The sequence below is a fragment of the Arvicanthis niloticus genome, chromosome 9 (assembly GCF_011762505.2).
Source record: "Arvicanthis niloticus isolate mArvNil1 chromosome 9, mArvNil1.pat.X, whole genome shotgun sequence".
NCBI lineage: Eukaryota > Metazoa > Chordata > Mammalia > Rodentia > Muridae > Arvicanthis > Arvicanthis niloticus.
This window is the reverse complement of record NC_047666.1, coordinates 29,641,739-29,713,827: the sequence shown is the minus strand read 5'-3', so window position 1 is coordinate 29,713,827 and position 72,089 is coordinate 29,641,739. Positions and strand designations below refer to the sequence as shown.

At 40.2% G+C, this 72,089-nt stretch overlaps 1 protein-coding gene and 4 pseudogenes across 1 annotated transcript; 2 read left to right on the top strand and 3 right to left on the bottom strand.

The window, feature by feature from the left end:
- Positions 1-7,634: 7,634 nt before the first annotated feature.
- LOC117715348 (vomeronasal type-1 receptor 53-like) lies at positions 7,635-8,534 on the bottom strand. Its single transcript, XM_034512121.1, has one exon. The coding sequence runs from the start codon at positions 8,532-8,534 to the stop codon at positions 7,635-7,637; it is 900 nt and encodes a 299-aa protein (XP_034368012.1).
- Positions 8,535-27,749: 19,215 nt separating this feature from the next.
- On the top strand, positions 27,750-28,462 carry LOC117715697 (vomeronasal type-1 receptor A11-like; annotated as a pseudogene).
- A 14,453-nt stretch (positions 28,463-42,915) lies between these two features.
- LOC117715405 (vomeronasal type-1 receptor 45-like) lies at positions 42,916-43,933 on the top strand (annotated as a pseudogene).
- Positions 43,934-50,476: 6,543 nt separating this feature from the next.
- LOC117715696 (52 kDa repressor of the inhibitor of the protein kinase pseudogene) lies at positions 50,477-56,226 on the bottom strand (annotated as a pseudogene).
- Positions 56,227-58,384: 2,158 nt separating this feature from the next.
- LOC117715695 (vomeronasal type-1 receptor A8-like) lies at positions 58,385-60,424 on the bottom strand (annotated as a pseudogene).
- Positions 60,425-72,089: the final 11,665 nt, after the last annotated feature.

Here is a 72,089-nt window from a genome sequence, read left to right as displayed (position 1 = left end):
AAGACACAGTCAAATGGACAAATGAGCAGCCTACAGATTGGGAAAAGACCTTCACAACCCTACATCTGACAGAGATTTCTGTCAACAGAAGAACAGAAAAAGAAAACATAGATCATTTATACAATAAAATATACTCAACCATTAAAAACAGAACATCATGAATTTTGCACATAAATGGACAGAACTAGAAATCATCATAAATGAGATAACCCAGACATGGAAGTACAAGTATGATATGTACCTACTTGTAAGTAGATAGTACTCATAAAATACAAGACAACCACATAATAAACAACAGATCCAAAGAAGACAAATAATAAGGAAGGTCAAAGGGAGGATGATCTTTCTCAGAAGGGGAAATAAAATAGTTATTGAAGGCTATTGGTGGGAGGTAACTGGTTGGGAGAGAAGGGGAGGTAATCAGGTATGGAAAGAGCAGGCAAGAGAGACTGGAAATCAGCAGGGGGCATTTCTAGGACATGCCAGAGGCATGTGATAGGGGTGTCCCCACATGTCTCTGGGGGTAACTCTAGCTGAGATTTCTAGCAGTGGGTTATATGGATCTGAAAGTGGCTACTTCTTCTAGCCAGGAAGGACTCTCAGTGGAGATCTAAGGATACCAATCCAACCACAAAATCTTCTGTCCATCATGTGTTTTGCCTATAAGATGTACAGGGTCAAAAATAAATCAGAGAAGGATGGAGTGCCCTTCCAATGACTGGCCCAACCCACCCCATGGGCAAACAGCAATCTGACACAATTAATGATACTCTGTTATGCTTGTAGACAGAAGCTTAGCATAACTGTTTTCTGAGAGGCTAAAATGAGCCTGAAGACCAACAGAGTCAAGTAACCTGAATCCTTGGGGGCTCCCAGAGACTAAACCACCAGCCAAAGAGCAAGTATAGGCTGGACCTTCCAGCTGCCAATGGAAATACACAGTCCCACAGCCAGACATTGGATGGAGCTCTTGGAGTCTTATGGAAGAACTGACTAGAGAATTGATGGAATAAAAGAGGGCAGGGAATCCACAGAAAGACCAACAGAATCAACTAACCTAGACACTTCATTGCTCTCAGAGACTCAACCACAAACCAAAGAGCTAGCAAAGGCTAGAAGTAGACCCCTTGCAAATACATAACAGATGTGCAGCTTGGTCTTCATGTAGGCCCCCAAGAACTAGAGTGGGGTTGTCCCTAAATCTGTTGCCTGCCTATGGATTCTGTTCACCTAACTGTGTCTCCTTGAGTTCCTCAGTGGGAGAGGATAGCCTAGTCCTTCAGGTTGGAGAAAATGATATGCAAAATGAGCTCCCCTTCTCAGAAATGAAGAAGAAATGGGAATGGGGAGAGAATTGTGTGTCACTGAGACAAGATGAAAGCTGATATCAGGATGTAAAGTGAATAAATAAATAAATTTTGAAAATAAACTATTCATTTTAAATAATGGTCATTTTGAAAAATTATGAAAGCCAAATAGAGAAATAAGACAGCAAACAGGAATGAAACAGCATGCCCTAAGATCTCCTGCAAGGAAGGGAGGTCCTGCATTTCCACCAGCAGAGGAATTGGAAGGGAGTTATTTCATTAATATAACACAAAGACTGTTTCTCCCAAGCACTGGAACTTATCAATTTTTGCCTTAGAGTCCAGGGAGGACACCACATCCACTGTCTGTTCAATGGTTAGTTGCCTGCATCCTCATTCTCATGGTCCCTCTGCTGACATTTCTTAACTTACAAAGTATGGGGCAAGAACCAATAACACCAGTTTGTAACCTCTGAGGCTGAATTGGGAGATGAAGTAATGAGGTAGTATTGGTAGATACTTGGTAGCAATGAGAAGATACCCTCTAAACTATGAGTTTGGGAGTGGGACTCACATTTAAAGATTACAAAATTATTTTAGTTACTAAAAGTACAGAAGTCACTTATAATACTTGTATCTGTTATACTATATTAAGAGATGCAAACACAATTTGTAATTAAAATTTCTTTTTTTATTTTTATTGGATATTTTATTTACATTTCAGATGCCATCTCCTTTCCCCATTTCCCCTTCCTAGAAAACTCCTATCCCATACCCCCTTCTCCTTTTTGCTTTTATACAATTTTTTAAATGTCAACCAAAGGCTTTATAAGTTTGGTAATGCTCAATATCAATCATAAGTGTAACCTAGTATCCAAACTAGATATATCAACTATCTTTGACTAGCAGAGACATGTGGATATCTGCCTCCATATCTGGCCCCACCTCTCTCTCTCTCATTACCTAGCTCCTCCTCTCCTTACTCCTCCTCTCTGTACTCCTCCCCACTTAGCTCCTCCTACATATCACCCTTCCTGTTAAAATAAAACTTTCCTCTCAAAATACAGTTAGAGCATAAGTATACTAATTTATGTCAGTAAGGTGCAAGATAGACCTAATACCCAGTCTATGATTTTGTTGACTAAGCAGAACCTCTGTCATCTCTCCTAAATAAAAGACTTAGTTCTGAACCTGGCTTTTTTCTCTTGGCTTTAGAATGAATGTCAGCTGAAAACCATCCTCTTAAATGTTTTCTCTCAAAATAAATAGCAAGGTTTGGCTATGAGACTATAAGTTTTCAACCCCATCAGAAATCCAGAATGACTGAATTAACTGAGATTATGGGAAGCACAAAACATAGCTTCTAAAACATAGCCAATTTTTTGAGACTGCTGGACACCTGGACAGTCCCTATACTATAGAATGTTGGAGCATCTGATCTTCAGCCTTCTGGCCCAGGATCATCTGACAGACCTAGTGATGCAGAATTATTAAGGGCTGATTACTCTGACTTGGCAGATATAATCAGTTGACTATTCTGCAAGTGTGTTCTTTTCTGGACAGTATTATATCTGTAGATGGAAAGAGGCAATTCTTGCCTAGTGGCTGTCTCACCACAATTGGAATAACTCCAAAGATGCTCAATTTCTTCTTGGAATCCAAGACAGGGAGCTGTCAGGAGAAGACAGGTCTCTAATCAAAATGAACATTAATACAGAAATGTTTGTAACATCAATTCTGTGGATTTCTGATGTTTTGAAAACCACCTATCCATGTAAGGCTACCTGGGCTGTTGTCTGTTAACTCCTCTCAGCTATTTCTAAAGAAAATATAAAAAACTCCCTAACAATAAAGTCAAAGCCATGAATTTGCTATAAGCCCTTAACTCACAGTCTAACCATCTCAAATAAGTTAAAAATGTTAAAGAAGGACTGGGTCTAAGCCTTTTATTCCTAAATGTACTATATGGGTGCAATGCCTATGATAGTAACAATATTCATCTCACTTTTATATTTATAAGAAGCTCGTACCAATAAAAACCTTAAATTAGAAATCAAAGTAAATTTTGTACCATTTAAGAAATTATAATTTCATCTTAATAACAATTGTACATATTTCTACCAGTAAGTTATGGCTATGCAATAAATCCTAGCTAATCCTCCCTGTTCCACCAAAACCACTATTTTTTCTAGAAAGACGGCCCAATATTAACTACCTCAGTCCCCAAATCCAGGGAATAGGGGTGCCAACTCTTCATTAACTTCTTCAAGCTGATTATGGGTGTTGAGATAATAGAAGAGGGGTTGGGGAAGAATAAATTGATAAGCCTCTGACACTGTGTCTTCACTGCATCCAGCTGGAATTCCATGACATCAGAGTTTCCAGCAGGTGTGATGAGCTTGCCTGATGAGTAGCTACACCAAGGCTATGTACTCTGCAATATACAATTCTCAAAACAAATTTTAGTATCAAGATAATTGTTTGTTTGAATTCTGGAATCTAGTCTTCTGGCTGCCTGCCTCTATCATGTCTAATCCATATAATTCTGGGTGTTTCTATGAAGGTGTGCTCCCACCATCCTCTCATTCCCACCTCCCTGCTCTTGAAATTCCCCAACACTTGGGGATCCACACTTTCAGGCATCATGACCCTCTACTTCCACTGATACCTAACCCCTTACCCCATCTTTCCTCCTCCAATTACTATGAGGGTGTGCTCCCACTATCCTCTCATTCCCACCTCCCTGCTCTTGAAATTCCCCAACACTAAGGAATCCAAAATTTAAGGTACCAAGGCTGTCCACTTCCACTGATGCCTGTCAAGGCCACCCTCAACTACCTATACAGGTGGAGACATGTATCCCTCCTTTTGTGTTCTCTGGCTGGAGATTTTAGAATGGCTACTCCAGCTTGTTTCTTATGACGATTTGCTTGAAAAATGTTTTCTAGCCTTTTACTCTAAGGTAGAGTCTGTCTTTGTACTGAGGTGGGTTTCCTGTATGCAATAAAATGCTGGGTCCCATTTATGTATCCAGTTCATTAGCCTATGTCTTTTAATTTGGGAATTGAGTCCATTAATGTTAAGAGATATCAAGGAACAGTGATTGTTGTCTCCTGTTATTTTTGTTATTGGAGGTGAAGTTATCTTTGTGTGGCTATCTTCTTTTGGATTTGTTGGGAGAGGGTTACTTTCTTGCTCTTTCTAGGGTATAATTTCCCTCTTTGTATTGGAGCTTTCCTGCTATTATCCTTTGTAATGCTGGGTTTGTGGAAAGATATTGTGTAAATTTGGCTTTGTCTTGGAATATCTTGGTTACTCCATCTATGGTAATTGAGAGTTTTGCTGGGTATAGTAGCCTGGGCTGGCATTTGTGTTCTCTTAGGGTCTGTATGACATCTGTCCAGCATCTTCTAGCTTTTATAGTATCTGGTGAAAAGTCTGGTGTAATTCTGATAGGTCTGCCTTTATATGTTACTTGGCCTTTCTTCCTTACTGCATTTACTATTCTTTCTTTGTTTTGTGCACTTGGTGTTTTGATTATTATGTGACGAGAAGTATTTCTTTTCTGGTCTAGTCTATTTGGCGTTCTACAGGCTTTTTGTATGTTTATGGGCATCTCGTTTTTTAGATTAGGGAAGTTTTCCTCTATAATTTTGTTGAAGATATTTATTGGCCCTTTAAGTTGGGAATCTTCACTCTCATCTATACCTATTATCCTTAGGTTTGTTCTTCTCATTGTGTCCTGAATTTCCTGTATGTTTTGTGTTAAGAACTTTTTGCATTTTGTATTTTCTTTGACAGTTGTGTCAATATTTTCTATGATATCTTCTGCACCTGAGATTCTCTCTTCTATCTCTCGTATTCTGTTGGTGATGCTTGTGTCAATGACACCTGATTTCTTTCTCAGGTTTTCTATTTCCAGGGTAGTCTCCCTTTGTGATTTCTTGATTGTTTCTACTTCCATTTTTATGTCCTGAATGGTTTTGTTCAATTCCTTCACCTGTTTGGTTGTGTTCTCTTGTAGCTCTTTAAGGGATTTTTGTGTTTCCACTTTAAAGGTTTCTACCTGTTTACCTGTGTTCTCCTCAAATTCTTTAAAGAGTGTTATTTATGTCCTCCTTAAAGTACTCTATCATCATCATTAGAAGTGATTTTAAATCTGGAAATTGCTTTCCTAGTGATATGGGATATTCAGGACTTCCTTGTGTGGGAGAACTAGGTTCTAATGATGCCAAGTATCCTGGGTTACTGATGCTTATGTTCTTGTGCTTGCCTTTTGCCATCTGTATTTCCTTAGTGCTACATGCCCTGTCCCTGACTGGAGTCTGTCTTTCCTATTTTCTTGGTTGTATCAGAATTTGTGGGGTGGGTGTAACTATTGGGGTAAGTGCTGGGGCTCAATATCTGCTCAGTGCTCAAGCTCAGACAGGATACTGCCCGAGTTAGAGCACCTAGGATCCCTGCTTCCTCTGGGTTCTTGGAGATTGGGGGCAGAGCTGCCACCCACGATCTGTTCAGTGCTCTAGCCCAGACCAGAAGGAACCAGTGTTCCATGCCGGGAGTGACTTCCTGGGTCCTTGTGGGTCCCAGTTACTCCCTGTTTGGGGTGGGCCTTGCTGTCTGCTTACCTAAGATACTGCCCGAGTTAGAGCACCTGGGATCCCCACTTCCTCTGGGTTCTTGGAGATTGGGGGCAGAGCTGCCACCCAAGATCTGCTCAGTGCTCAGGCCCAGACCAGAAGGAGTAATTAGGATTTCAAATGGAAACATAAATTATCTGATGATATGTTTGTAACAGTATACATATGTACAACAACAGGGACACTACTAGTCAAAATGAGTCACTAAATTCAAATAGAAATACAGGCCTAAAGTTAATGCCTAAAATTTGTTGAAACTTAGTTTGTTTGAGGCTTCACTCAAAGTGAAGACAGAACAGATCTTATCCAATCTTCCTCTTTCTTCCAATCAGTTTCCACATATTTCTTTAGATTATATGTAAGTGTCAGTACTGAAATCACTGGATTGTAGGTGTCTTGAGGTACATGTAGTTGACATTTTCTCACATTAACATATAACATATTTAATGTGTGAAATGTGCTTCTGGGTATGTTCAGTGTTGTAAAGTGTGTTTCTCTCTGAGAGTGTTCAGCTGTGTGAAGTGTTTGACTAAGTTTTTGTTCCCCTGCAGAATGTGTGCTCTGGGGAGGTATTGGTTTAATATCAAGTAATCATACATGCTACAAGCCCAGATTTCTCATGATGTTTATTTATACTATGGCTAAGTAATGATTTATTACTAATTTGCTATTTAAATTTGGATGTTTTGATCCCATGTAAAGTACTTTGTTTATCACCTCTATCAATGCAACTCCTCTAAGTTCTGTCCTTCGTAGTTCACTGTGTTTGTGTCTCTCTGATATGGTACATGTTCAACATAATCCTGGTGGACTCACACTCCTCAGCATGGGGAGACTGTGATCTGATCCCATATCCTGACACCACCAGACAGTGGCTATTCCTACATTTAACTATGTTAAATCTCGCTATCTAAGCATCACTGTGCAAATGACACTATGGTTCTCTGCCTAGTTCTGGCTCCATGTGTGTGTTTTCTGGGTCATGTGATAATTGACTCTCAAAACAGTGACTTCTTATTTATTTTGCCAAATATAAACAACTGAGGCAACTGAATTATTGGAAATGTCATAACTATCATATAGTGAAAGTCATGGAATGCACCAGAGAGACAGGTCAGCAGATAAGTATCCTGTTCCCTAGAAGACTCAAGGTCAATTACCAACACTCACACTGGGTGGTCCACGAGTCCATATTGATGGAGCCCCAGAGTACCTGATGCCTCCTGCCTCCATGAGCACCTGCACTAAAGTACACACACACACACACACACACACACACACACACACACACACACACAGAGAGAGAGAGAGAGAGAGAGAGAGAGAGAGAGAGACAGAGAGACAGAGAGAGAGAGTTAAAACTTAAAAATAAATCCTTCTTAGAATCTTAAAGACAAAGTGAGAACCCAGATCAAATGAGAGCCATCTCACAGATCTCCTTTGAAATCAGTGAAAGTTAGAAACCTCATATGATACCTGAGAGAACATGCAGTTTAATTTTTAATATACTTGTCATCTACAGACAAAGTAAACAAATTTAACAGAAAGAAGATAATTTTACATGTCAATTTAAGCCACAGGATGTTCCCACTATGCCATGATTCATTTGACAATATATTGGATTATATTAAGGGACCATACTCACCACTGAACAATCAAATATTTACATTCTGCCACACATTGACCCTCAATAATTAATTGTACGCTTTTCAGTGCAAATAAACATGAAAGGGCTGACTGTGGCATAGCTATGGGACACAATAATTTGGACACAGTAGAATGTTGAGCCATACTTGAACTTCATTCTTGAGTGGAAGACAACATTTTCCAAAATGTACAGTACCACAAAGAGGCTCATGAGCAACAGAATGGTCCTGCTGGCCCTTTGCTCTGGGGATGCTTTTGAAGAAAAGCTGGTGCTGTGAAGATGCTGGGCTTGCTTCTTGTGCCTCCATAGGAGAACCACCATGTACCCGCTGGTCAGGGCTATGAGACTGATAAGAAAAGCTTCCCTGATAGCTATAGCTATGAAAAATATGCTTTTTCTGTAGTAACTCATAGGTAGATGTGAGCAGGACTGAGTAACATACATAAAATTATCTAAGGTCAAATTGGGGGTAGCAATAATCGATATGAAAGGGTGACTGCTAAAAGACATATAGAGGACACAGAGGAAAAGAAAGACACCTGAGATATGATGTGGAGATTTATGTTTAAACACTGTTAAACAGGAGCTTCTAGGACTAAGGGTGATTGTCCAAAGGACATTGAGCAGACAGGTAGCACAAGGGGAGAGTCCTCTCAGAAGCCTGTGCAAATAGATAAGGGATTGGCATATGGTTGAATCCCATCTGCCCCCAGACATAAACATGTCCACAGCTATGAGGCCCATAGTTATAAGCAGCATTAGTTGGGTTAGGGACAAGAAAGAAATATAGAGATCAATGGGCTTAGGCCTGTTCTCTCCAAGGAGCATACAGAGGTGAGCAAAAAAAAGGATACTGTTAGCTGAGATCCCAACACCCACTTCAAAGAACACAGTGATTTTCATGTGGGTATCAATGTGGAGTAAGTTGTCTTTATTCATTATATGTGGGTAGGAAGCAAATAGCAACAACCTGAGGAGAAAAGAGAAAACTTTTCCTTACAAAACACGGCCTTGTTTACAAATGCCAAACACCACCTAGCTGGGAACAAGATGTCACCTCATCCCAATTCTACATTATCTGAACTCAGCTCCAGCTCATACCACCTCAAAACCATCCCCCCCAAGTCCCCAGTGTACTAATGCTTTCCACCTAAGGCTGAATTTTGTGCACCATTGTGGGGTTACTTCTGAATATAAACTTTCTTGTACATTAAACATTTCCATGAGTTTTAAGGAGCAATTCCCCTGATGGTACCTGGGTTTGTTAGTTCTGGGGCAAGAGCTGCATCTCACTTGGTGGTTGAACGCATAACAGCTTTACCTATCTGGTGAATGGGAATGAAGAAGATTGCACAAAAGTAGAAATATGTTCTCCTGGGGGACTATGTGTTCATGTGGTCTAGTGCACAGGGTCATTTATATCAGTGACTGCTTTATTCTGCTCCTTATGTCCAGGCCAAATATTCTCTCTCTCTCTTTCTTTCTCCTCCCACCCCCTCTCTCTGTGGTGTGTGTGTGTGTGTGTGTGTGTGTGTGTGTGTGTGTATGTGTGTGTAGTGTGTTTCCCTTCCCTTCGTCCGTTTTCCTCTGCTTCTTTTTCTTCCCTCTCCCTGTCCTCTTTCTCAAACAGCATTTCTCTGTGTAGCCCTGGCTGTCATAGAACTCACTCTGTAGACCATGCTGGCCTCTAACTCAGAGATCTTTCAACTTCTACCTATAAAGTGTTTGGATTAAAAACATGTGCCAATGCTGCCTGACCAGGCCAAACATTCTCAGTAAATCTCTAGAACAAATGGTTTCCAATTTGGACTCTGAATCAATTTCTACCCACCACCATTTTCTCAGAGTGTGACCTTAAGCACTCAGAGCTCTAGTCACCTCCTTTAGAACATGTAGACTGTCAGTCCTGTACCTATATCAGAGGACCCAGGTTTGAAAAAACATTCTGTACACACACCAAACCTGAAACTGATTCAGGCACAGAAAAAAATCTCTATAGACATGTCAGCTGATGGTTTTCTCATGCAGTGCCTTGTCATGTGGACTGGAAGAGACAATTCAGCTCTGTTAATGACTGATCATCTCTTTCCCTGACTGAAACAGAAAAGACAAAAATGACTAAAACAGTAGAATAGTGGAGTAGAATAGTGGTTCCCTTTCCAAACAGTGTGAAATCCTGGTCTTTCTCTGAATCCTCAATGACTCTGCATCCAAACTATGACTATAATCTTCTGCCAATAATGCTTCTGAGCAAAGACCCTGAGAATGAAATATCAGAGTGAACATTCTCTTACTTTTCTCACTTTGGGCATGTAAAATCAAGTGGTAAATAAACTACAGTTATAATAGACTTAGGGCCATCCCATTCTAAGGTCATGATTAAATGAAAAGTATCACCCAGTGTTGAAGGATCGACTCCACAGGAGTATTCCATCTCCTTCTAGGTGTAGGAGACTTCTCCAGACTTCAGAGAAGCCAACACAAAGGACATGAGAAATGCAGTGGGTATTTTATGTAAAACTCATCATTTACTTTAATGAACATTTAATATGTATAAGGCCTATATTTATTGTAAAAAATTCACAGATATGAGTACAGAATTATAAACTAAAATCAAGGGTGTGAGATGAAATAATGTCATAGTTTTTTAAACCATAATATCAAGTAATGTATGCATTAACAAGAAACACAGTTGTTTAAAACATTCTAAATATTTACTCTTGTAGGAAGAATACTTCTCTTTGCAACAGAGTAAGACCATTACAGAAAACCACAATCAATCAATGTGTAAAGTTGTGGATCCAAGTCTCAATAGATCTGTCTACCAGGAACCCCTGCAACCAAAGTTCAGAGAACATTGTGGAAGATGGGTGGAAAGATGGAAGAGCTGGGCAGTTAGGGAGTTTGCTGTGAGCCAGTGTCTTCTGGTCATGTTAAGGAGATGTGGCTGGCTGAACATGAGGTGAACAAGGACAACAATTAGACATGCCAAGGTACAAGAGGGCCCACTACTCAGCCTACACAAAGAACTACAGGTAACTAAGAAAAGCTAATAACAGAAGGAGTTGTCTTCTCCAGGGGAGACCACACCAATTGTGTATCTAAAACCAAAATCAGCATGGAAAACACACATACAAGTAACACTATACAGACTCTCATGATGTAGGTATGCATTTAAGAACATGTATTATTTAATAAAAGGAGGCCATGAAAGCAAAGGGACAGCAGAGGAGGTTAGTTGCAGGGAGATACTGGAAAAAATAACTCATATAATTATACTATAATCTTTAAAAAATCAAAGAAATATTCAATGAAGCAATAGGGAAAATGTTAAAATTTATTAACAGAGTAAGAATTTATAATTCAGAGCTGTGGTGGAGAGTTGGTGAAAACATTTAATAATTTGTGAATTTAGGTTGGGGAAAATAAGGAAAGGATTAGATGTCAGAACAGGAAAACAAAATTGACCTGGAGCAGGAAATGTCCAGAAGAATCTTGAGCATTCCTTGATAGAATATCTGTAAGGCTTCTGCTGCTCAGGAGCACAGAGATGTCCTCCTGTTCTGCATGGAGCCAGAAACCTACTACTGTAGATACTGTGTCATCCTTCAGGTATAAAAATCATGGATAGCCTGAGATCCATGGCATCATCAATAGGCTTCAAAGGAATGACCAGTGTTCATCACAACAATTTCCTGAGCTTTTCATCTGAGAGGAAGTAGAGAGCAGAATGAAAGAGGAAAACCTCTCTGCAGAAGCCACTGCATGCTGAGTGTTTATGGCCCTTTGGGCACAATTCATCCAGGGAGGAGAAAAGCAGAGTGTATGTGGCCTCCTTTAGAAAGTGGATGCCACCTACCTACACTGTGCTCTGAGTGGCTATGTAAAGAGCAGGGTTGAAGTCAGGTCTGAGCAACACCTGTCTATCCTTATGTTTATAAAACTGTTGATTGTGTTTGTCATTGTCACACAGCTCACCTTACCATGATATTATTGCTCTCACCACTGTGTGCCTCCATTAACAGTGAACCAAGGGTTTGAAAGTTGGGACAGTCTCTGCTTCATGAAAGTAAGTCCTGTTTATAATGTAGTTACATCAGGCAGTATTCTTTATCTAACAATTCTACTTGGACAACTACTTGGAAGACAATGATGGAGAAGCCACCAATGCCTCAGACAAGGAAAACCATCACTAAGTTGATTACAATACTGTGTCCAGAGAGGGACATAAAAGGGACTGTATGGGTGTGATAGGGAAAACCATGAAGAATACTTGGGCTAAGAAGGGGCTGAAATGCTTTATTGTCCTCTGGGCTCACACTAGCAGTTAGACTGTTGCAGAAGCCATCTTCAGAAACTCCAGAGAAGACAGTGTGCTCTTATGGTGAAGGAACAGAAAATCCAGAGAAGCCTTGTCACAGACCTGACAGGAGTTTTATCACAGATGCCTGCTGTTATTACAGAGACCCAACCTGACTGCAGGAGAAAAATTTTCTGATACAACCCATGGTGTGATGGATCCCATGATGAAACAAAGAATTACAGGCCTCCTTCCCAGCAGCTTTAATAGACTCTTTGTAACAAACAAAGAGATAGATTTTGGTTTATACACTCTTAACACCATAAAAAAAAATACAGTTTGGGGAATTGTGGGAGCTAGTAAGAGAGACAAAACCTAGAGAATGCAACAAAGTACTGGTTTTCCCATTATGTGAGTGTTTTGCAAATGTTTCCCCCAAGAAACAAGAGTCATAAGTTTCTGTTCTTAGGACCTGGGGAAACCAACACCGAGTTTACCATAGAGTTGCTATTTTAGAACAGCTGAGACATCCCATGGGGTGGAGCTTAGCTTAAGGACAGCCTCTGAGTTCTAGGAGCTCTAGGTGATCTGGGAGTGAGACACAGCACACTGTGAGGCTGTCTAAAGTGCAGCTTTGAAACTTCAGCTTCATTTCCTTGTAAAGCTTCTGTCTTAGTTTAGATTTTATTGCTTTGAACAGACACTATGACCAAGACAACTCTTATAAAAACAACATTTAATTGCGGCTAGTTTTAGAAGTTCAGTCCAGTATCCTTAAGGTGGGAGCAGGACAGCATCCAGGCAGGTACAGTTTAGGAGGAGCTGAGAATTCTACATCTTGTTCCAAAGGTAAAGAGAAGACTATCTTCCAGGAACCTAGGAGTAGGGTCTGAAAGCCTAACACCACAGTGGACCACTTCCTCTTAAAAGGTCATAACTAATCCATTAAAGCCACACAACCTAATAGTAACACTCTCTGGACCAAGCATATTCAAACCACCACATTCCACTCCCTGGCTCTGATAGTCTTGTTCACAAACATAAGTTTATGGGAGCCATTCCTATCCATAGCACAATAAAAATTACATTCAGTCCAATTTCCAATGTCCCCATAGTCTATACCAGATTCAATAAATGCAAAATATCTCATTCAAAGTCTCTTCTGAGATTCCTTCAATCACTTAACTATAGTCTCTGAAGCAAAATAGGAAACCAGCTGGGCAAAATCTAAACTGCATCTCCATGTCTGATGTCAAAGTGTTTTTCAGTTCTCCAACTCCTTTTTCATCTTTTTTGGCTGTAATAAAAATCTTTTTCCTTGGCTAATTTCACTCCCTGTTATCAGCTTTCCTCAGCAGATGTCCCACAGCTCTGGCAGCTCCAACATCTTGGGGTCTCCAAGGCAACTTTCATGTTACAGCTTCTTGTTCCAGTGTCTGGGATCCACACCTGATCTTCTGGGTTTCTCCAAAGGGCTTGGGTCACAAATTAATATTTTTCTCCTCTTAAGCCTCTAAACCCAAGCTTCCATAGCTCAAATCACCCTCAGCAAGAAAAATCATCCATATTCCCATTAGGATGGCCCATAAGCCTCCCTTAAGGTATCCCACTACACTCGAAACCCAAAGTCCCAAAATTTACATTGTCATAAAATAAAAAGGATAGTTAGGCCTATCACAGCAATACCCCAGTCCCTGGTTCCAACATCAGTCTTATTTAGAGATTTACTGATGTTAACAGACACCATGACCAAGGCAACTCTTATAAGGACAATATTTAATTGGTGCTGGTTTACAGGTTCAGAATTTCAGTTAATTATCATCAAGTCAAAATCATGGCAGCATCCATGCAAGTATGGTATAGGAGGAGCTGAGAGATCTACATCTTGTTACAAAGGCAAGCAGGAAAAGTCTAGCTTCCACGAAGCTAGAACATGGGTCTTAAAGCCCATGCCCACAGTGACATACTTCCTCCAACAAGGCCACACTTATCACAACAAAGCCCCACCTCCTAATAGTGCTACTCCCTGGTCAAAGCATATTCAAACCACTACAGCTTCAAATCTCTGAATTATTCAAGCCAAAGAAATCAAGTCCAATAACAGTTCTAGACAGACAATGAGTTGAAGACATTACATTAAGATGTGGCTTTAATGTTTTGTTTTGGTTTTTTTTTTTTTTTTTTTTTTTTTTTTTGTAACATGAATTGATCTGTAGAAAAGAATAAGCCAGGAAATTCACTGTGTGACTTAAATGCTGACACAAAGAGTCATTAACTTTAGAAAGATGAATGGAAACCAAAAATTTATGGATATCCCAGAAGTGTAGAGAGCTGATGAATTTTAGGAGTTACAAAAAACTGAATATCCTAAGAAGAAAACAAGTTCATTACCCATGCAGAACAGAGTCCTATACCTACCTGATGAAGAACCTTCAGAGCTAAGTGTCTCTATTGCAGATGCCGAAAACCTCCCTGTAGCCTGTTAACTCCTCTCTCTCAGCCTGCGTGGGACCAGACCACCTTCTGATTCTGTACTTGGGTGGAGGGCACTTACCCAGATGGATGTGGCAGGCAAGGACTCTGAGCCTGAGGGGATCCTGTGCAGGATTAAGGGAGTCTTTAATGCATGTGAGCAATTTGTAAATTTAGTGTATGTAGAAAGTGACAATTTCTCACTGTGCAGCACAGAGACCTGGGATCCCTGTGGAGCATCTTCTCCGCCTTTGACCTTACTCCCTGTGATCTTAATAACAGATATCTGGGGAGGGCCCGGGACAAACTTTATCTGAGTTATCTTGCAATACCTGTGGGAGGGATCAGAAAGTTTTCACCAAGTTGACAACTTTAACTTTACTCATTTTGAACCTCAGGTGTAATCAATAACAAACCATTTCATACTTTGTGATATGTCTGCTCTGGGGTGAGAGACTCCTGAGCCTCCCATGACTTTCCACTGAGGCTCTCACTCTACAGTGTTAACAGGCAGCCTTTTCATGGGTCAGTCCTCTCCTGGAGTATCCTGATTCTGTATATTATTGGTTCTCTGAGCCTTAATTTCCATATGCTCAAGTTCAGAATTCAAGCTGTGTGTGGCATTTACAAGTAAATTTTAAAAGAAATGATAGTAAACTGTAGAGAAAGAGAGAGGCACAGCTGCAGTCTTTTGGTGAAGAAGTCATGGGCATCAGAAACCAGCTTATAGCAGGTTTAACCTAAAATCTTACTATCTCCTCCTGTTCACTCTCTGCTTTATATTTATGTCCAAGATGTGAGTTCTCAGTTTCTTATTCCAGCTGCCATGCCTGCTGCTTACTGGCATGTTTTCCCACCATGACAGTGCTGTTAGCCAAATGAATTGGAACATTTCTAAGTGGTTAAGAAAGATCTGACTCATGAATGGTTCTGTAGGAAACCAGACAAGTCCTGCATGAATGTATGTAATTTGACATTGGCACTGCTCTGTCAATGACCAGTGGCTCAGACCCATAGTAAGGGCAAATCTTCCCTGGGTAAACCTCAGTGGGAAGTCAAAACCTTCCTGTGGTCCAAGTAGAAATGGTCTCAGTGTAAACAGAATGTCCACCATAGCCTCCCCTACTCCAGGTATTTACAGCCTGAAGACTGCCCACTACAGAGATAGTTACTTCTGAGATCAGCTAAACCTGCCTCCCTGTCCTACTGTATGCAATACACTGCCTCCCTGCTCAACTGTATGCAACAACCTACTTCCTTGTTTATCTATATGTAAAAACACCATTTCCATTTTTAACTTAATATAATATACACATTGAGGGATGCTGTGGCTACTGCATCACAGATCCCAAGACAATCCCAGCTTTTCTGTATATGTTTGTGTGCCTGTCCTTTCTTTACTTGTTTACTACTCCTAGTTTGCTGGGGACCCAAGCTGTGGAAGTGGCTCAAGGTGAGTCTCAACATTACCAGAAAATGAGGCTTTGCTGCACAACCACATCGATACATATGCTAACAAGTCAAGGGATGAAAGCAAGGACATGAAGGAAGGGAGAGGCTGATCATTCTCCAGCTGGTAAGAGATGCAGAGGCTCCATCTAATAAGTGGTAGTACACATCACAGGTCTTAAGGTCAGTAAGGAGGGTCCATCCCTGTCAGTCAACTGTTTGTAAAATCCAGAACTGATGCTAAGTTACCAACTTATGAAATTTTCACTACCAAACAAATAAGAAAGCATTGACTATATTAGGGAGAGTATTGTTAAAGTCAAGGATTGTGAAAATAGGATAAAGAAATTCTGTCTCAAAGAACAGTACTTCTGGATGGGGCCACCCACCCACCTCAAAAATAATAATTCAGAATTTCTCCTGTCCCAAAAAGAAATGCAGTGACAAAGAGTAGAGCAGTCTGAAGGAACAGCCATCCAGAGACTGCCCCACCTAGGGATCCATCCCATCTGCAGACACCAAACCCAGACATTATTGCTGATGCTAAGAAGAGCTTACAGACAAAAGCCTGGAATAGCTGTCCCTGAGAAACTGCCAGAGTATGACCAATACAGATGCAGATGCAAGCTGCCAAACATCAGGCTGAGTGCTGGACAACAGTGGAGAAGTTAGGGCAAGGACTGAAGGAACTGAAGGGGTTTGCAACCCCATAGGAAGAACAACAATATCAACTAACCAACCCCCCTCCCACATTTTGCAAGGACTAAACCACCAGCCACGGAGTACACATGGGGGACTTATGGCTCCATCTGGATATGTAACAGAGAACTGCCTTATCTAGCATTAGTGGGAGGAGAGCCACTTGGTCCTCTGGAAACTCAATGCTCCAGGGAAGAGAAGGGAAATACTAGTGTGCTGAGGTGGGAGTGGGTGACTGGTTGGTAAGCACCCTCATAGAGGTCGGGGGTTTGGAGAAGAAATGGGGGTTTGTAGAGAGGAACCTTGAAAGAGGAAAAATATTTGAAATGTAAATAAATAAAATAACCAATAAAATGATGTTGTAATTAATCCTAACACAATCACATATATTTACTAACAATATCATTTATTATTATATTTTACAAGTACATAAACTGAATGAAATAAATATTTGGATGCATTTATATAAAGGAAGAAAAAACTTTAAAAAGGAAGAAAGAAAGAGTACTCTACTTTCCCAAAAAGTAGAGTTCAGTGGGTAGAGTAGTGTTTCAGTGGGTTTGTAGACTAATAGAACATTTCATCATTTGTCAGAGTGTATGTCCCCATCCTTCTTTTCAAAACCAGCTTTGAATCTCCCATATATGTCCTTGTGAGAACACCAATTTTAAAAGAAGGGTAGAGTTGCACAACTAACTGTTCCTCCTCAGATTATAAAAGAATCTCGTAAAAGGATAGACACAGACTAGACAACATGAAGGATAATGAAGATTATCAGGGCTTCACTGTTGCCCAGGAAAATGGAAAAAATTTCTAGGTGCTGAAGATGTCTGTTCGTATATATGTAGCATTATTTTCTTTCTATATTTTTTAAAGCTGTTATTATATGATTTGAGCCAAAATAGTGGGTTATGGAAGGTGCATCTGGCCCTGTTAGGAGACATGAGTTTCTGAATTGCTAGTGACCTAACACCTTTGTAAGTTACTAACTACCGGGAAGGAAGCTATCAACTAAGGAACAAAGACATACTACCATCCCCTTCCTTATGAATAAATATACATGGACATGTCAGCACCATGAACAGAAAACAGTCCTTGGGGAAGCTGCCTGTTTCAGACGGTTGGGAAAGTATGAAGCCTATCTCGGTATGTGTCTTAGTCAGGATTTCTATTCCTGCACAAACAAGCAAGATGAGGAGGAAAGGGTTTATTCAGCTTATACTTCCACACTGCTGTTTATCACCAAAGGAAGTCAGTACAGGAACTAAAGCAGGTCATAAAACAGGAACTGATACAGAGGCCATGGAGGGATGTTACTAACTGGCTTGCTTCCTCTGCCTTGCCTAGCTTGCTTTCTTATGGAACCGAAGGCTACCAGCCCAGGGAAGGCACCACCCACACTGGGCCCTCTCCCCTTGATCACTAAATGAAAAAAATGCCTTACTGCAGGATTTCATGGAAGCATTTTCTCAACTGAAGCTCCTATCTCTGTGAAAACTCCAGCTTGTGTCAAGTTGACCCAAAAACAGTCAGTACAGTATGTAAAGCCAAACAAGGAGTTCTTTGGCTCCCATTCCTGAACAGTGATTTCCTATAAATGGAGTCTGGCCATTGCTCACTTTTGCCATTGAGAATTCCTCATGCTATCCTGTAATAAACTCTTGTGGTCATCTACACTATGCTCTGTGGGAAGTCATTCAAATGAAATCATCAGGTACAGGGAGCCCAAGGAAAATGATAGTGCAATCCTAGGAGCACATCCTCCAAAATATTCTAACACTGGTCCAAGGGAGACACAGCAAAGATAAACACAGGAGTTCATTCGACCCTCACATGCAGACTCCCACTGACTTTCAGTGTTGACTTTGTGCACTGAAAGGAGCTGCTAGGATATAGTTTGTATTACAGCGGTTTTCACCACAGAGAATTTTTAAATGGAAATACTTCATTAAATGAAGAATCTGAGTGTAAATTCTTCAAACATCTTTTCTGACTGTGCTATTGTCTCCGGGAGCAAACTAAGACCCACCAGAATCATTCAAGTCGTTCCATATCCTGGTTTGCTTTTCTGTTGCTGTAATAAAATACTGTGACCAAAAGCAATGAAGAGAAATTAATTTCTTTTAACTTCCAAGCTATAGGTCACTGGTGGGGGAAGCCAGGGCAGGAGCTTAAGCAGGAACTGAAACAGGAACTACAGAAAAAGATGGCCTATTGACTTTCTACCCCTGGCTTCCTTAGCTACCTTTGTTATTGAGAACCTGCAGGTGATACAAGACTGTATCAGGTTGACATTTGAAAGTAACTAGAAGATTTTATTTGGATGCCTTTGGAGTACATTGTCAGGTCCCCTCTCATGGTATACACAGATGTGCTGCACTGTTCTGATAGTGAGTTTTGATCAAATTAATCAAGCTAGGGTCATGTGGGAAGTGAGAACGTCAATCCTCTACCAGATTGTCTTGTGAGCACGTCTGTGGGATATTTCTTTGATTAATGATTGATTTGATAGGGCCCATTCACTGTGGATGGTGCATCCTTGGGCAGGTGGTATATAAAAGTAAGGGATCAGAAGCACAGCAGTAAGCAAGCAACATTCTTTTATGGCTTCTGCTTCAGTTCCTGCCTCAAGATTCCTGCTCTGGGTTTCTGGCCTGAATTCCCTCAGTGATGGTCTGTGATGTGTGAAGTATAAGTTAAAATAAGCCTTTTTATCCACAAGTTATTTCTTGTCACGGCTTTATCACAACAACAACAACAACAACAACAAAAAAACTAGGACACCTGAGATTACATCTGACCAGACACATCAGCGTGGAAGAACTCTGTCATTATTATTGTTCATGTCCTCTGAGTTCTAATTCTGTTTCTGAAATGTGGATAAGATATGACGAGGTCCCATAGACCCATTACCAAGTCCAAAGCCAGGGAGGACTTGAAGGAGATTTGGATGCCTCACCTGGGTAATTTCTCTTCTCTCCTTGTTTACACCCATTTACTTTTTATTTTTATACAAAAGTTGTATTCAATTTACTTAAGCAATACATTGAGAAAAATAGCTGTTCATTCTCTTTAAACTTTTAACTTCAACTAACAACTTATTTAATTTGATGTTATATTTATTTACACTTCAGATGTTTTTCCCCTTCCCCATCCCCCACCCATTAATCCATTATCCCATTCCGTCTCCTCTTTTTAAATTACATGCAAGTATTAAGGTCAGTTCTAGGTTGAGGAACTAGCAATACAATAAATGAAAATAGTCAAGGAACAAGCAAGAAAATAAACCCAGATAGTCAAAGAACATGTATGACAATAAACAGAATCACTATTTCTAAGGGCTTATCAGGATGACCAAAATATCTGAGCCTACTTCCCTGTCATAGCCCAAAGTCATTTTCATGACTGAAGCCTACTTCTTTGTTCTTGCTTAAGATTTAGATTTCTTTCTATAATTACTTCTTAGTTCTAGCCTAAGATTTAGATTCCTGCCTGAAATTACATTTTTGTTCTGGCCTAGGATTTAGATTTCTGCCTGAAACTACTTTCTTTTGTAGAATAATGCCAGATTCCTGTCTGCAGTCCATTTCCTTGTCCTTAGCCTATGTCAGATTCCTTCCAAGCAGCCCATTTCCTTGTCCTTGGCCAATGTCAGATTCCTACCAGGGAGCCCCAAAAGCTCTCCACACCTACCATTTTTTATTGCATCAACCAGACAGAGCTTGTCTTAGGTCATTCTGACAAGAAAGCCTTCCTTACCTGTTGTAGAATATGCATTATTGTAATAAATGTACTTATGTCTTAGGTTGGTAAGTCAATGCAGAATCTTACTAGTCCTTGGCTTGCCAGCCTGTTAAATTAATAACTCTGTCTGGAAGTTTATTTTCAGTTTCAAGTCATGTACTTTGGCTGCCAACCTGTTGATATAGTTAGAGACAAGCTTTAACACAATGGGCAGGAATAAAAGTATTCCCAATACAAGAAGGGATAGCATGATCAAGTTATATATGCCATTCCTGAGGTTTGACAAAAAAAATACTGACCTCAGGCCATGGATAATTTTATCAGTATTATCTGCAGCATCAAAGCTCAACAGAGCAGCATTCTTTAAACTCATACTCTCACTATGCAAAGTTAAAACATCTCAAGATGTGTTAGAATTGTGCCAAATACCATACAGGTGTCTTTAAACTTTTTTCTAATTATAATGACAATCATTGTAAATTTTAGAAGTAACACTACTCTAATGACATGACATGACACTTGAGATGGCTCCTAATTCTTAAACCCTGTTCCTTCTTCAGATAATTTGAATAGGATATAGAGCATCAACCCATTGTTCCAGACACCTATATAAATCCTAAGCCCTCTGATTAGTCTGGCTAAGGGTTTGTCTATCTTGTTGATTTTCTCAAAGAACCAACTCCTGGTTTTATTGATTCGTTGTATAGTTCTTTTGGTTTCTACTTGGTTGATTTCAGCCCTGAGTTTGGTTATTTCCTGCTGTCTACTCTTCTTTGTTGTGTTTGCTTGTTTTTGTAATTGATCTTTCAGGTGTGTTTTCAAGGTGCTAATGTATGCTCTCCCAGTTTCTTTTTGTAGGCACTTAGAGGTATGATTTTTCTCTTAGCACTGATTTCATTGTGTCCCATAAGTTTTGGTATGATGTGTCTACATTTTCATGAAATTCTAAAAAGTCTACTTTCTTTCTTTATTTCTTCCCCGACCACATTATCATAGAGTAGAGCATTATTCAGTTTCCTCATGAATGTGGGCTTTCCATTGTTTTTGTTATTATTGAAGACCAGCCTTAGTCCATGGTGATCCAATTGGATGCATGGGATTATTTCAATTTTCTTGTATTTGTTGAAGCCTGTTTTTTGACCAATTATATGGTTAATTTTGGAGAAGGTACCACATGAGGTGCTGAGAAAAAAGTTATATTCTTTTGTTTTATGATGAAATGTTCTCTAGATATCTGTTAAATCCATTTGGTTCATAAATGCTGTTAGTTTCACTGTTTCTCTATTTAGTTTCTGTTTCCATGATCTGTCCATTGATGAGCGTGGGGTGTTGAAGTCTCCCACTATTATTGTGTGAGGTGTTATGTGTACCTTGAGCTTTAGTAAGGTTTCTTTTATGAAAGTGGGTGCTCTTACATTTGGCACATAGATGTTCAAAATTGAGAGTTCATCTTGTTTGAGTTTTCCTTTGATGAGTATGAAATGTCTTTTCTTATCCTTTTTGATAGCTTTTAGTTGAAATTCTATTTTATTTGATATTAGAATAGCTACTCCAGCTTTTTTCTTAGGACCATTTGCTTGAAAAATTTTTTTCCAGCCTTTTACTCTGAGGTTGTCTGTGTCTGTCTTTGTCACTGAGGTGCATTTCCTGTATGCAGCAAAATGCTGGGTCCTTTTACGCATCCAGTATTTTAGTCTATGTCTTTTTATTGGGGAATTGAGGCTGCTGATGTTAAGAGATATTAAGGGAAAGTTATTGCTGTTTCCTGTTATTTTGTTATTATAGGGGAATTATGTACATGTGGCTATCTTATTTTGGATTTGTTTGAAGAAGATTACTTTCTTGCTCTTTCTAGGATATAATTTTCTTCCTTGTATTAGAGCTTTCCCTCTATTATCCTTTGTAGTTCTGGGTTTGTGGAAACATACTGTGTAAATTTGGTTTTGTCATGAACTATCTTGGTTTCTCCATCTATGGTAATTGAGAAGTGTGCTGGGTATAGTAGCCTGGGCTTGCATTGCATTTGTGTTCTCTTAGGGTCTGTATGAAATCTGTTCAGGATCTTCTGACTTTTATAGTATCTACTGAGAAGTCTGGTGTAATTCTGATAGGTCTGCCTTTTTATGTTACTTGCCCTTTTTCTCTTACTACTTTTAATATTCTTTCTTTGTTTTGTGCATTTGTTGTTTTGATTATTATGTGACAGGAGGCATTTCTGGTCTACTCTATTTTGTGTTCTAAAGGCTTCTTGTATGTTTATGGGCATCTTGATCTTTAGGTTAGAGAAGTTTTCTTTTATAATTTTGTTGAAGATATTTATTGGCCTTTTCAGTTGGGTATCTTCACTCTCTTCTATACCTACTGTACTTAGGCTTGGTCTTCTTACTGTGTCCTCGATTTCCTGGATGTTTTGGGTTAGGAACTTTTTGCACTTTGCATTTTCTACGACAGTTGTATCAATATTTTCTATATCTTTTGCACTTGAGATTCTCTCTTCTATCTCTTGTATTCTGTTGCCGATGCTTGCCTCTATCACTCCTGATCTCTTTCCTAGGTTTTCTATTTCCAGAGTTGTCTCCCTTTGTGATTTCTTTATTGTTTATATTTCTAGTTACATCTTGTGGGGTGCTCTTGGCCTCTGGCCACTTCTAGTGCAGGAACATGGTGGGCAGCACAGATAGCTAGCAGAGACAGAAGGTGCTGCAGCATCTCTAAACACCACCTAATATAGATGGTGCCCAATGTGGGGTATGAACCCATGATGCTGGGATTAAGAGTCCCATGCTCTATAGGCTGAGCTAGCTGGTCCTCTGAAATAAGCAATCTTTCAGGCTTTGCTAGTGTATGAACCTTTGGCATATTGAGAGCAGTTATTATAAAATGCTGTCTTCTAATTCAGAGGTCCAAAAACAGATGTATGTCACCCTGGATGTTTGGACTCTCTTCTGAGTATGGAACATATCTCCATTTGTCAGGATTTTTATATTACTGTAGGTAAAGGATCATAGAAATGAAAGCAAAATTGCATGTCATTTCTGTCCATACAGATGCTAAGACTTCCTGACTCCATCTGTGAGGAGGAAGCTGGCCATTCAAGCACCTTGGGAAGAAGAATCCAGTACTGGGTTGGCCTCAGTCACAGTTATATTTAAGCTGCCTATCACTGCATAGCCTGAAATTCTCAAGGCTACTTTAACTTATGTATTTTCATTAAATTCATTTTTACTGTTTACTGAGAGCTGGAAATGACAGGGCCTAGAACCAAGAATTCTCCATGTTTCAGTTGAAGGACCCTGAAGAAGCAAGCCTGTCATCCACTGTGTAGATTTAATCAGAAACATGGAAGCTCAAGGAAGGCACCAGAGATCTCACAGTTAATCAGGTGAATTATGCAGTAGAAGTTTAGTTTGTTCTCATTTTGCATGAGGGGAAAATTAGTAAGTTGGGCTGACTAGATTTTGTCCTGATCTAACTTGCAGGTTTGCCAAAAAAGCTCAGTGAAAAGTTTGGGCCCAGCTCTCCCAAGATGGCTGTCATCCAAAAGAGTAGAGTCAACTCAACAAGTAAAATGTTCCAGTGGGATGCCACATGTCCCTGCTCTCTAGTGCTAACTTGTCACTGACAGTCACTAAAATTACAAACTGCAGAGAAGCTTTAAAGACTCCCTTCACCTAAGCCTGTGCAGGTTCTACTCAGGCTCAGATTCCACCTGCCCTGCCATTTTCATCTGAGTAAGTGTCCTGCTGTAAGTACAGACTCAGAAGGTGGCTGGGACCCAGGCAGGCTGTGGGAGGAGGAACACTGGCACTGCAGGAGTTTCAGCCTCTGTAATGGTGACACTGAGCTCTGACAGCCTCTCAGCACAGGGTACTGTGTTCTGCATCAAGTGCATTTTCTTTCTAGGATATTCATTTCCATAAAGTCCTAAAATTACTTAATTTTTATAAGATGTCTGTTAATTTTAATTTCAATTTATTTTTCTGAACTAATTACCAAATTTACTTTATCATCCATAAGTTGTGTGGTATAATTTCCAGAGGATTTCAGATGGTACTGTGATCCTTTGTCTGTATCTTGAAAGGTAGTGAGTAAAGTTTTAACTTTAAATTTAAACATAAAAACTTAATGTTGCTTCTGTTGATTATATACCATAAAAGGAATAGTGTTGATATACTGGTCTATAGTGTGAGTACTTAGAAGTTCAGAAAGCCTTTGAAAAAGAAATGGGTTGTATGTTCAAACCTCATTTAACAGAGGGCTCCTTGCTGACCTTTATCGACTGGAATCTTAAGGGCCTTTCCATTCCCTGTTTAACTTCACAAATTATGTCAGCCCTTGGCCTCACTCTGCCTGGCAGGAGCAGTCACCTGAGTCACTGTGGTGATGAGGTTGCAGGACACTGTTAATAAACAGTGGGCATGGTCTTAATGCACACAATATTTGTGTTCATTTATCATTTCTGTGTTCTAGTCATTGAATAAATATCCCTCCATTTTCTTTTTTATTGGATATTTTACTTATTTACATTTCAAATGCTATCTCATTTCCCAGTTTCCCCTCTATAAAATGCCTATCCCATTCTCCCTCCCTCCAGAGCTCCCAGGGACTAAACCACCAACAAAAGAGTATACATGGAGGGAACCATGGCTCCAGCTTCATACATACCAGAGGATGGCCTTATCTGCCATCAATGGGAGGAGATGCCCTTGCTGCTGGAAAGGGTCAATGTCCTTTATAATTTTCTGATAATAGAAATTCCCAACAAACTCACTGGGCTGAAGGTCAGATCTGCTGAGCAGCAAAGCATCACTGAATGATGAGGAAAGCAGGTTGTTCTGCAGCACTGTGTGAGGTCCAGTATATGTGGCTGGAGTCTGTGCCATGCTGCTCCTCTGAGATATCTGTTCCTGCTGTTTCTGCAGGCTTACTTAGAAACACCTGGTAACATCCTAACTGCCAGCCTGAGCATGAAGATACAACTGCAAAGTGTGTAAGATTCAAAAATAATATTCATATGCAGTCTTTCAGAAAGAGTTGTGATCCCTCAGCTCAAAGGCTCTTCATGGTTTGCCTATCACATTCCCACAGTTCATTTATTTCTGGCATCTCTGGAAACAGCACCTGTACCTACTTGGTGGTGTTTTTGCCTTCCCATATGTACCAACAATTTCCCCTTTGTGTCTTTCTAGGTTTAAGGTTATGATTGTGCCCAAAGTAGGCATCGTGACTGAGTAGCCTCATCTAAAATCTACTGAGCAGTGTCACTTACCAAACTCCTCTAGTTGATGATCCTATGTGTCACGGGTTTCCATGATTTGGATAACTGTGGAATGACACAAAGGCTAAAGCCAGGGCCTCCTTGATTCAGGATGTGGGGAGGGGGGGTCAATTTTTCTGCCCTGAGCAGCCATGGCCTTCACCATTGACATCAATCAAAGACTGCTCAGGTTCCTCTTTGTCATTTCATATTCCAAACATTTTCCTTTTGTTATCTGCCCAAATGCCTTCCTTTCCTTTTCTCCAGTGTAGCCTCTTCTAATGGGACCTGTTTCAGAAGTCAGTGACCTTTCCTGGTGCTCTGTACACTATGTAGAGAATTTCATGTCTCTTGAATGTAGCCTGTTTTGTTACATTGTGCAAAATGCAATTACAGTGCATGCTACAATAGATTATCCCAGGCCTGTCACAGCTTTCTCTCTCCTGCCCAATCAGTTAGATCAAAGTCTCTTAATTCTGTAGATCTGAGAGAGTGAGTCTTCTCTCCTGGTCTCCTAAGCCATGCTCATCCAGGAAGGTGTGAGCAGATGAGGCTCACCTGGGAAAGGACAGACTGGAGAATATTTTGTGGCTTGTATCTAAGAAGGATTCATACACAGCAGAGCAATTTCTGTCTTGAGTCTGCATGCCTTACTGATTCTTTTTGTTGTTTGGTTTTCCAGGACAGGGTTTCTTTGTGTAGCCCTGGCTCTCCTGGACCTCAGTCTGTAGGCCAGTTGGGCCTTGAACTTGAACATCCACAAATCTCTGCCTTTGGAGTGCTCAAATTAAGGTGTGTGCCCTCATTGCTTGACACTGATTCTATTGTTAGAATATAATGGAGAATTTTATGAGCTGTGAAATTTGTAGGTGGCAGGATGACTAGAGAAATATTGTCTGTGTCTTTACCTTGAAATGAAGGCTTTCCTATCCAAGGTAGGTTTGGTCATAATGTTTTAGTTAATCTAATCAAAGAAAATATAACAAGTCAACAACATATACAGCACATTTATAAATATAAACTTATAGTTAGTATATCAAAAATCTGGAGGAGGAATCAACCCTCAATTACCAAAAGAGTGAATGTGGCCTCATATAGAGCCTGTCTTTCAGGACAGAGTTTGGCTACCTTCATTTGATTCTGTAATTTGGGGGTAGCCCCAACTCTCTATTAATTGAAGCTTTATTTCTTTCTGACTTCACATCCTGAAGGAAGACATGGAGTATGCTCCTCTTCCACTGAAATTTTCCCATTTTTCTTGTCTCTTGGAGGATGCTCTGGATTGAGTGTAGAAACATGGAAGATGCACTTACAGAGTATCCCTCAAAGACTGAATTGTCCATGAAAGTTCTCTGGAAAGGACTCCACTCCAATGTTCTGCTGTTTTGTATTTTATCTTTTATCTTCTGTTTCAGGCATGGATAGAGCTGACCAGTCACTATGATCTACCTTAACTCTTCCAGAGCACAAACATAGGGTATTTTATGAGAGGACCAGCAGGGGAAATATCCACAGAGACCATCCTGTGCTGGAACACTGCCATGTTTGGCATGTAAGAACGATGTCCACCTGACACAGGCACATATATGTTCAGGAGGAGGGAACTTGATCTCAGCCTAAGTGTTCAAGGTCACAGTTGGAGGAAATGGCAGATTGTGGGTGGAATGAGAAATGTCTGGATTCACAGATCACAATTGCCAACATTTGCTATATAAATATATTAGGAAATTTGGTTTTACAATCAGTAAGCAGAGTAAAGATAGCCCCAAGTATAATAAGTGCATACCCAATCCACAAGACCTGTTTCACTGAGAAGGACAGTTTTTTCACAGAATCTTCCTCATATGAACTCACCCACAATAGTAAAACTCTGTAAAGGTCCTGGCAATCAAGATGCTGTGGATGAAAACTATTATGATGCTGTTTCTGATCCAGGAAAACTGACATATGCTAAATATGAAAAGACATAATATGTGACGTGTGCAGTAGTTTATGTTAAAGGAGCTCACACACATATCAACCATGGGACACATGATCCAGCCATGGCTCAGCTTAGGAAAAATGAGATGATCTGTGGAATGTGAGGTGGACCAGTGGTTTTCAGTGGAATAAGAGTGCATAGGCAACTGAGTGTTTTCCTATAGGCGGAAGAGTAGTCTGGAGTGATGCTTGTAGTTTTGCTCAGGATGAGACATTGCTCCACTTTTCTCCTTAGCTTCTGTTCTTATATACAATGAGTAAGAAGAAGACTCCACACTAATTCTAACATAAGAAACACCTTTTTCTCTGAACTTGGCATTGGGATCTCAGGCAACTACATCTTTCTTCTCTTCCATAATCTCAAGTTCATTTGTGGGCACAGGCCCAGACTCACTGATCTGCCCATTGGTCTCTAGTCTCTAACTCACCTACTGATATTACTGGTCATACAATTCATAGCCACAGATATTTTTATTTATTGGCCAGGGTAGGATGACATCATATGTAAATTCCTTGTCTACCTGTACAGATTGTGAGGGGTCTCCCTCTTTGTACCACCAGCCTGTTGAGTGTCCTCCAGGCCATCATCGTCAATCCCAGAAGCTCCTGTTTAGCAAAGTTCAAACATAAATCTCCCCATCACATCTCATGTGTCATTCTTTTGTTGAGTGTCCTCTATATGTTAATTAGCAGTTATCTCTTACTGTCATTGCCACCCCCAATCTGACCATGAATGACTTCATTTATGTTACTCAGTCCTGTTCTATTCTACCCATGACACACTTCATGAAAAGCATGTTTTCTACACTGCTGGCCATCAGGGAAGTCTTTTTTATTAGTCTCATGGTCCTCTCGACTTGGTACATGGTTGCTTTCTTGTGCAGGCACAGGGAACAGGCCCAACATCTGCAAGGTACCAGCCTTTCCCCAAAAGCATCCCCAGATCCTGTACATCTCCACCTGTAGTGTGGGAAGCTGGCCCAGGACTCCATCGCTGGACTGCCTCGTGACTTTGTCCCCACTACTGGACTCCCCAACGAGTTTTTTCCCACAGCATCAGCACTGAAACCACTGGATTCTATTTATAGTGGGGCACATGGAGGTGATATTTGCTCACTTTGAGTGGCAGATAACAGTTTTACTGTGTGAAGTATGTCTTGGGTATGCTCAGCATTGTGAAGTGTGTTTCCCTCTGCGAGTGTTCAGCTGTGTGAAGTGTGTGGCTGAGTTTGTGTTCCCCTGCACAAAGCTTCCTCTGGGCAGGCATGGGTTTAAGATGTTGGATCTTTCAGGAACATAGTTCTTGAGCAGAAGACAATGCTGTCAAAGATGGACATCAGCACAAAGAAGCTCACAAGCATCAGGATGGTCTGGGTGGCCCTTTTCTCTGGGGCCACTTCACACTTCACAATGCTGAGCATACCCAAGACACACTTCACACAGTAAAACTGTTATCTGTCACTCAAAGTGAGCAAATATCACCTCCATGTGCCCCACTATAAATAGAATCCAGTGGTTTGAGTGCTGATGCTGTGGGAAAAAACTCGTTGGGGAGTCCAGTGTTGGGGACAAAGTCACGAGGCAGTCCAGCAATGGAGTCCTGGGCTGGCTTCCCACAGTACAGGTGGAGAGTTACACATTCACTAAGCTGCAGTGAGCAGGCTAGTGGCTCCTTCCAGAAGGTTCAGGGTTCCAAAGGCTGGGAACCTGGATGCAGGCCCAGGAGATACATAGAGTCCAGGAGTTTCCCAAAGATTTTATTTTTCATGGCCTGGTGAATGGGTGTAGATGGTTCAAGGTCCCCCCAAAAGCCAGGAGAGCTTGGCTTTTATAGGGAGGGGAAAGAGAGGAGGGAATAACTTAATTAGCTATGCCCTCTGGCCTTTAGATAACTCATTAATATTTTAATCTCTGGAGGTGGTGACCTGTTAATCATGCCCTCTACCTGTGCCCTACATGACTGAAAGGTGCAGGTTAAATGGAGATTAGATCTGTGTCAGGGGCCTGGGTTCTGGAGGGGTGTATAAAACAAGATGGTATCAGAGTGTGCTCAGCTGTTGTAGGCTGTTGAAAACAAATCTCTTGTCAGCGTATATGGCTCAGGATGACTGCAAGGATGATAGCCGCCTTCTGTTGGCTCCCCACATCTAGTGATATGATCATGTGGGGTTTTTTTCTTTCCGTTTGTTTATATAGTGGATTACATTGATGGATTTCTAAATATTGAACCAACTCTGCATTCCTGGGATAAAGCCTACTTGATTATGATGGATGATTATTTTGAGGTTTCTTGGATTCAGTTTGTGAGAATTTATTGTGTATTTTTGCATCGATATTCATAAGAGAGATTGGTCGAAGTTCTCTTTCTTTGTTGGGTCTTTGTGTGGTTTAGGTATGAGCATAATTGTGGCTTCATAGAACAAGTTGGGTAGTGTTCCTTCCATTTCTATTTTGTGGAATAGTTTAAAGAGAATTGGTATTAGGTCTTCTTGGAAGATCTGATAGAATTCTGCACTAAAACCATCTGGTCCTGAGCTTTTGTTGGTAGACAGACTTAATGACTGCTGCTATTTCTTTAGGGGTTATGGGACTGTTTAGATAGTTTATCTGATCCTGAATTAACTTTGGTACCTGGGATGTGTCTAAAAACTTTCCATCTCATCCAGATTTTCCACTTTTGTTGAGTATACGCTTTTGTAGTAGGATCTGATGATATTTTAAATGTCCTTCATTTCTGTTGTTATGTCTCCCTTTTAAGTTCTGACTTTTTTTAATTTGAATATTGTCTCTGTGCCCTCTTGTCAGTCTGGGTAAGGGTTTGTCTCTTTTGTTGATTTTCAAAGAATCAGCTCCTGGTTTTGTTGATTCTTTGTATATTTCTTTTCATTTCTACTTCGTTGATTTCAGCCTTAAGTTTGATTATTTCCTACCATTTACTCATCTTGGGTGTATTTGCTTCTTTTTGTTCTTGACCTTTCAGGTGTGTTGTCAAGCTGTTAGTGTATGCTCTCTTCAGTTTCTTTTTGTAGGCACTTAGAGCTATGAATTTTGTTCTTAGCACAGCTTTCATTGTGTCCCATAAGTTTTGGTATGGTGTGCCTTCATTTTCTTTAAATTCTAAAAAGTCTTTAATTTCTTTCTTTATTTCTTCCCTGAACAAGTTATCATTGAGTAAGGGCATTGTTCAGCTTCCATGTGTATATGAGATTTCCATTGTTTTGTTGTTATTGGAGACCAGCCTTAGTACATGGTGATCTGATATAATGCACAGGATTATTTTAATTTTCTTTTATCTGTTGAGGCCTGTAGCAATAGGGGATGGAAAACTGGGGATAGCCACCAGAAAGTCCCAGACACCAGAAAAGCAACAGGCTCCCAGGACCCAACAGGAGTGACATTAGCTAAAATGCCCAACAAAGGAGAGAGATAACCTGTAGAGACCATATCCAGAAGTGAGGCATGGCCCCTGGTTGAAGAATGTGGCCACTCACACTTCTGAAATTTTTAACCAAGAATAACTCCTTTATTTCCTTATATAGGGAAAAATAGTGGAGCAGAGACTGAAGAAAAGGCCAGAGACTGTCCACCCGGGGATCCATCCCATATGCAGCCTCCAAACCCAGACACTGTTGCTGATGCCAAGAAGTGATTGCTGGCAAAAGCTTGATATGGATGTCTCCTGAAAGGCTCAGCAAGAGCCCTACTGATAGAGATGGGAATGCTTACAGCCTATCATCAGCCTGAGCATGAGACCCTAGTAGAGAAATTAGGGGAAGGACTGAAGGAGTTTGCAAGCCCATAGGAAGCACAACAATATCAACCACCCAGATCCCCCAAGTTCACAGGTACTAAACCACCAACAATGAGTACACATGAAGGGACTCATGGTTCCAGCTGCATATAAAGCAGAAAATGGCCTTGTCTGGCATCAAAGGCCTGGGAGGCCCTTGGTCCTGTGAAGTCTAGATGACTCTTCAGAGTATAGTTCAAAGCTCTATTTGTCAGGATCTTTATATTACTGTATGTAAAGTACCAAGGGGATTAAAGAAAAATTGCATGTCATTTCTGTCCATACAGATGTTAATACTTCCTGACTCCATTGGTGAGGGGGAAGCTGGCCATTCTAGCTCCTTGGGGAGAAAAATCCACTCTAGGATTGGCCTTAGGCACAGTTATGTTAAGCTGCCTATGACTGCATAGCCCCAAACTCTCAAGGCTTCCTTTATCTCTGTGTTTTCTTTAAATTCATTTTTACTGTTTACTACAAGATGGAAATCTGGAAGTCATAGGGCACTGAATCAAAATTTCTTGGATATAATTCTCTGTATGTTGAAGGAGCCTGAGGAAGCAGTCTGTCACTCATTGTACAGAAGATTTAATCAGAAACATGGAAGCTCAAGGAGAGCACCAGAGGTCTCACAGTTAAGCAGGAGAATTATGCAGTAGAAGTTTAGTATGTTGTTGCAGCCCGTACTGCCCGTTCCCATCCGAGGGTCAGGGTCTAGCGAGAGAGAGAGTGGGGATAAAGGGGAAGAGACACGAAGAATGGAGACAAGACAGAGATTCTGATCAAGTCTCTTTTATTGAAGGGAATTCTGAGCTATTTATAGGCTTTTGCCACGTGCCTTGTAGGCGCGTGGATACCACGTGCCTTGCAGGTGTTGATATGACGTAAGCCTTACAGGCGTCTATAGCGTGGACAGCACGTGCACCGCAATGCCTTGCAGGCGTGGATAGCACATGCGCCTTATAAGCATGTATGGTGTAGATAGCATGTGGACAGCACGTGAACTGCAATGCCTTGCAGGCGTGACTACCACGTGCACCTTGCAGCTGGGGGCAGTAAACAGCAACACAAAATATGTGGGATATCAGAGTGTGCTTTAGCTGTTGTAGGCTATTGAAAACCAAATCTTTCGTCAGGGTATATGGTTCCAGATGGCTGCAAAGTTGATCTAGCCACTTTCTGCTAAAGTCGGCTCCCAACAGGTCCCCCTTTTTAAATTTTTTTTCAAAAGGGAAGGCTGGGAAAACTTACGGAAACCGTGCCTGTCCTAGGTTGGAACAAAGGACCCCAGCCTCCCTTTCCCATCCTTGGATACTCAACAGCCATTGGTTGAGCTCCTGTCTTAGGATGGTGAGGCCTCCCTTCTTTTAGGGGCAAGGGTCTCGGTATGCTCTCTTACCCGTCACTGACTATCCGGCTTAGCGCGTAAGTTAGGGGTTAATCCTCATCAGTCTTGATGACAGAGGTTTCAGAGTCCCCTACTTCCAGCCTGTAATAGCGGACCTGTATGGGTTTCATTTGTATAGTATCTCGTACAAAAGCCATCAGTTTGTTGAACCTTATTAACCCAAGAGACAAGAGACTTAGCAATGCCTGAACAGTCAGTATAAAAGCAACACTCTTTTTTAAGGGTAACACATAACTCCCTCTATCAGAGGAGTAAAAAGTGTAAGCCTCTTCTATTCTGTTTATAAATGTCTTATATCAGAATCTATATCTATATAAATACAAAACTGATCATAGCTTTGATCTAAAGAAAACTAAGGAAATCCCTGTTCCTGCTCTAGTCAATCTCAAACCCAAAAAACAACTATAGTAACTGTGGTAGTGGGTTTTCTCCTAATCTAAATTCCCACTAAATCTAAAACAATCTAGTTCCCCACTAAATTATAAGTCAGGGAATCAAGAGTCCAATAAAGCCACCCTGGAGATATGGGTGGTGATGTCTTCTTCAGCACTGATAACTTCCCAAGTCAGGTTTACTCGTTGATCTGTTCCAATTTGAAGGCAATTGTGAAGCATCTTTATGTTTCCTGTGAAGAAAAAATACGCTTCTCAGGGGGTTTCTCCTCCCTGGATTTGTTATTGTTGTCTATTTGTTTAATCAGTCTCTCTGGCAGCCAACGTGCAGCATCTGCAGTTTGGGAATATATGCAAACAGAACCTCTTCCCCAGATAAGCACTGGGTCTGGCCCATTCCAGGTTCCAGTTAATGGGTCTTTCCAGAGGACTGTTGCAAAATTTTTTTTTGTATCAGGATGCCAGAATCTATCTGCAGCAGATTTTCCTTCAGAATCCAAATTTAAAAAATTTAAAATGAAGAGTGCATGATGAAGGATATTTCTGGGGGATCCCTTGGTAGGGTACCATTCCCCCTTTTTAATTTTTTCAAATTGACATTTAATGGTTTGATGTGCCCTTTCTACTATACCTTGGCCCTGTGGATTATATGGAATACCCGTTTTATGTAGTATTCCCAATCTTTCACAAAATTGGTGGAAACTGGAGCTTGTATAACCTGGGCCATTGTCAGTTTTTATCTGTTTAGGCACACCCATTACAGCGATTGTAGCAAGCATATGAGCAATCACATGCTTGCTTGCTTCTCCAGTTTGTAATGTTGCATAGATGAAACCACTGTATGTGTCTACACATACATGTATATATTTTTGCTTGCCAAATTCATTATAATGAGTAACATCCATTTGCCAGATACTGTTTGGTATCAGTCCCTTTGGATTTACACCCAAATGAGGAACTGGTAAAAGTTTAACACATGATTGACATTGTTTGACAATTTGTCTAGCTTGTTCTCTGGTAATTTTAAACATAACTCTTAAGGTTTTAGAATTAAGGTGATGTAACTCATGAGCCTTTATGGCCTGATCCAAATTAGATTTTTGATCTGATAAAGTCACTGCAGCTATTCGAGTAGCTAGGTCTGCCTTGGTATTTCCTTCAGAGAGAGGACCTGGTAGCCCAGTGTGGGCTCTCAGGTGTCCTATAAAGAATTTACACTTTCTCTTCAAAATTAATTGTTGGCACTGTAAAAACAAATCAGCTGCTTCTGAGGAATGCTTTATCTGTGCAGCAGTTTCTAACAGAGGGATAGACTGAGCTATGTATGAGCTATCTGTATAAATGTTAATGGGTTGATTTGGAAATGCTTGAAACACAGCAATAACAGCATGTAATTCAACCAATTGAGCTGACACAGATGATGTAGCAAAGGAGATTACTTGATCTTTAAAGGCATAAGCAGCTGTTCCTGATGAGGAACCATCAGTGAAATGCTTCCTTGATAGGTTCATGTGCAGTACGAGATGGAAAAACAAATTCATGATGATTAAAAAACTGAACCAATTTATCTGGTGCATAATGATTATCTATCTGACCAGCAAATGAGGCACATGCAATAGGCCAGACTTCAGAATTCTGCATAAGCCAATCAACCTGATGCCTTGTATAAGGTTGTACTATGACATCAGGATCTTTTCCAAAATATTTTTGACTGTTATCTCTGCCTAACATAATCATATCTGCTACAGCTGCATAGTATGGATTAAGAACCTTCTTGGAGGATGAGGGAAGATGAACCCATAATATGGGTGCAGTTTGCCAAAAAACTGCAGTAGGAGTCAGTTTAGTGTTAAAAATAAGAAAATATAAAGGCTTAGAATAATTAATATGAGTTACAAATTGGGATGAAATAGCATTCTCTACCTTCTGTAAGGCTTTTCTACCCTCCTCTGTTAGAGCCCTGCCAGATTTAGGGTCAGGATCTCCCTTGAGAATATCAAACAGAGGCTTCAATTCTCCTGTTGTAAGTTTCAAATATGGTCTTAGCCAATTAATGTCTCCCAGTAGTTTTTGAAAATCATTAAGTGTCTTAAGGGAATCAGTCCTCAGTGTGGCTTTACTATTAATAATACTTGGACCATTAATCTGAAATCCTAAATAGGTATATGGGTCTTGTAATTGCACCATTTCTGGTGCTATTTGTAACCCTGCAGTCTGTAAAGCTGTTCTAAGATCATCAAAGCACTGGAGTACCTGTTTTCCATCTTTTCCAGCTATCAAAATATCATCCATGAAATGAATCATGTAAATTTGCTTCCACATAGTTCTAACACCATCTATGGCAGAAGCCACAAACTTTTGGCACAAGGTAGGACTGTTAGCCATACCCTGAGGCAATACCTTCCATTGATATCTTTTCATAGGTTCTCTAAAGTTTATAGAGGGAATACTGAAAGCAAAACGTTTTCTATCATTAGGATGTAAGGGGATAGTAAAAAAACAGTCTTTTAAATCTATAACTATTTTAAAATAACCTAAAGGTATGGCCACTGGTGTGGGCAGCCCAGGTTGTAAGGCTCCCATTTTAATCATGGTTGCATTAACAGCCCTCAAGTCTTGCAACAATCTCCACTTTCCTGATTTTTTCTTAATGACAAATATTGGGGTGTTCCAGGGAGAGTTACTCTCTTCCAAATGCCCTGCCAGTAATTGCTCCTGCACTAGCAACTGGGCAGCTTGTAATTTTTCGGTGGTTAGGGACCACTGATCCACCCAGACGGGCGAGTCCCCTTTCCAGGTGATGGGATCCGCACAACGTCCTAGGGGTGCAGCTGAATCAGTAGCCCCCATCAAAAATACCCCAAGCCTCTTCTTTCATTGTTACCATAAACTTCAGTAGGATGAATAATTTCATCTTCACCTTTTCCTAATCCTTTGCCTGGGGAAAGCTCAGAGTTTACCATTTGAGCCATGATTATTTCATTAGGTCTGCACATAATCAATCCCAACTGGGATAACAGATCTCTGCCCCAGAGATTAATGGGAAGGCCTGAGATGACATAGGGTTGTATATTTCCTGTATTTCCTTCTTTATCTTTCCACGTTAGCACCTTAGAGCTTTGTAGTGGATTTTGACTTTGGCCAATACCCCTTAAATTGGTTAAGGTTGGGATCAGAGGCCAGGTAGCAGGCCAATCACTTTGTTTTAGGATAGTCACATCAGCTCCTGTGTCAACCAAGCCTTGGAATGCCTTTCCATCTAGCCAAATTGTCATCATAGGTTTTTGTTTAACTATAGGCTGTACCCAGTATGCATCAGAGGAACCAAAACCTTGATCCCCTCTTTTAGGATTCTTATATTTGTGATTAGTAGGGTACAATGGAAGTAACAATAGTTGAGCTATCCTCTTTCCTGTAGGAATGGTGACTATGTTCTGAATTGCCTGCGCCATTACCTTAATCTCACCCTGATAATCATTATCTATAACTCCAGGAAAAATTTGTAATCCCTGCATAGTAGTACTGCTTCTTCCCACTATCAGGCCAAACACATTTGGATAGAGTGGTCCAAACACTCCAGTGGGTAAAGCCTGAGGTCCCATTTCTGGGGTTAATACTGTGTGGGTGGCAGAACTGAGGTCCAGTCCTGCGCTTCCTGGTGTTGCTCGACTAAGTTCAGAAAGGGATTGGTATTTGCTGGTAGGACACTGACTGCTCCATAAGCCTGTTTTGGCTTGTGTCAGTTCGGGGCCTGGAGCTGGCCCCTGTTCCCATTTCCCTGATCATAGAAAAGGGTGTTACCTTGTGCGTCTCTTTTAGACATACAATGACTAGCCCAATGCCTTCCACGTTTGCAACGTGGGCAGAGCCCAGGCTGTTTTCTGGGCTGTCTCTGGCTTAACTCATTTTCTACTTTGCAATCTCTTGCAAAGTGTCCAGGCTTACCATATTTAAAACATGCCTTTCTGTCTTTATTTGCCAAAAAATCTCTTACAGATTTTCCTTGCATAGCAGCTGCCATAGCTAAGCCCTGTTGATAAGAGGGACCTATGTCAGAACAGAGTCTGATATATCCCGTAAGGTCTGTCTTTTTCCTATAAGGTCTAATGGCCGCTTGGCAGGCAGGATTAGCATTTTCATATGCAAGTTGTTTCACATAATCTACACCTGCCTCTGCATTGCCAAAAATCCTCCCTGCTGTTGTCATTAATCGATGAACAAAGTCAGAAAATTGTTCATCAGGCCCTTGCCTGACTGCTGTTAAAGATGCACCAGGGTCTCCCTTTACCGGGAGTTTACGCCAAGCCTTCATGGCTGCATTTTGAATTTGAGCATATAAACCTGGGTCATATTGCATCTGGTTATCACTAGAAGCAAATTGTCCTTCTCCTACTAAGGCATCAAAGGACCAACCATTGCCTGCCTGAATGTTTCTCCTAGCTGTCTCTTTACAATTCTCATGATACTCTGATTTCCAAATAAGATAGTCTCCACCACTAAGAACTGCCCTCACTAACATATTCCAATCACTAGGAGTTAGCCACTCCTCTGCAACAGATTCTAAAAATGCAAGAGTAAAGGGAGCAGTGGCACCATATTGAGATACTGCATTTTTTAATTCTTTAATAATTTGAAAATTAAACCCTGTGTGATGTCTCCAAGCAACCCCTTGAGCGTCTCTGGTCTCTGATACAGGGAAAGCCTTAGTGTCTCCCTCCTCTGGCTGATCTGTAGCTGAACTAAAGCTAGAGGATAGGGACTGCCTTTGGACACCAGGTTGAGGAACATGAAAATCCGGGGGATTTTCGCAGTTAGTCTCTTGAGACCTCTTCCCTGTCCTTAATTTCTGTAACTGGTTACTTAAGCCCTGATACTCTTTTTCTAACTCTATCAGTTGTTTAAGGGTAGTAATTTTGTCCTGTAACTCCTTTTTAGGATCTACAACCATTGTCTCCATTGGGGGAGCACTTGGAGGTGGAGGCACATAGGGAAAGGGCATTTCAGCGTCATAAAATTTGACTTCCTCTTCCTCTCGGTCAGCACAATCTGGCTCTGACAAATTGTCATCAACCTTTGGCTGTATTTTGGATTCTAACTTATGCTTCTTTTTATTTTGAACCAAAATGACAGCATTCAAGAACAAAAACAGAAAATTAACACATGTGAGCAGCAAACAAAACCAAAACAGAGAGTTGAATTCAAGCTGACTAATTTTGGATTCAGGTTGACTAATTTCTTGTCCCATTTTCCTTACCTTTCTCAACTCGGCAGATTCGTGATCACCTTCTTCCAGTAACGTCCCTCACTGGGTCCCTCGTTCCCGCTGCCTCTTGTTGAGCGCCAAACTGTTGCGCTTACTGGAGCCCGATGTTGGACGCCAAACTGTTGCAGCCCGTACTGCCCGTTCCGGTCCGAGGGTCAGGGTCTAGCGAGAGAGAGAGTGGGGATAAAGGGGAAGAGACGCGAAGAATGGAGACAAGACAGAGATTCTGATCAAGTCTCTTTTATTGAAGGGAATTCTGAGCTATTTATAGGCTTTTGCCACGTGCCTTGTAGGCGCGTGGATACCACGTGCCTTGCAGGTGTTGATATGACGTAAGCCTTACAGGCGTCTATAGCGTGGACAGCACGTGCACCGCAATGCCTTGCAGGCGTGACTACCACGTGCACCTTGCAGCTGGGGGCAGTAAACAGCAACACAAAATATGTGGGATATCAGAGTGTGCTTCAGCTGTTGTAGGCTATTGAAAACCAAATCTTTCGTCAGGGTATATGGTTCCAGATGGCTGCAAAGTTGATCTAGCCGCTTTCTGCTAAAGTCGGCTCCCAACAGTATGTACTCATTTTGCCTGAGGGGAAAATTAGCAAGTTGGGCTGACTAGATTGTGTCCTGATCTAACTTGCAGGTGTGCCAAGACAGCTCAGTGAAAAGTTTGGCCCAGATCTCCCAGATCTCCAACTCAACAGGTAAAATGTTTCAGTGGGATGCCACATGTCCCTGCTCTCCAGTGGGAACTTGTCACTGCCAGTAACTAAAATTACAGGCTGCAGCAATGCTTTAAAGACTCCCTTCACCTAAGCCTGTGCAGGATCTCCTCAGGCTCAGATTCTACCTGCCTCAACTGCTTCCATCTGAGTAAGTACAGAATCAGAAGGTTATTAGAACTGAGGCAGGCTGTGGAAGGAAGAACTCTGGAACTGCAGGAAGAGTTTCAGCTTCTGCCATGGTGACACTGAACTCTTGACAGCCTCCCAGCACAGAGCACTGTGTTCTCATCAAGTGCATTTTCTTTCTAGGATATTCATTTCCTTAAGGTCCTAAAATTACTTAATGTTTATAAGATGTCTTTTAATTTCAATGTATTTTTCTGAACTAATTACCAAATTTACTTTATCATTCATAAGTTGTGTGGTGTAATTTCCAGAGAATTTCAGAAGTGATTTTTTTTGTCTGTATCTTGAAAGGTAGTGAGTGATGTTCTAACTTTAAACAAAAACAATTTTGCTTCTGTTGATTATGTACCATAAAAGTAATTTTGTTGATACACTGGCTTCCAAAGTGTGAATAATTAGAAGTTCTGAGAGTCTTTGAATAAGGAATGTGTTGTCTGTTCAAACCTCACCTAAGAAGGAGCTCCTTGCTGAACTTTATAGACTGGAATTGTTTTAAGCTCCTTCCCATTCTCTGTTTAACTTCACAAATTATGTCATTCATTATCTTTGTTCTTCCTGGTAGGAGTTGTCCTGAGTCACTGTGGTGACTGTGCTGTGGTGTTAGGTCAATTTGTTAAGTCTACAAGAAAAGCTTTGTGTGCTATAGAAGGTGTGGGTCTCTGGTTCAGGAGTGGGCATGGGTCCTCTTGGACTGAGTTGTGGATCCCATGTGTCTGCCATGGCTCAGGAAGGCAGAAGCTTGGGAATTTGACTGAGTACATTCCACACAGTGCCAGGCAAACACTAGGCTATGAGAAGCCACAAATCTCTTCTATGGGCTTGGAGGAGATCTCAGCCTGAGGCCCCACGGAGGCAGAGCTCCTTGTTGGGGATCCCCGGTTGAGGCAGTTGACATGGACACTGTTGGTCTCAGCCCTTGGGCACCCAGACACTGATGGGGACTGCAAAAAGACTGAGTTGGAGGGGGCATATGTCTAGACCAGCTCACAGCCGAGAGGGGTGAGGGAGTGAGCTCTGGCAGTGCCCATGGGGTAGGAAGACTCTTGATCAAGGTGACTTGCTTGGATGGGTCATGGATGGCTCAGCTAGCTTGATTGAGTTGGTGGGCTCCAAGGCTGGAACAAAGACAGGTCCTCAAAGGGAGATTGGGCAGTGGATCAGTAGTCAAAGACCCCCATCCAAGTTTCTCCACAGCAGGCACCAAAGACACAAGGAAGTCTATGGTTTAAAAAGATTTATTGTCATGGTGGAAAGTGGATGAAGCTCTACCCCATGTCCTCAGGGCAGGCCTGAGGTTAAATATCTTTTCAAGGAGGAGGGTCTGGAAAGGAATGCTTAATTGGCTAAGCCCTCTGGCCTTTAGGTATCTGATTAATATGGAGATCACTTGAGGTTCTATGGCCTGAAGTCATGCCCTCTACCTATGTTATGTGACCAAAGGATGCAAGACTTTCTTTGGGGGTGGGGCTGTGAATGGCTGAAGCTAAGTGGAAGGAACCGGTGCCCAGGAGCAAGACTGAACTCTTACCATTCCATTACTGTCACCCTGGTGACTCAACTGGGTACCCCACTACCTCTCACAGCCCACTGCCCCACAAGAAGGCCTTCCCAGTCCAGTGGAGGAGCCCAGAGAATTCTTAGTGAGTCAAAGGACAGTGACACAGTTTTACACTGTTGGACTTTGTTGGATTTGATTGTTTCCTCTTGGAAACAAAAAAAAAAAAAATTAGGCCTACCCACAATGTTACAGGGACCCACAATTTAAGAGAATTTGAAAGTTAAAGAGATTTTGGAGTTTTATGGAGACTTTTGAGTTTTACAGAGACTATATATATTTATAGAATCTTTGAAAATTCTAGAGAAACTTGATATTTTAGTGACTGAAAATTTTGGAGAGGCTTTGCATGTGTAAAGGGATTTAAAATTTTAAAGGAGACTAAACTTTTATAGTATGCAGAACTTTTATATTGAAATGTTGATATTAGTAGGATATCTTGGGAACAACAAAAGAGACAAGATTATTGTGTATCAGTGATGTGTTTGTGTGTCAACCTGACAAGGGGTCAACTGTGTCAGCTATGTCAGCTGTTTTGATTTGTTTGTTTGATTGATTGCTTTGAAATGAGGAAAACCACTTGGAAAGAGGGAAGGCAATGTCAGTTCAGATAATTCTCCAACAGATTGACATGTGGGCACATTTGTAGTACATTTTCATGATTGGTGATCTATGTGAGAGGACCCAACTCAGTGTGAGTGTAGACTCTGGGCGGGTGGATACTTACGAATACAGACCAGGAAATCCATGAAGCAAAAAGCCAGTAAGTAGCATTCTTCTATGTCTGTGCATCAGTTTCTGCCTATAATTATCTGCCTTAACTTCTTCCACACAACAACACTGAATGATGGATCCTTAGCAGTAACATGCAAAAAATGCTTTTCTGCATTTTATGGGTTTAGGTATGGTGTTAAGTAACTCAATAACTAATCAAGAAACTGTAATAATCTTAAAGAATTTTTAACACATTGATCAATATAAACTTGTAGCTGGCATAACAGGAAAAGAAACAATTCTCAATTATGAAAAGAGAGAATGCAGACTACTGTAGAGCTTGTCTTTCAAGATTGACTTGTACCATTTTATTTTCATTCTGTAATAATGTATACCCCAACACTTTTAATTGAAATTCTATTTCTCACTGATTTCATATTCTGAAGGAAGACATGGAGTATGCTCCTCCTGACATTATCCCACGTTGCTCTTCTCATGGAAGCAGTTCTTGATTGAGATTACAAACATGGAAGATGTCAAAGAATGTCAAAGAAGATTGTCAAAGAATGAATTTTCCACCTGAGATCTCTGGAGAGGGTTCCACTCCAATGTTCTGATGTTTTGTAATTTATTTACCTTTTATCTTTTTTTACAAGCAGGGATGGAGCTGACCAGTCACTATGTATTGCCTTATCTCTCCAGAGGACAAACATAAGGCACTGGATGAGAAAAAACAGCATGGGAGATATCTACAAAGACCATATTGCTCTGGAACACTGCCATGTTTGGTGTGTTAACAACATGTTCTTCTATAACTAGTGCCCACCTGACACAGGCATGTGGCTGTGTATATGTTCAGGAGGAGGTGACTGACTGGAGCTCAGCCTGAGGCCATTCTAGGTCACACTTGGAGAAAATGGCAGACTGTGGGTGGAATGAGAAACATCTGGATTCACAGATCACAATTCTCAACATTTGCTATATAAATATATTTAAAAATTTGGTTTTACAATAAATTGAGTAAAGATAGCCCCAAATAGAATAAGTGCATACACAATCAATGGGACCTCTTTAATTAGAAAGGACTGGTTCCTTTCACAAAATCCTTCTTATTAAAACTCACCCAAAATAGTAAAACACTGTCTGTAATGTTGCTGCCAGTGACAATGTTATGGATGAAAACCAAGTAGGATGCTGTTCCTGCTCCAGGAAAACCCATACATGGTAAATAAGAAAAAAACATAATCTATGTTGTATGCAGTATTTAATGTTGAAGGAGCTCACACACTGATGCAGTGATCATGGGACACAGGTTCCAGACATGGTTCAGCTTAGGACAAGTGAGATAGTCTGTAGGGTGTGAAGTGGAGCTGAGGTCTTCAGTGAATTATGGTAAGGGGAAAAGAATTGCCAAGGCGGGATGTGTAAGGTTCTTTTCTTTTCTCTTCAGCCACTGTTCTCATATACAATGAATAAAAACAGCAAACTCTACACAGATTCTAACATAAGAAACACCTTTTTCTCTGAAATGGGCATTGGGATTTCAGCCAACAGCTTCCTTCTTCTCTTCCACATCCTCAAGTTCATTTGTGGGCACAGGCCCAGACTCACTGACCTGCCCATTGGGCTCTTGTCCATAATTCACCTACTGGTGCTATTGGTCAAGGCATTTATAGCCACAGACATTTTCATTTATTGGCTGGGGGGAGGATGGGATGATATCATATGTAAATTCCTTGTCTACCTGCACAGAATTTTGAGGGGTCTTTCCCTTTGTAACACTACCCTTTTGAGTGTCCTCCAGGCCATCATCCTCAGTCCCAGAAGCTCCTGTTTAGCAAAGTTAAAGCACAAATCTCCCTGTTACATATCATGTGCCATTCTTATGCTGAGTGTCCTCTATATGTTAATTAGTAGTCATCTCTTGGTATCCATCATTACCACCCCCAATTTGACCACAAATGACTTTATTTATAATACTCAGTCCTGCTCGATTCTACCCTTGAGTTACCTCATGCAAAGCATGTTTTCTACTCTGCTGGACATCAGGGAAGTCTTTTTTATTAGTCTCATGGTCCTCTCGACTTGGTACATGGTGGCTGTCTTATGCAGGCACAGGAAACAGGCCCAGCATCTACATGGTACCAGCCTTTCCCCAAAAGTATCACCAGAACAAAGGGCCACCCAGACCATCCTGATGCTCATGAGCTTCTTTGTGCTGATGTCCATCTTCGAATGCATTGTCTCCTGCTCAAGAACTATGTTCCTGAATGATCCAATATCTATCTCTATCCAACTCTTTGTGATACACATGTATGCCACAGTCAGCCCTTTTGTGTTTATGAGCAGTGAAAAGCATATTGTTAACTTTTTGAGGTCCATGTGTAAGAGGGTGATAAATGTTTGAATATTTATTGATGGGCAAGAATCTTTAACGGGAGCCAATGTACAGGAATCAGAACTGTCAATCACGGTGTGCTGTCTATGTGCTTTGCCAGATGTGAAATATGAAGTTGTTTTTCTGTTAAAGTGATTTATTTTAGCCAACATGATGGCAATCATGAAACGGAATATTTAACAGAACACTTTGAAATATGAAAAGGGTGTTTAATATTTTATTTTTTATTTTGTTTTATTTTTCAATGAGCCTTCAGGAAGCTCTGTTAGGTAGTTCTTGCTCATCTTGGTCTTAGATATCCCATACAGTTTGTAAGTGTTTGACCACTTCAAATATATTTTGATATTTCATTTTCCTGTTGTGTATTTTGACAAATTATAGAAACATTATTTGCCATAAATAATTCTATGATCCAGAAAGATTAGGAATTAAACACAAAGCTTTCAAGAATTATGTACAAAAGTCACATAGTGACTTGTACAGTAATACTAAGAATAACAATATTTAAAATTCTCAGGATTTTAAATGGAAACAACAATCAACAATTAACAGACTATATGACCAAAACAGGGCCTCTGAATGGTGTGTGATAGTGTTCAATCCCTAAGTGCAAGGCAATTCAAGCACAGGGTGCTGTGGGATAGAGCCCTGAACAACAGGAAATATGTACACCACACTGGCCAGCTCCCTGGAGGTTCAAGACTCTATAACACCTCTCCTGAAACACTGTTCCTCTCCTTCAGTCTGCACGAGCACCATGTCTACAAAGGAGACTGAAGCACAATGCATATGGTTCTATTCAGGTAAAGCCCTGCCTCTTTCTGACAGCATCACTGAGGATGAGGGGGCCATTCCTGCTCCTTGGTGGCTGACATCCAGTCAGTTAAGGCCACACTCCTGGCCAGCTATATTCCACCTGTCTGTGGCCACCACACCCCTGAGCTTTGATTCTTGTCTGTGTTTTTTATTTCATTTTTTAGATTCACTTTTAGAATGCACTCACATCTTGCAGCATGAAACACAGTGCAGAAACCAGGGAACAGAAAACCAAGACCAAATGGAAACCAGATGCTCCATGGGAGAGTCGACCCAGAGACAAGCTGTCAGTCAACACTGTAGGGAGAGGACCTTCAGAGCCCTGAGAATTAATAGGACAGGCACAGAATTCACACATCATTTTCTTTTTTTTATTGGATATTTTCTTTATTTACATTTCAAATGTTATCATCTTTCCTGATTCTTTCCCTCCCCAAACCCTTATCTCAAATCCCTCCCCGTGCTCCTATGAAGGTGATTCCCCACACACCCACCCGCTGCCACCTCCCCACCCAAGAATTCTTATACACTGGGGCTTTGAACTTTCGAAGGACCAAGGGCCTCTCCTCCCATTGATGCCTGGCAAGGCCATCCTCTGCTATTTATGTGGCTGGAGCAGTGGGTCTCTCCATGAGTACTCCTTGGTTGGTGGTTTAGTCCCAGGGAGTTCTGGAAGTTCTGGTAGGTTGATATTACAGTTTTTCCTATGGGGATGCAATTCCCTCAGCTCTTTCAGTCCTTGCTCTAACTCCTCCACTGTGGACCCCAAAGGGACCACTTGCTCAGTCCAGTGGTTGGCTGCAAGCATCTGCCTCTGTATTTGTCAGGCTCTGTCAGACCCTCTCAGAAAACAGTTATATCAGGCTGCTATCAGCAAGCACTTCTTGGCATCCACAATAGTGTCTGGGTTTGGTAACTATATATGCGATGGGTTCCCAGGTGGTGCAGTCTTTGGATGGCCTTTCTTTCAGTCTCTGTATTTGCAACTGTGAGTATTTTATTCCCCTTTCTAAGAAGGACTGAAGCACCCAAACTTTGGTTGTCCTTCTTCTTGAACTTCATGTGGTCTGTGAATTGAATCTTGGGTATTCCAAGCATTTGGGTTAATATTCACTTATCAGTGAGTGCATACCATGTGTGTTCTTGTGTGACTCTGTTACTCACTCAGGATAATATTTTCTAGTTCCATCCATTTGAATAAAAATTTCATGAAGTCATAATTTCTAATAGCTAAGTAGCATTACTTTATGTAAATGTACCACATTTTCTGTATCCATTCCTCTGTTGAAGGACATCTGGATTCTTTCCAGCTTCTGCTTATTATAAAAAAAAGCTGCTATGAACATAGTGGAGCATGTATCCTTGTGATATGTTCGAGCATCTTCTAGGTATATGCCCAGGAGTGATATACCAGTGTCCTCAGGTAATACTATGCCCAACTCTCTGAGGATCAACCAGACTGACTTTCACAGTAGTTGTACCTGCTTGCAAACCCACCAACAGTGGAGTAGTGTTCCTCTTTCTCCACATCCTTGCCAGCAACTGATGTCACCTGAGTTTTTCATCTTAGCCATTCTGACTGGTGTGAGGTAGAATCTCAGGGTTGTTTGATTTGCATTTCCTTAATGACTAAGGGTGTTGAACTTTTCTTCAGGTGCTTCTCAGACATTCAATATTCCTCAGTTGAGAATTCTTTGTTTAGCTCTGTACCACATTTTTAATAGGGCTGTTTGATTCTCTGGACTCTAACTTCTTGGGTTCTTTGTATATATTGAATATAAGCCATCTTTTGGATGTAAGATTGGTTTTAAAAAAAACTTTCCCTAATCTATTAGTTGCTGATTTGTCCTGTTGACAGTATCTTTTGCCTTACAGAAGCTTTGCAATTTTATGAAATCCCATTTGGTGATACTTGATCTCAGAGCATAAACCATTAGTGTTCTGTTCAAGAAATTTCCCCTGTTTCCCATGGGTTAGAGGATCTTTTCCAGTTTTTCTTCAGTGTATCTGGTTTTATGTGGCAATCCTTTACCCACTTGGATTTGAGCTTTGTACAAGGAAACGAGAATAGATCAATTTACATTCTTCCACATGCTGACCTCATTGAAAATGTTCCTTTTTCCACTAGATAGTTTTTGCTTGCTCCTTTGTCACAGATCAAGTGACCATAAGTGTGTGTGGATTCATTTCTGAGTCTTTAGTTCCACTCCATTATTCCACCTGACTGTCTCTGTACCAATATCATACAGTTTTTATCACTATTGCTCTGTAATACAGCTTGAGATCAGGAATGGTGTTGCCCCCAGAACTTTTTGTATGGTTGACAATCATTTTCGATGTCCTGAGATTTGTTATTCCAAATGAATATGCATATTGCTCTTTCTAACTTTATGAAGAATTGAGTTAGAATTTTGTTGGAGATTGCATTGAATCATGCTTCCAGCAAGATTGTCACTTTTACTATATTAATCCTGCCAATCCATTAGAATGAATGATCTTTCCATCTTCTGAGATCAGCTTTGATTTCTTTCTTCAGAGACTTGAAGTACTTGTCATACAGATCTTACACTTGCTTGGTTAGATTCACACCAAGATATTTTATATTATTTGTGACTATTGTGAAGGGTGTCATTTCCCTAATTTTTTCTCAGCCTGTTTATCTTTTGAGTAGAGGAAGTCTACTGATTTGTTTGAGATAATTTTATATCCAGCCACTTTGATGAACTCGTTTATCAGGTTTAGAAGTTCTCTGGTGAAAGTTTTGGGGTCCCTTTATTGTACTATCATATCATCTGCAAATAGTGATATTTTGCTATCTTTCTTTCCAATTTGTATCTTTTTAATTTCCTTTTGCTGTCTAATTGCTCTGGCTAGGACTTTGAGTACTATATTGAATAGGTAGAAAGAGAGTGGTCAGCCATGTCTATGCCTTGGTTCTAGTGCATTGCTTCAAGTTTCTCTCCATTTAGTTTAGTTTTGGCTACAGGCTTGCTGTATATTGCTTTTACTATGTTTAGGTATGGGATCTGGATTCCTGATCTTTCCATCTTTTACCATGATGGGGTGCTGAATTTACTCAAATACTTTCTCAGCATCTAATGAGATAATCATGTGGTTTTTTCCTTTGAGATTTATTATATAGTGAATCACATTGATGTATTTCGATATATTTAACCATCCCTGTATCCCTAGGATGAATCCTATTTGATCATGTTGGATAATTGTTTTGATGTGTTCTTGGAACCAGTTTGCAAGAATTTTATTGAGTATTTTTGCATCAAAATTCATAACAGATATTGGTCTGAAGTTCTGATTCTTTGTTGGGTCTTTGTGTGGTTTAGGTATAAGCACAATTATGGCTTCATAGAACAAATTAGGTAGTGTTCCTTCTGTTTATATTTTCTGGAATATTTTGAAGAGTATTACTATTAAGTCTTCTTGGAAGATCTGATAGAATTCTGCTTGAAAACCATCTTGTCCTGGATTTTTTTGGTTGGGAGAGTTTTAATGACTGCTGCTATTTGTTTAGGGGTTATGGAACTGTTTAGATGGTTTATCTGATCCTGATTTAACTTTGGTACCTGGGATCTTTCTAGAAAACTATCCATTTCATGCAGATTTTTCAGGTTTGTTGAGTATAGTCTTTTGTAGTAGAAGCTGATGATTTTTTTTTTTGAATTTTTACCCTTTCTATGGTTGTTTTACTTTTCAGTTCTGATTTTATTAACTTGGATACTCTCTCTGTGCCCTCTTTGTATTCTGGCTAAGAGTTTATCTATCTTGTTGACTTTCTCAAAGCAACAGCTCCTGGTTTTGTTGATTTTTGTATAGTTTTTTTGTTGTTGTTTCTATTTGGTTGATTTCAGCCCTGAGTTTGATTATTTTGTGACATCTACTCTTTGGGTATCTTTCCTTCCTTTTGTTCTAGATTTTTCAGGTGTGCTGTCAAGCTGCTGGTGGATGCTCTCTCTAGATTCTTTTTGTAGGTGCTTAGAGTTTTCCTCTTAAAACTACCTTCATCGTGTCCCACAAGTTTTGGTATGATGTGCCTTCAATTTCATTAAATTCTTAAAAGTCTTTCCAGGCAGCAATGGTTCATGCCTTTAATCCCAGCACTTGGGAGGCAGAGGCAGGTGGATTTCTGAGTTCGAGGCCAGCCTGGTCTACAGAGTGAGTTCCAGGACAACCAGGGCTACACAGAGAAACCCTGTCTCAAAAAAACAAAAAAAAAAGTCTTTAATTTCTTTATTTTTTCCTTGACCAAGTTATCATTGAATAGGGCATTGTTTAGCTTCCTTGTGTATGTGGGCTTTCTGTAGTTTTTGTCATTATTTAAGACCAGTCTTAGTCCGTGGTGCTCTGATAGGAGGCATGAAGTTATTTCAATGTTTTTTTTTTTATCTGCTGATGCCTGTTTTGTGGCTACATATATGGTCATTTTTGGAGACAGTACCATGAGGTGCTGAGAAGAAGGTATATTCTTTTGGTTTTGGGGGTTTTTTAAATGATTTTATTTATTTATTTATTTTATGTAGGTGAGTACACTGTAGCTATCTTCAGAAACACCAGAAAAGGTCATAGCATTCCATTATAGATGGCTGTGAGACACCATGTGGTTACTGGAAATTGAACTCAGGACCTTTTGGAAGGTCAGTCTTAACCACTGAGCCATCTCTCCAGCCCCTATTCTTTTGTTTAGGATGAGATGTTCTTTTTTTTTAAAACAAAATTCACATTTTATTTAGATTGAAATAAACTATACAAAATTGATTTTATTCCCCAAAAATAACAGCAATATTTTCTGTATTATTTTTTAGATAAACCACAAAACATTTATTTCTGTAGGTTTTGCTTATAAATCAAGACCAGGCAGTAGACATAATCATGTAAAAAGAAGAAGAAAATAGACACGTCAGTTGCCTATTTGGATGGCCTCTGGGTCTGTCTTCTCCATGAAGCATAAGTGAATAGCAAAAAAGCCTGTAACAATGTGGGCTCAGCAAAGGAATGTAACCAGCAACAATCCTGTGAGGAGGAGCAGTGCCTGGCTCTGCCATTCTTCCTTTAACTTGATCCTCTGAGGTCCTTCTGCCCTGACAGAATCTACACAGAAGGCTGCTCATTACTTCCTGGGACTGCCTATTACAAGCTGATCTGTTGTTTTGCTTTTGTGATACTGAAGTGAGAGCCTAGGGCTTACACACGCTAGGCAAGAGCTTCACACTAAGCTCCAACCCACTTCTCACTTGTTTTTGAGACAAACTCTCACTATGTAGTCCAGGCTGGCCTAAAACTTGTTATCCTCATACCTCTGCCTTCCAAGTGCTGCTACCACAGATTTTAAACACCTATAACTCCAGGTCCAAAGTCAATGGTGTATTTCATCATGACACAATATAAAATGTATTTCTCTCACAAAACTCATTTTCCTGATAACTTAATAACTGACAACTGAATCAACAGTGATAATGTCATATCTAAAATGACTTTTAACTAAAATATTTCCAGAATGCCACTAGCAAAGGGGCATTTTGGCACACCCAATGTCAACTTCTGGAAGAATGGACGGGTATTCAAAGTATGAGAGTCCAAACAGGGGCCATTTAAATACATGGTTACGGATAGCTAATGATATGTTAAACTGGAGGTCTATCAGCAAGTCATTAAGTGGCCTACTACACCTTACAGCTTTTCTTCCAAACAGCAAAATAAGACAACAGCCATTTTTAAAATCTTTTAGTTATTTTCAATGGTTTCTGAATTATTTGTAGGAAGCTCTGATTTATATGTATAGAGTTTGATGTATGTGTCCACCATTAAATCTAAATCATGTTTTATATCAAAATTTATGTTAAGCAAAGCCAAATTGCTTGACCTCTGGTCTGTCAGAGTATTCCGCAAGTATGCTTTGAGATGTTTCCATCCATTTTCATAGCGCTCATTCTCAACCTTCATCACAGGGAGAATACACAGGACCTTCAACAAAGCATATACAATAGGAAAAACTTGATGTCAGGAAGATGGAGGGCTTCATAAATGGTGGGCGGGAGCTCGATATCTTTTCCTATGTATTTCCACTTGATTCTCCTACAGTGAAGCTCAGCAGAGAGTGTGTCAGGATTGGGTAGGTCACTCTGTACATGTCAGCATGGTGCTCTTCTGATGTGTTAAATTTGAGCTGCCCCATTACTGAGGGTACCAGAGATAGGCATTTCAGATCTCTGAGGTGCTGTTCAGAGAAAATATCTTTAAGTTCCTGAATAATGTGTTCTACTGTTGGAACACTGAGAGTGTCTTTATAGTAACTCTCGGAGGTTAGCTGAGATTCCAGGTTACCTTGCTGGGCTCTCTGAAACTTCCCTGGGAGTTTCATTTGAATGTCAAGTTTGGTTGCTAAATTTGTGGCTTCCTCAAACCAAAACTCATGATAAACTTCGATATTTTCCATCACCTCGTTAAGTGAATGCAATACTGCAGTCAAGCTGCTGACTGCAAAGAAGACATCAGAGGTTTGTCCCTGGAGATTCTTCCCAAAGGCTCTTGAAAAAGATAAGACATTTTTAAGAACAACAATGGTAACAATGAAATCAAAATCTGTCACTGCACTACAGAGTACAAATGCTCGCCCAGCTATATACTTATTCCACCTAATATTCGTGTCGCTATTTATACCATCTAAACATAAGACAAGTGCTTGTAGGAGATCCACTGAGATTTCAAAAGCATCATGCCTGCCTGTCCACTGGGAATGACAAAGCTCCTTCAGTTCTTTAGCCCATTCTTCGCTATTCTGAAAAAGAACAGAAATTACATTGTCAAGTTCTAAAAGCAGCTGTGGTGATCTGATGGAAGAATGAACAGACTTCCTCAATGGTTCCTAAAGCCACGGACACCCCGGACACAGGCACAGACTTGGCCAACCATGCATTTAAGTCACAGGAAGAACAGAGGGTGTAGACAGCCTGGGGATATTTTTCTAAAAGTCTTGTAGCAACAACTTTCATTTTGGAAGAAAATCCACTGGACACAATGTAAGCCTGACCACGACAATACTCCATATTCAATCCCCATTTCTCAGTTATTGTAGTGTGAAATTTCACAGCCAAAATCTCTGCATCGGCTTCATATGGCAGAAATCCCACAAACTCTTCTCTCAGGTTGTGAGCATCATCAACAAACCTCACCAGCACGGGCAGGTGCTCCTCTCCTGCTATGTCCACCACATCGTCTGTAATGATGGAAAAGAAGTGTGAGTCCCACACTTACCTGAGTGTCTCTTCCAGGATGCAGCTCTCACAGATCTCCAGCATCTGCTTCTGCTGAGTCTTAGAGCAGAATAAGGTGTTAACCACCGTGGTCTCAAAGTGCTTCCTTAGGACCTCTTCTCCAGAATTGATGCGGCACTCCAGGAGTGCCTGGAAGTTATCTGGAGCAAAGAGACCCTCTGGAATCTCGTCAGCCTTGTGCCTAGGATGAGATGTTCTATAGATATCTGTTAAATATATTTGGTTTATAGCTTCTCTTGTTTCACTGAATCTCTGTTTAGTTTCTGTTTCCCTGATTTGTCTGTTGATGAGAGTGGAGTGTTGAAGTCTCCCACTATTATTTTTGTGAGGTACAATGTGTGCTCTGAGGTTTAGTAAAGTTTCTTTTATGAATGTGGGTGCCCTTGCATTTGGAACATAGATATTCAGAATTGAGAGTTCATCTGAATAAATTTTTTTCCTTTGATCAGTATGAAGTGTTCTTCCTTATCTTTATTGATAACTTTTGGTTTATAGTTGATGTTATTCGATATTGGAATGGCTACTACAGCTTTTTTCTTGGAACCATTTGCCTGGAAAATTGTTTTCCAGCCTTTTACTCTAAGATAGTGTCTGTCTTTCTCACCGAGGTGAATTTCCTGTATGTAGTAAAATGCTGAGTCCTGTTTACATATTCAGACTGTCAGTCTAATTCTTTTTATTGGGGAACTGAATCCATTGATGTTAAGAGATACTAAGGAAAAGTGATTGTTACTTCCTGTTATTTATGTTGTTAGCAGTGGAATTATGTTTGTGTGGCTATCTTCTTTTGGGTTTGTTGAAAGAAGATTAATTTCTTGCTTTTTCTAGGCTGTAGTTTCCCTCTTTGTGTTGGAGTTTTTCATTTGTTATCCTTTGTAGTGCTGGATTTGTGGAAAGATATTGTCTAAATTTGGTTTTGTTCTGGAATATCGTGGTTTCTCCATCTATGGTAATTGAGAGTTTTGCTGGGTATAGTATCCTGGGCTGACATTTGTGTTCACACATGGTCTGTAGGACAACTGTCCAGGATCTTCTGGCTTTTATAGTCTCTGCTGAGAAATCTGGTGTAATTCTGATAGGTCTGTCTTTATATGTTACTTGACCTTTTCCCTTTATTGCTTTTAATATTCTTTCTTTGTTTTGTGCATTTGATATTTTGATTGTTATGTGGTAGTAGGAATTTCTTTTCTGGTCCAGTCTATTTAGAGTTCTGTAGGCTTCTTGTATGTTCATGGGCATCTCTTTCTTTAGGTTAGAGAAGTTTTCATCTATAATCTTGTTGAAGACATTTGCTGGCACTTTAATTTGTGTATCTTTGCTTTCTTCTATACATATTATTCCTAGGTTTGGACTTCTCATTGTGTCCTGGTTTTCTTGGATGTTTTGGGTTAGGGGCTTTTTGCATTTTGCATTTTCTTTGACTCTTGTGTCAATGTTTTCCATGGTATCTTCTACACCTAAGAATCTCTCTTCTATCTCTTGTATTCCATTGGTGATGCTTGTATCTATGATTCCGGATCTCTTTCCTAAGTTTTTTGTCTCCATGGCTGTTCCCCTTTGTGATTTCTTTATTATTTCTATTTCCATTTGTATATCCTGACTGGTTTTTTAATTTCTTCACCTGTTTTGTTGTGTTTTCCTGTAATTCTTTAAGAGTTTTATTTTGTATTTCCTCTTTAAGGGCTTCTACCTGTTTACCTGTGTTCTCCTGTATTTCTCTAAGGGAGTTATTTATGTTCTTCTTAAAGTCCTGTATCATCATCATGAGACGTGATTTTAAATTTGAATCTTGATTTTTCAGTGTTATGGGGTGTCCAGGACTTGCTATGGAGGGAGAACTGGGTTCTCATGACACCAAGTAGCCTTGGTGTCTGTTGCTTATGTTTGTGCACTTGCCTCTCAGCATCTGGTTATCTCTAGTGCTACCTGCCCTTGGTTTCTCTAACAAGAGCCTGTCTGTCCTGTGTTCCTGGTTGTGTCAGAACTCCTCAGAGTCCAGCTGTCTCTGTGATCTTGTGATTCTGTGATCCTGTGATCCTGACATCCTGTGTGTGTCAGAGCTCCTGGGAGTCAGTCTGCCTCTAGGATCTTGAAATCCTGATGTGACCAAGCTCCTGAGATCCTGTTGTATCAGAGCTCCTGGGAATCAAGCTTTCTCTGTGTATTGCAGGGGTGTGTGGAGAGTCAGAGCCCTGGGTTTGCTCCAGGCACAGATGCAAGCTGGAAGAAACCAGTGCCTCTGGCTGGGCAGGGTTTGTGTTTCCCTTGTTTCTCTGGGGCTCCCAGTTATACTGGGTTTTGGGAAAGATTTTGGGGCCTCACCCATGATCTTGAGTGTGTTAGAACTCCAGTGATCCTGGGTATGTCCGATCTCCTGGGAGTTGAGCTTTCTCTGTAATCCTGTGATCCTGTTATCCTGTGATCCTGGGCATTTCAGAGCATCTGAGATTTGGACTTCCTGTGGGTGTTTTAAGAGTGGCTGCAGAGCCAGTACTCCAGGTCTGCTTCAGGTTCAGATTCAGACCAGAAGTAACTTGTGCTACTAGCTGGGTGTGTCCTACATCCCTGGATCCTGGGGGACCCAGTTACTGCAGGTGTTGGGGCAAATGTTGTGGCCTCTCCTGTGATCATGGGCATGTTAGAGTCCCTGGAAACTGAGCTTTCTCTGGGTGTTGTGTGACTGGGTGCAGAACCAGCTCCCAAAGTCGGCTCAAGGCACAGGCTCAGATGGAACAGACAATGTTTTTTAAATCATATAATGTATTGTTTTCTCACATTTTATTATTACCTCTTAGAAGGCTGTTCTTTTCTAATGAGAGAAAGAACTGGAGTGGGTCTGGATAAAATAGGAGATTGGGAGGAACTTGGAGGAATAGAGTGTAGTTGAGCTGTAATCAGCATATATCTTAGGAGAAAAACAACTTATTTTTAGTAAGAGGAACAAAATATCAGAAAGAAAACAATTTCTACAGTAATTTACCACAGATTTCAAACACCAAGAAAAATGCTTTGAAAATTTCAATCATAAGGAAGTGACAAATGTTAGAGATAAATATATTTACAATGATTTAAATATTTTTATATTATGCTGTGTGTGTGTGTGTTGTGCGGGAATCATGAAGTTGTTCTGGCCTAGTTTCCTTGAAGAACCTTTTTGTAGGATTTTCAGGGTAGAGTCCATCTGTCCTGGAGCACATTGTGCCTTCCAGGTTGTGAAAGACTGAAACACTCCCTCAAACAATGAAGCATTCAGGTCTCTGTTCCCTTAGTAGTCAAAGAAGCATGAAAGCTTTCAGGATGATTGATCTTCTATGTTAATGTTTTGTATCATATATAGCCTACAAATGTCATGGTATCCTGGCAACTACGACTCCGTTGATTCTGACAATAGCCATTATATTCTGTCTCTGAAAAAGTATTAAAAGTCAAGTGACTCTTTATGAAATTGCTACATTTTACCTTTCCCTACTGACCCTCTATCCAGCCTGGTTTAATTACTCATATCCATATCAAGTGACCTTAGCCTGGGAGAAAGTTAGAGTAAGTGGTTACTCTGTGTGTGTGTGTGTGTGTGTGTGTGTGTGTGTGTGTGTGTGTGTGTGTGTGTCTGTGTGTGTCTGTGTGTGTGTATGTGTGTGTATGTGCGTGTAAATTATAAGTCATTATGATATATATTTAATGTATAAATAGATGATTATATACACTATAAAAATTATATATAATGTTAAAGTATTGTATATTACATGTATCTAATACCCTAATAATGTTATATCACTGTGTGATATTCAGAGTAAAGATGCTAAGGTCACAATAGCAAAAATGACAACCTGACTTAAACAACTGCCCTGGCAATGCAGCTCTGGTAAGGCTGGAAAAAAAATACCCTAGGACCATCTGTGTGTGTCACTAATATGGAATAGTGTGTGATGGAGGGATAGGAAAAATGGAGAACATGTGGACAGATGGAAGAGAAAGCAAACCTAAGGGGTCCATGCACTGTGGAGAAATGTTAATGCAGTGAAAGGCAATGCAGTGAGGAAGAGACAGATGTGAGGAGGCCATGGTGTGGTCCTGGCTGCCCCCAAGGACATTGTCTGGATCCATGGTCCTCCTGCAGCTGAGGTCTGTGTCAATGTCTGTGGCCCAGGTTACCACCAAAGTACAACTGATGTCTGTGTTCTGGGCTGCTCTGGAGATCATGTGGATAACTGAGGGACAAGCTCCTGAGTGATTACATACTGTTGTGAGTGGCCTGGGCTGCCATTTAGGACATGGGGACATCTGTGACCCTGTTGATTCTGGAAGTCATGTTTGGGGCAGTGGTCTAATGCAGATGGGGTCTATTTGATGTTCCAAGGCCATGTTACCCTCTAAGGATTTGCAGATACTCCTGATCTGAAGTGCCATCTGAGATACTCTGATGAGTTGGCCACACCAATCAACCACTAACATACTCAGGGGAGTGGGTACTGCCCCTCACTTGCTGAAGCACTCAGGAGAGAATGTCCTGCACTTCCCCTGGGAAGCACTGTAACACACTACAGCTTCTACAACAAGACATTTTAAAATTCTGTCTTATTTTATTTTCTTTGGGGTGTGGGAGGTTGCAAGGATAGAGGAAATATAGAAAGGGTACATGGTGTGAACTTCACAAAAATCAATAACAGTTTTTTTAAAAGTAAGAAATTTCAATCCTTTAAAAGAAGGAAAGAAAGAAAGAAAGAAAGAAAGAAAGAAAGAAAAAGAAAGAAAGGAAGGAAGAAAGGAAGAAATGAAAACCCTAAGAGTTAAATGACGATATTAAAATATGAAGAACTTTTCTAGGTGATAAAATGTAGGTGGTATTAGTTCATAATATTTCACAAAGTAGTTCTTCTGGTATATTAAGTACATATAATGCTAAGTCACTGATATAAAAATAAAATGCCAGGTATCTTTTATCTTTGATTGATTGCTTTCCAATACAAAAAGAATAAGCCCAAACTTTGTGTGAGATCAGTTGTTTTCAAGCTAGGTAAAATTCTAAGTTTGATCAACTTTCATTTGGAGTTTCAACTGCATATAAAACACCTCATCAAAGTCATCACTGTACTCCTACACCAGGTAGGAAACCCTTCCAAGGTGCAGAAGCTCCTCCCTAAGAGTCTGGATTAAGTGAAGAACTTGTATCCTTCATGAGGAAACAGAGGATAAGAGGCAGAGCATCAGTAAATGATGGTCAACCTGTTCCATGGGACAAATTTATTATAAGCTTCTAAACTGTTGAGAAACTGTAGTTTGATACTTTGAGAATCTTTACATTTATATTCATTCATTTTCTGCATCATGCATGGGTACAGTATCTGAACACATTTTCACCTTGAGAAAACATACATAAGATACACATTTCCCATTATAAACATCATGGACACACAGTGGTGTTGGAGAGGACACTTACATTGTTGTCCAACCAGAGTGCACCTGTCTACAGCACCCTTGAACTGAAATTCCAATTCCATCAGAAAAACTGCACAATGACTGTTTCTTGAGTATCTGGAAAATCATGCTGGGTTTAGTTCATGTTGAGTCCTCTGAGTCCTGTCCTCTCTATATAAATTCATACAATATCTGTTTCTGTTTCTATGTGATGGAAATTTCACTTTGCAGAGTAGATTCAGGGCTCATTGCCATTAGTTCATGTGCCAGAGTCTCCACCATCCTGAATACTGAATAATACTTCACTCATGTAGAGGCAACAATTGTTATCCTATATTCAGAAAGTTCTGGGTCTTAGGTTGCTTGTACCTTGGAATGTTAAAAATTGGACATACACATTTTGGCAGATATGATTTTTTTTACTCCTGAACATAAGTAATATGTGTGTGAACACACATGTGTGTGTTTGGGGGATCGTGTAATTATGTATACAAAGTGTTATCTGATTTTGAAAAATACATAAAGGGGCAGTTGAGATATTGAGAAATGTCATTATACAGCACAGATTTAGAGAAGTGTAAGTCATCCAGGCTGTGACAAGAGAGATCAACTTTCAGGTTTTACACAAAGAGAGTTAAGAGAAAACCTTAGCAAATGTTCAGTGTGTGTGGATTGGTGTTTTAAATATAAATCTGATATCCCTACAGTTATAGAAAAGTATATGAGTTAAATAGAAAAGACAAAAGTCCACATTTTCATCTAACTTCAAACAATGCACATTACATGAAGTTTCATAACTCTGTTGCCCCTATATTGGCTCATCTGGAGAAAATTTACCATCATGGAAAATCAAACTTTACTATCATCTCATACATGGATATCAACAGATTAGTTACATGTTTTTTTATTACCAAGAACCATTAGAGGACTGACTGAAGCATAGCTATGGGCTACAAGAATCTGGACACAATAAACAGATGGATTTCCCTGGAATATAGTTCTTGAGTAGGACATGATACTGTCAAAAGTTGACATCACCAGGTAGAAGCTCAGAAGCATTAGAATGGTCTGGAGGGCCCTGTGCTCTGAAGTTGCTTTTGGAGAAAGTTTTGAGTTTTGAAGGTGCTGGGACCGAGTCTTATGCCTGCATAAGAGAGTCACCATGTAGAAATTCGAGAGAACCATGAGACCAATAAGGAAGACATTCCTGAAAACCAGCAGTGTGGAGAAGGTGCATTGCATTGAGAAACAAGATTTTGTGATATATATAAGATTAACAAGGTGAGATTTTGTGTGGCAGTAACTGCTATTAAAATATGGCTGCTGATGGATGTATAGAAGATACTCAGTAAAATAAAGAAACATGAGAGCTGATGTTGGGAATTGTGTTTGAACTTAGCTAAGTGAGAGCTTTGAGGGCAGAGGATGATGGCCTGGAAGACACTCAGAAGACAGGTGGCACAAACAGATAGGCTCCAGAAAACCCTGCGTAAGAAAATGAATAAGTTACATGTGATGTCATCCTGTCCTTCTGAAGACATAAAAAAGTCTCCAGTTATATATGCTGCAAGTAACAGCATCACTAGGTGTATGAGGGCCATGAGTCCCATGGGCAAGTCAGTGAGTCTGGGCCTGTATTGTATAATGAATATGAAGGTGTGGAAGAGGAGAAGGCACCTATTGGCTGAGATTCCAATGCCTATCTCAGAGAAGGCATTTCTGATGTAAGCACTACCTTCCAGTTTCACTCATAATGGAAATGCTTCAATCTTGTTTTCTTTTGTGGCAAATGTGACATATTGAGACTTGTCCCATCTTCCTCTTTATATTTAGTTTCAGATTCTTATTATACCACACCTTTTAAAGAAGTTTGATAAAAAAGTGATCATGAACCCACAACTTGTCAGGATATAGATTATTGGACAGAATCTGACCTGAAAGCCTCCTTGTTGTGGTCTAGCTTCCATGGTACTAGAAAATCATCTACAAGATGAGTGACAGGACACATTCATTGGCATAAAAATACAATTGAGTATATTCTTACATTTGATTTCATGTCTTACACAGGTATTTTCCTTCACTGTATATCTTATCCTTTACAGACTAAGTCTCTTATCGATTCCTGCTCCAGCCTATTGTATATGTAGCCCCCAGGGACCTTCCTTCCTCTCTGTCCTTCAGATTTATTATTACAGGTATGTGTGAATTAGCCCAACCTCACTTCTCTGTGTAAGGTGGTATATTGTGCTTGGGTCATCATTTCTGCACAGATAGCACCCTTTCCCTCTATACCCTCCTTAACTTATAAATGTAGAATTTTCACCTAACAAAAAACCCTCAGTCAGGAGGCAGGTATAGGAGCCATGATGCGCACCAGGCAGTCTACTATGGCTAATCTGTACATCATTGTCTGAACTGAATCCACCTGGAGATAGTCTGCCACACAGTCTGTTAGAGTGATTTATAATGAAGATTTTGATTTCTTTAAAATCATGGAAGTGTTATGGGAATAAATTTTTGTTTTTTCTCAGTTATATGTGGCTGCTTCAAATGGTCCATACCAGTGGTTTATGATTTGCCTCGTATTCTGGCAAGGGCATGATGCCAACGACAGTTAGTTTTTCTACGTGTATGACATTTAGAGTTCCAAGGACTCTTGAGAGGGTATATAAATACAAGCACCCTAAAGGGGTGTGGCCTCTGCTGCTCCTCCTGCTGCTAAGCTTTCTTTTTGCAGATTGCTACTTGTTCCTGAGTGGTGATATTCTGACAGAGAAGATCAAAATTGCCCCCAAAGAACTTGATGCCCCTAATCATTGGAAAGTAGTCTAATGATACAGACATCCCCTTTTCTGTTTACCTTTCTTTTCTACTGTTGGTGGGTTTGAAAGATTGGAGAGGGGGGTAGAAATAGATACCCATAAAGTAGCCACAAGTCTAGCTACAGTGATTAATGGTTCAGATGCCAATGGTACTTACCCATCACTGAATAATCAAATAGTCACTTTCCACTTAAGCATTGACCTTGAAGGGCCATTTATGACTTTTTGGTGCTGATGAACACAGAGGGACTGGCAGTGGCATAGAAATGGAGATGCAATTGAAGAAGCTGATGCTCTGAAGATGCTGGGCCTGCTTCCTGTGCCAGCACAAGAAAGCCACCATGTATCCGATAGAGAGGACCATGACACTGTCCAAGAATGCTTTTCTGAAAATGAACAATGTGGATAACATGTATTGCATGGAAAAATGGTACAAGAGAACAGGACTTGGTAACATATAAGAGGTGGTCTGACAACACATTAGGAGTAACAACAAAAGAGATGAAAAAGTTCCTGGAAATGGATTAATATAAGAAAGATGGGACAAACCAGGACCATAAGATGTCATATGGGGATAAGGTGCTTTTGCTCTTTTCTCATCAGAATTGTCTGGGATTGGGAGTGATGTCTGGGAAGCTTCAGCCAGTAGGCAGTGCAAATAGAGAGACACCTGCAAAAAACTGAACAAGAAGATAGGTGATTTGCATGTGATGTCATCCCATCATCACCAAAGCATGAAAATATCTATAGCTGTGAAGCCAACAACCAGCAGCATCATTAGGTGGATTTGGGCCAGTAAGCCAATTGAGAGGTCAGCAAGTCGGGACTTGTGCCCACCACTGAACATGAGGCTCCCAAGGAGGAGAACACTGTTGCCTGAGCTCCCAAGCCTTATCTCAGAGAAGAAGGTGTTTCTGATATCTCAGGACAGTGAACAGTTTGCTGTTATGATTCATTTTATATGGTCAAGAAGCATAGAACAAACCTTGCAGGATAAAGCAAAAGATACCCTTCATTCCAGACACAGCCTTGGTTGTGAATCTTATCATCATATCACCTTGGGAAAACACATCAGTTCAGCTCAATTCATCTCTCTCTACTGAAAATCCTCAACTTCAGCTCATCCCCAACCTCAGAAGCCATCCCTCTGTCCTCACTGTCCTAACAATTTACAAACCCAAATGTCAGGCTTGCATGTATATGATCATTCTTACAAGTTAACAACTGCTGTGAACCTCAGAACATACCCCTTTTTCCACTGCCTTTGTGCCAGGATCTTTTGGACCTGACCTGGCTTTTATCTGCAGTTCCCCAAGTGTCAGATACACAAACAGCTGCTTTGGGTGGATTTGAATGAGGACAATTACATAAAATAAAGAAATACAACCTCCCTGGTGACAATATGCCTGTGGGTATGACATGGATAGGGTCATTTCTTTCAGTACCTGTTTATTCTTTTACTCTACTCACAAATATTCTTCTTTTTTTACATTTAATTGGATATTTTATTTACATTTCAGATATGATCCCATTTCCCCATTTCCCCACCCACCCAAGAACCCCCTATCACATCCCCTTTCCTCCTGCTTCTATGAGAATATTCCCCCAGCCATCTGCCCACTCCCACATCCTCACCCACAATTTCCCCTACACTGGAATCCACACTGGCATCCAGCCTACACTGGACCAAGGACTTCCTCTCCCACCTATGCCTGACAATGCTATCCTCCCCTACATATACAGCTGGAGCTATGGGTCCCCCCGCCCCATGTGCTCCCAGGCTGGTGGTTTAGACCCTGGGAGCTCTGGTTGTTTGTTATTCTTGCTCTCCCCATTGTGCTGCAAACCCCTTCAGCTCCTTCAGTCTTCCCTCTCACTCTTCCATTGGGAACAACATGATCAGTTCAATGGTAAGCTGTGAGCATCTGCCTCTGTATATTTCAGGCTCTGGCAGACCTCTAAGGAGACAGCTATATCAGACTCCTGTCAGCATCCACTTCCTGGCACCCACATCAACGTCTACCTTTAGTGACTGCACTTGGAATGGATATTCAGGTGGAACAGTCTCCAGACAAACACTCCTTCAGTTTCTGTCCCATGCTTTGTCTCCATATTTGCTCACAGAAGTATTTTGTTACTTCTTCTAAGAAGGACTGAAGCACCCACACTTTGGTCTTCCTTCTTCATGAGCTTCATGTTGTCTGTGAGTTGTATCTTAGGTATTGTGAGCTTTAGGGCTAATACCAAGTTATCAGTGAGTATATACCATGTGGGTTTTTTTGTGATTGGGTTACCTCACTCAGGATGATATTTTCTAGTTCCATCCATTTGAATAAGAATTTCATGAAGTCATTGTTTTTAATAGCTAAGTAATATTCCATTGTGTAAATGTACCACATTTTCTGTATCCATTCCTCTGTTGAAGGACATCTGGGTTCTTTCTAGCTTCTGGCTATTATAAATATGGCTGCTATGAACATAGTGGAGCATATGTCCTTGTTATATGTTGCAGCATCTTTTGGGTATATTCCCAGGAGTGGTTTAGCTGTGTCCTCAGGTAATGCTATGTTCAATTTTCTGAGAATTCTATTACAAATGTTGAGAACTGTGATCTCTAAAAACAGACTTCTTTACATTTGTCCCCTGATCTGCCAACTTCAGAGTGTGACTTTGAACACTCAGAGACTGAGTTCCAGTCACCTTCGATAGAGTGTATGAACAGGCATGTGCCATGGCTGGGACAACCACAAGTGACATGAGTTGATGTCTATTCATTAAACAAGTGAGGGGCACATAGGTGTGTAGAGCCTGTGGGGCACTTGAGGGTCTCTGAAGTGACATCTGCTGGCTCCTTATGCAGTATTGGTGCATGTGGCCTGGGAGAGTTATAACAGCTCTGTTAATGACGGGCCTGCTCTGCCCCTGTCTAAAATAGGAAAGACAGAAATGGGGACAGAGAGCAAGAGTGAAGAAAGATCTGGGCAATCCTCTGCAGAGCTCCCATGGATTTCTATTCTTAAATGTTCCTATGACTCTGTCACCTTGACAGAGTTTCAATACCAGCCAGATCCTGTCACTTATCAAACATTAGAAAAACTAGATTCTCATATTTTCTCTCCTTTAGCATGAGAATTCATAGATGTGGATTCAAATAGAACTACAATTACTATAGCCAAGGGCCATTCCATCATATGGTTCCAATGTAAGGAAAAGCACCCAAGCTAGCAAGAGAGGTGGACACCTTAGGATTCTGACATCATCTGTCTTGCATATGAGCTGTGTTACTTCTCCCAGATTCCAAAGTCCTGAGTCTAAAATTCATACGAGGGAGTTGGTAAAATTGCTTGTTGGCAGAAGGTCTCTCATGGAGCACACACTTTAACTTTCACTGTAGCATCATAAATATGAAGCAGGAGATGTAACCACCAAGAGTGCTTGTGGTGGTGCACACTGGTGGATATTGTAAGAGGCACAGACAGGAGGATCACAACAATGAGTGTAGACAACATATACTTAAAGGACTGTCAAATGGGTCAGTGGGTCAGTGGGTCAGTGGGTCAGTGGGTATGAAAGCTTGACCTTAAGTCACCACTCACAACCTATATAAAGTTAGAGAGAGAACCAACTCTCCAAAGCTGTCCTCTGGTACGCATAACAACATAGTAATTTAAATATTTTTTCAGTGAAATTGCATTAAAAATATTATCACTTTAAAAGAAAGATATAAGATAAAAATATTTTTATAGTTATTTATACCACATGACTATAACATAAAGTATTAAAGGTAAGAAAAATATTAAATTCATAATCAATAGTTTGTTTTGAGAACTCAGAGCTGCGATGAGAATTGATTGAAACATTTATAGAAGGCAATTTTCTAAAATAAAAATTTTGCAATATAATTAGCAGAGTTAATCATTTTGCCAGATAATATAGTATTGTCATAGCAATAACATATTAAGTAAAAAGTTTTATTGGATTACTCTCATTTAATTTGAAGTGTTTCTATAACATGCATATACTCCTAGAGTCCCAGGCTCAATAGAGGGAAGAGGAAAGAGTGTAATTTTTCAAAGTAAAGATAAGGTACAATAATTTTCTGTACACACATAATGTTTTTGGAGTCTCTTGAGATGATTCTAGGAAAATCACAGTGATGTGTAACCATAGGCTTTCTCACCCATACCTCAGTTGCTGAATAACAAATCTGAGATTTAATTGATTGTGAATAGATGCCTAGGCCTTGAGCTTGAATTTGTTTCCTCGTGGGCTCATCACTTATATAAATTGTTTAAATTATTCTGTGTCTGCCACAAGACTATTCACATATCTTCAGTTTCATCCTTCTGTCTTCCTCAGAGTCCAGGTGCTGAATCTCTCCCTCTGAATAACTAACTCCCAGAGTTCCCATTTCTCTACCAGAACTCCCACCACTTATTTCCTGCATTTTTCCAATAGGCTATTATCCAGACCAGCTGGACAATCAAGTGGGGACCCCCCCCCCCCAGATACTGTGGAGAGGACTGATGGGTGAGAAAATATAAAGGCACAGCAAGTCAAGAAGTAGGATCAAGCTGGAAATAATTTTGTTGTTCACACAAGTTTTATACTCTGAAAACAGGATATGGGGAGGGGTAGGAAAGGAAAGAGTGCTTTGCAGGTGGAGGAAGCTAGCTGCAGCTGTGGGGTCTAACTAAATTAATCTCACAAAGCTTTGTCATTACCAGGAGTTTAAAAAACCATTTATCTAGCAGGATGTTGGCTAAATCTAAAGATAAGGAGGAAGGGTTACTAAGGTGGATTGCTATGAGGCCTTGTCTGAAGATCTGAGAACTGACAAGTGAATCATGGAAGGTAAGCAGAAAGAGTAGTAGATAGGAGAGCCAAGGGTGTGTGTTTGCCAAGAGTAAGGCCTTGCCTTGGCTTCCCACAGGCTATCAGCTTTTATTGAAAAGGTTATGCTGTCACACAGTACACAAGGCATTCTCTCTGCAGCAAAGTATCAATACAGGTTCATGAGTCTCCATGTTCCATGGAGCATGCAGAACATGGGACATTTTGTGAAATCTGTAGACTTACTTAAACATAGATGCTCTGTTTGTCTCTCTCTGTCTCTGTCTCTCTATGTCTCTGCTTCTTGTTGAAATAAATATATTTTATGTAAGATAAAACATGTAATGAAACAATTTAAAAGACTAGCTTGAGAGCTGCTTAGGTGCAAGCCAAACCATTCAGAAGTGTGGGTTAGCCCCTGCCAGCTGAGTTGCCCTACTCCTTAAACTCTATTTCTGAAGATATATTTGACCTCTGCTCTTTCTCTCTGTCTAAACTCTTGGCTGGGCCTTTGCCAAACCCTAACCCCAATTCTAGCAGTCTCCTGCTACTCAGGGTCAGACCATACCAGTTAGAATAGAAATGCCTGCAACCAAAGGCCAGGCAAGTTGCCAGAAGGCAAGCCAACAACCTGATCAGAAACTACCTAGTGGTTCAGAGGTCAAGCATGCTGCCAGAAAGCAATAAAGACCTCAAAGCCAAAGCAGGGAACAGAAACCAAGGAATGAAACACCCCCTCAACAAAGACAAACTCAGAAACCAGTACCAGGAATATAGTCAGTAGAAACTCTGATGGCTACATGCCAGGGTAAGAATGCAACCAACAACAGCCAGGGAAATATGGCACCACCACCTACCTATCCTATGACAGCAAGACCTGAATATGTCAATTCATCAGAACACATGAACACTACCTTAAAACCAAATTTATGAGGGTGAAAAGGTCCTTACAAAATAAATGAAGAAAAACACCTTAAAGAAATTGAGAAAAAGATAAAATATTAGGGAAATCAAGTCATCCCTTAAAGAATGCCAAGTAAACCAAAAACAAACAAAAATAGGTGAAGGACACTGATCAAGACCTGCATATTAAATAGAAGCAATAAAGAAAACACAAAATGAAGGAAGTCTGGAAATGGAAAATCTAGGCAAGTGAACAGCAACAACAGATGTAAGAATCATCAACAGAATACAAGAGTTGAAAGAAGGATCTCGGGGGGTTGACGATTCCATAGAATAAATACATTCCTAAGTCAAAGAAAATGTTAAATGTAAAACTTTCCTGACACAAAACATTTAGGAAATCTGGGGCACTATGAAAAGACCAAACATAATAATAATAATAATAATAATAATAATAATAATAATAATAATAATAGAAGAAGATGCTTCCCAGCTCAAATGTGCAGAAGTTTTTTCAACAAAATCAAAAAAAAATTTCCTAACATAAAGAAAGATATGTCTATAAATGTTTTAGAAGCTTACAGAACACCAAATAGATTGGACCAGAAAAGAAAATACCATTATAATATAATTATAATCAAAACACTAACAGTTTATTAAAAAAGAAAGAATATTAAAATAGGCAAGGGAAAGTTGCCAAGTGACATAAAAAGGCAGACCTATTAGAATTACATATGATTTCTCAACAGAGACTAAAAGTCAAAAAGGTATTAACAGATAGCTAGCACATTTTTAGACACCACAGACGTCATCCAAGACTACTATACCCAACAAAACTTTCACTCACTATAGATGGAAAAAACAAGATTTGCATACCAAAATAAAAGTTGCACAATATATATCCACACACGCAACCCCACAGAAGATATTAAAAGGAAAACTCTAACACAAGGAAAGTAACTACACCCAAGAAAAGACAAGATATTAGTCATCTCACAACAAAATGAAGAGAATCACATGCACACAGTTCCACCACCAACATCAAAATATAGGAAATAACAGTCACTGTTCATTAATACCTCTCAACATCAATGGACTTGAATACCCAATAAAAAGACACAGACAAACAGAAAGGATATGAAAATAAGAGCCATCCTTCTGCTGTAGTCAAAAAACACAACCTCAACACAAAAGATACATATTATCTCAGAATAAAGGGTCTTCAACAGATTTTCCAAAAAAATGGATCCTTAAAGCAAGCTTGGTGCAGCCTCTCTGCACCAAGTCTTGCTGCAAAATAGACTTTCAACCAAAATTAATCAAAAGTTGGAAAAAAAAAAAACCACTTCATACTCATCAAAGGAAAAAAATCAACCCAAATGATGTCTCAATTCTGAATACCTATGCACCAAATGCAAGGGCAACCACATTTGTTAAAGAAATATTACTAAAGCATAATCACACATCAAACCCCACACATTAATAGTGAGAGACTAGGCCAGCCAGTGGTGGAGCACACCTTTAATCCCAGTACTTGAGAGGCAGAGGCAGGCAGATTTCTGAGTTCCAGACCAGCCTCGTATACAGAGTGAGTTCCAGGATAGCCAGGGCTATACAGAGAAACCCTGTCTCAAAAAAAGAAGAAAGAAAGAAAGAAAGAAAGAAAGAAAGAAAGAAAGAAAGAAAGAAAGAAAGAAAGAGTGAGAGAGTTCAATAACCCACTCTTTTCCAATGGATAGGGTATCTTGACAGAAACTGAATGAATAATGGAGTTAACAGATGTTATTTCTCCAGTGGATCAAATACATATCTACAGACCATGTCATACAAGCACCAAAAAATAGACCCTCTTATGAGCACCCCACAGAACTTTCTCGAAAGTAGACAATTTACTCAGTCACAAAGCAAATCTCAAGAAATACCAAAAAAACAGGGGTCAGGATCAGGTGTGGGAGGAGATATGGGAGATATACAGAGGGTCAGAAAATTGAAAAGACTTGTGGAGCAATGGGGAGCTGAGAGTAGCTAAATGAACATCTCAGACTGCAGGAAAGCAAGAGGCACCCAGGACTCAATAGGGATGGCATTAGCTGAAATGCACAACAAGGGAGAAAGAGAACTTGTAGAGACCATATCTAGAGGTTAGGCATGGCCCCAGTTAAGGAATGGGGTCACCCACACTTCTCATAATTTTAACCCAGAACTGATCCTGTCTAAAGGAAATACAGAGACAAAGGGTAGAGCAGAGAGTAAAGAAAAGGCCATCTAGATACTGTCCCACCTGGGGATTCATCCCATATGCAGCCACCAAACCCAGATACTATTGCTGGTGCCAAGAAGTGCTTGCTGAAAGGATCCTGATATGGATGTCTCCTGAGAGGCTCTGCCAGAACCTGATGGATACATGTGGATGCTTTCAACCAACCATCAGAATGAGCAGCGGAACCCCAATGAAGGACTTAGGGGAAGAACTGAAGAAGCTGAAGGGGTTTGCAACCCCATAGAAAGAACAACAATATCAACCAATTAACCATCCCCTCTAAGCACCCAGAGACTAAACCACCAACCAAAGAATACACATGGGGGGACCCATGGCTCCAGATGTATATATAGCAAAGGGTGGTCTTATCTGGCATCAATGGAAGGGGAGGCCTTTGGTCCTGTCCAGGCTTGATGCCCCAGTGTAGGGGTAGTAAGGTGGGAGTAGGTGGGTGGGTGGGAAAGCACCCTCACAAAAGGATGGGTGTGGGGATTCAATAGGGGATTTTGGAGGGGATACCAGGAAGGGGGATAACATTTAAAAAGTAAGTAAATAAAATAACCAATAAAAAATTTAAAAATTCACCATATACTCAGTCACAAAACAAATATCAACAAATATCAAAAAAAAAAAAAAAATTGACCTTCCCCCTGTATCTTATCAGGCCACCATAAAAAAACTGGACTTTAACTATATGCTTTAGGTATTCAAATGCTACTTTTAATAAGGGCATTTAAATGTGTTGATCTCCCTTCTAGCCAACTACCCACCAGAGGTAGTGGAAAGAAGAGGTTAATAGGGCAAAGGAGGATGTGGAAATAGTTCCTTGTAGTGAATCCAATCAGCATTGTCAGGATTTCAGCAGGTCAGATCACACAAATTACCAGAGGAAGCTTGATCCACTAGCAAACACCATTCATGAATCAGCAATGGCAATTGCATCCAGAAGAAACCTCAAAGCTCTACCAATTGAACTGAGTCTTATGAGGTGGAAGAAGCCACAAGAACACCCAAATGCTCTTTGATGCATTTCTCTCTATGAAGCGTGGCAAACAATGACCAGCAAAGTGGGGCAAGGCAAACCAATACCACACAGCATCATCTACTGGCTGTTGGGTTATACTTATACCCTTTCAAAACATCACATGTTCTCCCAAGTGTCTGCTATAAAAAAAAACATCACATGGCCCTTTTCCAAGCTGCTTCCAGAGAAACACCAGGTTTTCAGCAAAACATCCTCTGATGTGTCTGCTTCAGCAACATCCTCTCATAAGGGAGTTTACCATAAAAAAAAAATCACAAGACACAACTGAGCCTCCAAAAAAATCAGAAATTTCTACTTCATTCAACAGCAACAGAATTAACAGAAAGCCTACAAAGTCATATAACCTGAACTATTCTCTATTGAATGACTACTGGATCAAGGAGGTAATTAAGAAGGAAAGATTTTCCAGAATTCAATGAAAATGAATGCACAACATATACAAAGTTAAGGGACACAGTGAAAGCAGTGGTTAGGGTAAAGTTCATACCAATAAGTGCCTTTATAAGGAAATTAGTGACTTCCCTGGCTGCAGAGATGACACAGCAATTAAGAGCATTAGCTTCTTTTCCAAAAGACCTGTGTTCAATTCCCAGCCCTTGTGTGTCAGCTCACAACTGTCTGTAACTTCAGTTCCAGGGCATGCAACACCCTTACACAAACAAAACACCAGTGCACATGAAGAGTGAAAAAAAATTAAAAATCATTTAAAAATATTTTTTAAATATGCACCTGACTCTTTCAGCTGTTTGGTGGGCCTCTCAGAGGACAGTCATGCTAGGCTCCTGTGTGTAAGCACACCATACTATCAGTAATAGTGTCAGGCCTTGGAGCCTCACCTTGAACTGGATCCCAATTTGGGCCTGTCACTGGACCTCCTTTCCCTCAGGTTCTTCTCCATTTTTCCCCTGCAGTTCTTTTAGGCAGGAACAAGTCTGTGTCAGAGTTTTTGACTGTGGGATGGCAACCCCATTTCTCCACTTGATGTATTGTCTTTCTACTGAAGATAGACTCTACCAGTTCCATCTCTCCACCATTGGGCATTTCATCTAAGGTTCCTCCCTTTGAGTCCTGACCATCTGTCTCCTCCCAAGTCTCTGGTACATTCTAGAGGATCCCACCACCTCCCTGAGGGAAAGGCTGGAAGAAGCTAAGGAGGAGGGTGACTCCAAAGGAAGACCAGCATTCCCAACTAACATGGACCCCACAGATCTCTCAGACACTGAGCCACCAACAAGGCAGCATACACCAGCCCCTGACACATATACAGCAGATGACTGCCTGGTCTGACCAGAGTGATACACATGCACCAAACCCTCAAGAAATTTGAGGCCCCAGGGATTGGAGAGGTCTGGTGCTGTGGGGTTGCAGGGTCGGGGAATTCTCTAGGCATTGGGGTGGCAATTAGGAAATGAGGAACAGTCAGAAGAGGGGGATAACAACTGGACTGTAAAAAATGATTAAAAGAACAATAATTTTAAAACAAATAAAAATAAAACACAGCAGACACAACTGCTATGTCATTCTGTCTAGGACAAAATAAGATGCTCCAAATCCTATATGCAAACAGAGACTAAAGTGCACTGTAGCCTTACCATTTGAAGGGTACACTGTACCCTCACCATGTGATGCCTACTATCTCATTCCTGCTTCTTTACTTTCTTTCTAAAAGAGAAAATTCTGCATTTATTAAAAATATTCATTAAGAAAAGAAATCAGTAAATTCTCATACTGGTAACTTAACAGCACACCTGAAAGTTGTAGAACAAAAAGAAGTAATCACAGCCAAAATGAGGAAACAGCAGGAAATAATCAAACTCGGGGCAGAAATCAATGAAGTAGAAATAAAAAGAACAATAAAAAGAGTCAATGAAACAATGAATTGGTTCTTTGAGAAAATCAACAAGATAGGCAATTTTATCCAAACTAATTAAATACACAGAATATCCAAATTCTCAAAATAAAAGATGAAAAGGAAGACATAACAGCAGACACTGAGGAAATTCAAAGAATCATTGTCTTACTTAGAAATTTGTACTTCACAAATTTAAAAAAAAAAGGTAAAAGAAATGGAAAATTTTTGCAAAAGATACTATTTACCAAAGTTAAATCAAGACCATTTAAGTATTTAAATAACTATTTAAGTAGTCCTATTGATCCTTAAGAAAAGAAATTATTAAAAAGTCTCCCAACCAAAAAAAAAAAAAAAAAAAAAAGCACAGGGTCAGATGATTTTGATACAGTATTATATCAGACATTCAAATAAGAGATATTACCAATACTCTTCAAATCATTCCACAAAAGAGAAAGACAAGGAACATTGTCAAATTTGTTTTGTGAGGCTACAGTCACCTTGATACCTAAACTACACAAAGATTCAACAAAGAAAGAGAATTACAAATCAATTCCCCTTATAAACATTGATGCAAAAATATTCAATTAAATACTTGCAGTGTGAATCCAAAAACACATTTAAAAAAATTTTTTTAAAAAGATCATCCATCATAGTAAAGTAGACTTCCTCTCAGACATGTAGGGATGGTTCACAAATGGAAATCTATCAATGAAATCTACCATAGAAACAAACTGAAAGAAAAAAACCCAAATGATTATCTCAATAGATTCTGAAAAGGGCTTTAACAAAGTCCAACCCTTCTTCATGATATAAGTCTTAGAAAGTTCAAGGATACAGGGCATGTACCTAAACATAATAAAGGCGATATACAGCAAGCTGATAGCCAACATCAAATTAAATAGAGAGCTACTTTTGGGAAGATGGCCATTCTAT

Coding starts and splice junctions, on each gene's coding strand:
- LOC117715348 (XM_034512121.1), bottom strand. CDS start 8,534: ATGAATAAAGACAACTTACTCCACATTGATACCCACATGAAAATCACT.